Raw genomic sequence first — 72,089 nt, 5'->3', positions numbered from 1 at the left:
AAGCAATTGCCTTTCATCTTTGGGACCACAGTTAAAATACGTATCCAAAGAAAAACTGTGAGCTGCGCCCTCCCAGCTCACTCCATATTCTTGACAGCTTTTCATATCACATTAACAGTGTAAATGGGCTCAATTAAATTTATTAGGTCAGGATCGCATAGGGAAGTTCATCCAGCAGCTTTTTTTACTGTCTGGTTAAGTAGTCCTAGGTAACTTTAAACCCTTTTGTCAGTCATCTATATGAGTGGTGATACTGTGAATTATCTATACACGTGCTGTCAAAACCATTATATCTTGATAGGGAGACCCTGTGGTCCATCTGTGGACATCTGCTTATTTGTGTATATGTTGCGCACTACCGAAGTACTTAGAGCTACACAGAATAGGGAGTAAGCAAGATACCTGCCTTGAGGAGGCTATAATTTGAGACATGAGAAACAACAAATCAGATACATAGTTACCTTTCTATATGAATATTCGTACCACTCAAGGTGGTGGATTAAGACTAACTAGCTTCAGGACAGTGTGTTTTTGAGGAGGAATTTGTGGGAAGGTGGGTGGGAGCTTATCTTGCCAGAATATGGTAGATGATAGACATAGCATTGAGGAAGAGGCAGAGATTGGAATTACAAAAGGAGTGATTTTAAGTAATAGTCAAATCATTCTATGCTAATGTTGTCACATTAGGGTCTATTAGATGTCAAGTAGAAGAGCTATCACCTTCTAGAGTACATAATGAAAATTTTCTCATTGACAGGCCTTTCAGGAAGGTGCTGGTGTCCTCTCAGGGTTTCAATGTTTGTTCAAATTCACTGTGTTCCTTTGATCACTGACTTTATGTGGACTGTATTTTCTTAGGGCTTGTTTCCACTTACCATCAATGGATGCTGCAGAAATCAATCCACCAGGGGTCAATTTAGTGGGTCTAGTGAAGACCCGCTAAATTGACCACCAATCACTCTCCTGTCGACTCCGGTACTCCACCGGAACGAGAAGCATAAGGTAAGTAGATAGGGGAGTTTCTCCCATTGACCCAGCATGGTGCAGACACCGTAATAAGTTGACCTAAGGTACGTTGACTCCAGCTACATTATTCATGTAGCTGGAGTTGCGTAACTTAGGTCAGTTTAACCCCGTCGTGTAGACCTGCCCTTAGAGTGAGGGCCAGTAGTGGGCAGTGTATGATCAACAGATGAGCATATTTGATTGAAACTGAAGGAGCATAAAACAGCATATACAACTGCTACATACGCTATACTTGTTAGTGTAGTCCATTTAGGGCCCTTCTCTAAATAATTTTTCCTGTTTGCAACTTCGCCTTGAAATTTTTCCAGTTTCCTTCCTGAGGTTAACTTGACTTTTCAGCTGAATCACTCCAGTTTTTTTTCTGCCTTTTTTGTCCAACATAGAAAGTCTTATCATAGAAATGATTCCATACAGTACAGTCAAAGAAAGGTGGGTGGTATTTTTCTGAAACTTCTCCTGATTGAGCCTTATGTATTTCTTCTACATCAGCTGTCGTCATACTATACTGAGATACTGGATTTTTATTCAAAATATTATATTTCTCAGTTGTAGACTTTGATACCCTTTGAATTTGGGGTTGTCTGCCAACTAACCAGTAGGGTAGAAATTCTTATAGGCACTCTTATTTAACCATGAGGATACTGCCACTTTTTTACGATGGAGTGCCCAGAAATATCACCTGTTGAAATAACCAAGGAGGTGTAAAAGCAGTAGATGTTTGTTTTTTTGAAGACACTTTAACATAACAAATATTGACTTATTTTCCTCTGCTTTTATGGTTGAGTCAACGAGTTAGATCCCATTTGCATCTTTAAAAGTAAAATATAAGGAAGTTCTCCAGGCTGTAGGGTTTGGAACACATAACATGTCTGGCAGGAGAATTAATGCAGTTCTGTACAGCAGTGGGAACGGAAATAAGTTTAGTACAGGCAGGAGGTATGATGGAGAAAGGAAGTGTGAAAAAAGAAGTAGAGGGAAAGAGGGAGATGAGTAGACTTAAAATCCATTTTATAATACATCTCTGGTTTTTCAGTTGTTCATGTTGTCTGTCATGTCAGTGTTTAGGGGGTGGGGTGGTGCAATCTAGGCCCAGTGAGCAGTTGTCACCATCTGCCCTGTAACCTTCCATCTCACAATGCTTTGCCATTGTAACTCCCAACTTGGGCCACTCACAACCAGCCCACCAGCACGCAGGTCACACCTGGAGTGTCTGTGTGCTAGACAGCCCTGGTTCAGCAGCTCTGACGCACTAGCAGCCTGTCTGTGCTCTCACTCTGGCTTCCACCAGCCTGGGTTACAACCAACAAGGTGACCCGAACATACTCCCAGTCCCAAATTCCCCCAAAACTGTGTGCTCCGCAATGTCCACATCTCTCCTGGACAGCTCAGAGAAATAATACTGTTGGTTTTTTCCTATAATGACACACAAACACATCACATCTTATTAACTTAACTGGAGATAAATACTCCCTTCCCTTTAAGAACACCACTGAATTCATTTATGAATTCATTAACAAAAGATCTATAGGATTAAGAGTTCAAATATAAGGAATGAAAATAGAAAGAGTTACAAATAAAACCAACCAAAATACGCTCCTAAAAGTCTAAAGCTTAATCTAGTAAGATACAGGTTTTGTTCAAGGTGGCTTCTTTCACCAGTCATTCTTCTTCCCAGCTGTGGCTAGCTTTCCCTCAGTCAGGATCGTCCACAAAAGTACAAGGTGCTGGCTTCCCTGGTCATCTTAGATGAAAGATCTTTACCTCAGTAGGTTTCTCACCTATATTCAGTTCCAGAGACTTCAAGCCCCTCTTGATTGAAGGACCAATCTTTCTCAGCTTGCAAGAACTCTGGCCTCTTGTGTGTGTCTAGTGATGGATGCCCAAAATGGCTTTCTGTTCTTGCTTCTGAATCCCAAAGTTCAATGACCTCATTTCAAGAGGTAGGATTGACAGACTGCTATTCTTCCCTCCTGTGGGCTTCCCATCCACCTGTATGATTTCTGTGTGTATATAGGGCTTCCATTGTTTCTGATTCCATCGTGCTTAATTTTACATAGGAGACAGGTAGATGGCTGTGAGCGGACTATACAACTTAATATCAATGAGTATGCATAACGCCTTACATAGTGTTAACATTTCACAATGAATTTAATCACCAGTGTGTCATTAGCTTTCAGAAAAGACGTCACTTTAGACACTCTTATAATACAATCATATTGCATACAATCAGTTGATTCAGTTGCTTGTCACTTGAGGTTCAGGCCTGTCTTCCTCCCCCCCCCCATCTTTATAGACCAGTAAACCTTTGAAATAAATTCTTCTGAAAAGGGAAAAACCCAGAGCAGGCTTCTCTTTCCTGCTGGGTGTAGATGCCAGACTATCTTCTTCCCAACTTGTTAGTGTGAGGTTTGCCTCCACCCCTTGTTAGCTTGATGGGTCTGTTTACTGCTTATCTGTGAATTGAAGTAAACACACACTTCTTTGTTTATGATGGATGTGTTTAACAACTCCACAATATACCTGGTTTACACATGCTTTAGTCATAATTCCAGCAGGTATTCATAACTCTTAATACACATTTGCAGCCATATATCATGCAAGAATATTAATGATCAGGGAGTTATCAGTTTTCAAATGATACCTCACAAGGCCTATTTTGTACAAAGACTATTACAATGGTGTATAGGGTGTGAATCCAGGGGTGCTTAGTATCGCCCTCAAATGTGTTGGCACTTTGCTCTATATTCTTGTTTGTGATCGTGATGAGGTCACATACTTGACTAGAAGCTCCAGATTGAGTGAAAATACTAATTTACTGCTTTTGTCATGTGACTGCTTTAGGCTGTTGCAATCCAGGATATTTTTAAAGCCCATTTTACCAATGAAGATCACTTTCCCATTAGGATAAAGAGGTATTGTTTACTGTACATACTTCAACCTAGTGGCAAAACTGTAAATAAATTTCAGTGGGCAACGCCATGTCAGTAAGAGCAATAAATCACGAGGCACAACAATCCAATTTAAAAGTGATGAATCAGTTGAGTAAAAATTGTCATTAGCCAATGACAACACTTGAGATGCTTCTCAGGAGGTGACAGGACATTTTGGTAACAGACTTAAGATGCCTTATAAAGAAATAGTTGGGAATTAAAAATGGATCTCTGTTAGCAAGAAGGAATATCGGTGTTGCATCTAGTGTAAAACTGCTCCTTATGTATTTATATTTTTCTGAAAAATAAATGCCTTTTTACATTATTAAAATAGCATGTAATTAAGTAGCAAGGTTCTTTTCTACTTCAGAGGAAAAATCCTGCAAGTACTGTGGCAGTAGGCCCAGGGGGCTGCATAGGCGCACAGTAAGTGGAAGAGAGGGAGGAAACAGAGAATGTTTAACATTCAGAATTTGTCCACAGCCGATAATTTATTGGAACTCATCTGTAACAAGGCCTGGCACTGATTTATAAGTTGATTTGAAAAATAAATAAAAGTGATAGAAACCTGCATTCGGTTTTAATGATAGACTGTTGCAGCGTGAAAAGTAAGGATATGAAACATTGCAAGGAAATTAGATATTATGCCCTGAAGACAACTGCAGCTACCAGCCCATTAATTGTTAGATATTTATTATTAAAAATTTCTTTTCATGAGTGACTGCAGAATATTTGCTCTGTTAAAGTTGTTGAGTTCTGACATGAATGAAGTGTCTGGAGCTCATTTTTTTGCCGCTCTGTGCGAGTGTGTGTATTTGTGTGTGCGCGTGTGGCCGACAAGGCAACTGAACCGAATAGGTGATGAATGTTTACGGCACAAACACACAAGTGCTGCCTCTAAATTGACATAGACTAGGACAAAGAATGCTGGGAAGTTTGCTGCTGCTCTGTACCTTAACAATGAAGGGCTAGATTATAACCTGAAATAGAGGGTCTGCTCCTGCTCCCAGTGAAATCGATGGCAAAACTTGGGATAGACCTTCAGCTGGTGTAAATTGCCACAGCTCAATAATAACTTATACCAGCTGAGGATCTGTCTTGCACTTTTCCAGAAGTTGGTGTACTGCATGATAACTTATCTGTGCAAAAACACCATGGAGCAGGGTGTTCATAACCACTTGGAAGGGGGAAAGGAAAGTAGGCATACATTTAAAAACTGGTCCTGAGTAGCATGTTATCTTATCAACCTAGATGCTGTATTTTTGTCACGCTTGGTGAAGTGGTGGTGGTTTTTTTTTTTTTTTTTTTTTTAAATAAAATTCAGCACCAACGAAGGATCCACAAAAATGTGAGACCATCAAATGTTTCCCTCCTATCCTTTCTCATGCTGCAAATCTGCCACTAAAAATGACCTTTTAAAAATGCAACGACTTGGGGAAGGATTGAGATCATGCACATTTATTGAGATGGGATTGATGCTTCCTTAAGGCACTGGACCAGCAATCCTGTGTCTTATTCCAAATTTTACCACTGATCTGCTGTGGGATTTTGGGTAGGCTCATTTCATTTCCCTGTGCCTCAGTTTCCCATTTGTAAAATGTGTACAATACTTGCGTTCTTTTGTAAAGCACTTTGAGGTCTATAGATGAACAGTACTGAGGGGGAGGGTGTATGTGTGGAATATTTGCTATTTGTATTGCAGTAGCACCTAGTGGCTAGGGCCCCATTTTACTGGCACTGTAACAAAGAGATGGTCCCTGCCCTGGAGATCTTATGTTCTAACTAAAAGACTTTGATTATTTTCATTATGAATTATTAATCCAGCAGTATTGTATTAGAAATAGAGAAGTAAGATAAAGCAGGGCAGGAAATGTTTTCCTGTCCTAGAATTTTTGAGATTGAAACATGTTCTAATATCAAATTGGGATGAAAATTTCTGAACTGACTATATGGGGGGAAAAAAATCAGATTGGGTCAATCAAAATGTTATGATGGCTTTGAAAGGTTTCATTTCAGTTCTGATCTATTTTTTTTGTATAAACTAACTACAAATTCAAAGCTTTTAAACATTGAAATAGGATGTTTTGAAAATTTCAAATTGTTTTCCATATTTTTTTTTCAAATTGGGAGATTTGTCAAAACCACAAATTATTTTGGTTTTGATGAATCGGCATTTTCTGATTTGGGGGCAGGGGGACATTTAATTACAAATTTTTCGACCAGCTGTGTAAGAGACTAGATCTATTTTAAGTCTGTTACTTAGAACATAAGCCACAGGTAGTCAGTTACTTTTTGTCAAGGTCCAAAAATCTTGGTCAAGTTATAGTCAAGGTCCAGATTCCAAAGAAACATTTTTCATATCGCAATAACAATAATGATGGTGATAAGCAAACAAAAAGATTTCATGGTCTGTTCCAAAGCATCTGGCGGTCTGGATTTGGCCCACTGTCTGCCTATTGACTACCCCTGCCATAAGCTGTTTGGGGGCAGTGACCACCTTTCTATCATGGGTGTAGCACCCAGCACAATGGGGCTCCAATCATGATTGTATCGCAATAAAAATGTAAGTAATTATTCTTGCCTCTGCCTCCATTTTTTCCTACTAACACACTGTAACTAACCCCATGTTACTATTCCCATTTATCATTGTCCATTAGATCAGTTGTATTTTACTGGGGGATTTTCAAAGGCATGAGGGGAAATTAGGTGCACAGCTCTCCCACTGAAAGCCAGTGCGAGTTGGGGGCCTAAACTGTCCTTTGTGTTTTGAAACTCTCCCCTTACATAATCAAATATAATTTACAATTTGAAGCAAATGTCTATATTTGTGTTTACAGGCCTTTTTAATGACAATGAAGTCTGGGAGGCCTCATACTTCGTTTTTCAAAACATGGATTTAAAAAGGGAACTTGGTTACGTTTTATGCAGCGCAAGGAAGACAGGCAGCTATTAAAGAAGATTCACAGTTATAGGCACATATTAGTGTTGAGATTCTCTCTTGAAATGAGAAATTATAACATGAATTTACATAATCCCTCATTAAAATAATTTATTCCCTCCCTCAAGGCCCCACATCACAGCTAGAGCTAGGCAAATAATTAGTAACAAACAATTTTTTTTTGATCAATTTCACCTCCTTTTTTTTTTTTTCTGTGTGAATTGTAAACAAATGCAACATAATTTTCTTAAACACATATTTGGCAAATAATTTTGAATAAATCTGAAGAATTCATGGTCTGAAGCCTATTTGCAAGTGGTTAGGTGCAAGTATTAGGTAGTCTAGATCATATGATACATTTTGGTTCCCTCACTGGATGCGTGAAACTTGTAGAATCAGCGTTACTTTGAATATACAAGATTACAACTCTGAAACTTGCTTTTTATAAAATCCCTTGTTTCCATGAGCATTCTAATCCATAACTCGTTCACTAGGGCATGGATTCTCAGCCTAGGGGTCATGACCATTGAGATAGTCGCTAACTGAGCCAGAAGAAGTATATCCATGCATATATATATATATATATATATATATATATATATATATATATATATTTTTTAAAGTAATTGTTTGGTTCTTGTCACAGCCACCCTTCTGCCTGTTTTGGAAGAGTGCATGGAACTCCACTCAGTACACGTGGCAGCTGGGGGATTGAAAGGCTGTGAAATGAATTGGGGTCTCTGGCATGGCCACTCAGAGCACTATTTCTGGGCCACCAGGGCAGCCCTGGAAGGTATTTTTAAATTACATTTTTCATTTTAAATCAGCTAGACCCAGAGTGGTTATCAAGCTAATGAAATTCTCACATCCCTCTTTCTGCTGATGGGAATAAAGCATGCAGTACTGTGTCCTAAAACTACAGCATAAAAGAGCTAACTAAATGACACCACAATGTAAGAGTGAAGAAGAAGAGGAAGGGCAGTCCTGTTAAGGTGCCAGACTGGGACTGGGGAGTTTAGGGCCCAATTCCCAGCTTTGCCACAGATTTCCTGTGTGACCTTGGGCAATGTCTTATCTCTATGCCTCATCTGTACATTGGGGATAATATTTCCGTCTCTTCCACCCTTCCTTTGTGTCTGTTTATTTACATTATAAGCATTTCTGGGCAGGAACTGCCTTTTACTGTGGGTTTGTATAGGGACTACCACATTAGGGTTGCTCAGCACTTCTGTTTTGTGGTTGTTGCTGTTAATTTTAAGTTGCATGGAAATCCTTTAAGGGTATATATTCTCCCAGTACCAAGCATTATAAACCTAGGAAATGCAGAATGTTTGCATTTGAATGAAATCAAAGTAAGAAATGTAGTTGAGGCACCCAAATAAGCTTACCTCTGCCCGTTAGTGATGTGTTGACTTGCTATATTGGTGAATCTGTCTTGAAAAGATAACTATAACTACACAAATATGACTAAAGCATTTTTGTATTTAGGTCCCAGAATAGACTAAACTGATTTATTTATTTATTAAGGACAGACTTTTTTCATATTTTCCGCTCCTCCCTTATTCATTAGAGGGCAGAGTTAAGGTTATTGGAGTGTGTAGTGCTTTGTTTTGGGCTACCTACAATATCCCTGTAACATTCTGTAACTCTTGAATTACAAAATATCAAGCAAAAACAACAAGGAGTCCTTGTGGCACCGTAGAGACTAAAGTTTATTTGGGTGCCTCAAGGACTTATTGTTTTTGCTGATAGACTAACACGGCTACCACTCTGAAAAATATCAAGCGTAATCTCAACCTTACTTCCATTTTGACTAGTCTTTTGTCTGGGATTTCCTTAGGTATTTTAAATTATTAAAAGTTTCATACACAAACACTCAACAAGAAACCCAAAGAGAAAGCTATCATAGAATATATCTTCAAATCGGTAGAAATATTACATCAACCTTAAGTCATTTAAAAAAATTCTAACTTTTTTTCAGGATAAATTCACAAGACTGCCAGTAGCACGAGCCAGACAGTGCACACCAGCCAGTTAAATTGGGGTTACACCTGCAAGAGCAATGCAAATCAGGCAAAACAGGCTGAATTTGACTCTTTAATTTGCAGTTGACTTACGGGTGGAATGGGCTGTGTTAGACTGGTGCTATGTGAAGGGAGAGCCCAGTCCCAAAAAATCTCAATGCCTTTGTGCTTTAAGGGCTTCCCCAATGTCCCTGACTCAGTATCTCTGGCAGTGCTGCACTGAACTAGAGGCAGCAGTGCCATGGGTTGTCTATCAGTACTGAAACCCAAGCTGGTATGAAGCCATGGAACCTCTAAAGAAATAAACTAACGGTGTTATTTATAAATTCTCCAAAAAAATCAAATTGTATTCAGAAAGTGCTGTAAAACTGGGGAGGATACATCGTCTTTTTCACACAAAGCAAAGATGCAGAATCCCTGCTTTAAATGCACAACAGAACTCAACCTTAATTATGGAGGAGCGACCAGTGCTTCCATAACAACCTGTATCATTTTTATTTTTCAATAATTTCCATGGGCCTCAATTTGTATCCAAAATGTTTCTTCAAAAATGATTGCTGTTACTTTTGCTTCATAAAAAATGATTGTTTTGTGCATATGAAACATATGAGCTGGTAATAGGACTCCTGTATCTCATGTATTAAGAGAAGTATTTTAATTATTACTTTTCTTTAGGATGGATGTTCTTCCTGGGTTGCATAATAATACCAGCTCTTTCGTTTCAACAGGAAATCAAAGATAGAGGGTTGGGTGGTATAGTTAATTGTAATTCCTCCTCACATTGGTATTCTGAGACTTCTATTTTCCTTTCAATCTTCAATGCAATGAAATGAACAGACTTGCATTACATGCTGTTTACTTGTGTCAATGGATTTTGTTAGTTTGTGAAGCAGGCTATTTCTGATTAAATCTGCAAAGATTTGACATCACGGAGCTCCCTGCAAATCTGCAAACTACATTTGTATGTACAATGCTAGAAATGTATGGAAACACCTGATTGAATGGAATTTAATGGTCATGGGTGAAATCTGAGTAGGATGAGGGAGAAGTTCCACTCCCCACACTAACTTCAGTTCCCTCCCTTAAAATGGCTAAGACTGGTTCCCATGCTGTGGTCGCTCCCCATTGCTAATCAGAATAGCATATACCAAGACAAACCAAAGCGGACTGATGCCTGTCCTCTGCAGAAAGACATGATTACATATTATATAGGGCTGTTTGAAAATTTCCCATAAATGCCTTTTTTTTTTTTTTTGGACAAAGCAGGTTTTGACTAAACTAAAATTTGAGGAAAGTGCTTGTGCTTTTAAGAAACTTCAGTATTTTGTCAGAAAACTGGAATTCATTTCACTCTGTTTTTGAGGTGTGTGTGGTTTTTTTTTTTTCTTTTTTTCTTTTCAGGTTTCAGTGTTTTGAAGAGAAGTTGAAATTTTCCCTGGTGGGAAACCCATTTTCCAACCAGCTCTAATATTATCAAATCTTTTATTTAAGTACTGTATTCCTAGCACCTAAGGGGCACTGGAACAATTTGTATAGTGGGGGTGCTGAGAGCCATTGAACCAAAACTGTAAACCCTGGATGTGACGGACACCATTTCAAAGCACCCCTAGTTCCAGCACCTATGTACCACTCTCACTACAGGGTATCAAAGCTGTAGACACAAGTGTTCTCTGAAACAGAATTTAAAAAATTACATTGAATTGGGAAACAAATAATACCGGTTGACTTAGCTGAACCAATCACAACAGCATCAACTATTCAGAACTACTAGTAATCAATTCATAGTTTAAAAACAATCTGTAAGAGGTGTAATTAAAATACTTCTGAATAAGAAATTCTAGTAAACCACAATTTGCATTTGGATACCAGTACCCTATGGGCAAATAGGCAAAATTTAGTTAAAATAATTTATCAATTACTTGCTCAGCTCTAGTCATTCCACATATTCCAAAAAAAACCATCAGCAAGTGCATTACGTCTACACACAATTGATTCATATTCATCTAGAGATGGAAAAAATTGGATGTGGTTCACATATGAGACCTCATGGAATCACACTTAATAGAACTGGTCAGAGAGATGAATTGTATTGATCCATCATTAGGCTAATGTATATAAAAAGTTGCATCTTATATTAAATAGTATTCTAGAGATAAGATATGCCCTTGCTTAGTCAGAGCAATGTGCAACTATTGGTCTTTTGATAGTTCAATATTAATAGCTTGTAAAGAACCAGTGAGAACTTGTCTATGTTAACACAGGAGGAGCTAGATTCTGCCACCCTTACACAAATAACTCCTTACCCCTCATGGAAGGATGGTTTTGCAGTTTTTAGAGTGGACCAGAACTCAGAGATTCAATTCCTTGCTTTGCCTTAGATTTCCTGAAGCATCTTGGCCAAGTCACTTAATCTCAATGCTTTAGTTTTCCATCTGTATAATGGTCTATTACTTCCCTATTTCACGTGAGTGTTCTGGGAATAATTCTATAAATAGTCCAGGAGGTGTCTAGCTAGTTACCCACCCTAATTAGTTCTTTACCTGACAAGTGGGGGAGCCACTCATGCATCCCCAGAATACTAGAATCAGCGTGTGAGGTCATGCCAGTGGCAGGGTATGGGGTGAGCTTCAAAATGGGATTTCTCCATCTGGTTTTGTCTGGGTACTGAAGGGGGACAAATCTTAGACAAGCAGGAGTCTCTGGCTTAAAATCAGATGAATGGCCTGCCTACTGACAAGTAGTCTCTCTGGTCCAGATTGTATTTAGATGATGCTGTGGTCAGCACTGCAAAGTGTAACTGATTTAGGATCCAAAATCTTTTTAGTTGCAGCCTCATCATATCAGAGGACAAAAATAAAGCTTTTTGCCTGAAATAACTTAGGTAATGGATGGACTGCCAGCCCTCCCTGCTGTGGCAATTTTGAGAGGATGTGTTATATACCACCCTATTTGCTGTGAGGCTTTAGACATCTGCCATTATTTATTACAGAAGGCTGAGGAAATAACAGGTCACCAATCCAGCTGAAGCGAGAGATTAATAGAAGGGAGCAAATGGAGGAAGATAGGCAGAGAACACTTTGTAAGTGCATCTCAACAATACACCAAGAAGAGAGGATAAAAGGCTAATAACTACAAAGATTTACTAAGAATCCTGGTCTGCACAAATCCCAATTAGTTTTTAAAAAATTGTGAATGAAAGTGACAGTAAATAAAGCCCCAATTTAAAAATCTAAAGCATTGCCAAAACAAACCGAGCGCTGGAAGATGTGAGATTTGAGTTGAATCAGAGTGGGAAGGCTGAAGAAACTGACCCGCTTCATGCAAAAGGGCAAAAACTCTTCCTTATTGCCCCACATACTCGAAATGTCAGTGGTGAAATGCTGACCCATCATTCTAATGTCTGCATGCCAAAGGCATAACGTTGTATCCTCTTGCAGTGAGGATAAGCTGAAAGAAGCCAAGATGCCACCACTTGCTGCCCTTAGCTTGGAAAGGGGATTGTACTGAACATTTAGCTGTACTAAATGTGACATACATAAATAATCCTCTTATTTTTGTAATACTTCATGGTGGTTCTGTTTCTTCCTCTCCCTCCCTCCTCTAAATATAGTCAAGGATTGTTTGTATGCACCACCACAGCTTTCCCCAGGGAAGTCTGTGTGCCTAGAACAGAAGGGTCCAACTCATTCAGGGCCAAATTCCATTTAACTGTGGGCCAGGGTATATATTTAGGACTATATATGAGCCACTGTCCATAGCAGAGCTCCCACTGATGTATTTTTGTGGTTCTACTACTGACAACAAGTGGGCTGGATCCAGCCCCAAGCTGGGAACTTGACCCCCATTGGCCTGGACTCTTCATCCTCCCACCAAAGCTCTAGGTACCCCTATAGATGAATGTTAAATACATTTTCCAATCAAGCTTACAAGCCTGATGGATTAAAAAAAAAAAGGGATTTGGAGAAGTGCCTTTATAACTGTAATTTAGCTGTCATATTACTTATGGAGAAACGACATTCTTTCCATCGTGTGCAGCAAAAAAAAGACTGGTACAAGATGTTCTGCTGTATCTTTCTGATACACATATGCTACTCCCTTTTGTATAATTTTAACCCATAGGTATAAAGAGCTAATGTTTTCTCTATTTACTAATAGCACTGCTATTTAGAAACAACACTTGTGCAGAGTACATTTTCCAAGTTATTAAAAAATCTGCAAAGAAATAGGTGATGTAAGGATAGTTAATCTTGCACTGTAGGAACCATCTCAGACTTTGTTAATCCGGCTCTGCTTTACCCATCTGCCTAGGGAGCCCAAAGTACTAAGTAATAGCTGTTCTCACCCCAAGCAGGCATGTCTGATTTGTTAATCTGAGGTTGTTTTAATCCCAGGAAAAATGGAGTTTGATTATTGAGCTGGTATAGCTAGGACTCACTCTTATTAAGGGTGTGGACAGGAGGAGGACTGGGTATGATTCATAACTGGGATTAGCTGTCTTTGAAATTGCCTGTTCCCTATGTATTGAGCTCCCAAAGGTGAGAGTTTTTATCATGAATGGTGATGCAGCATAACCGTGAATTTACACTTCCTCCCCCGAACAAGCACAAACACCTTACATCCAGATTTTGCCCTGGATTACACCTGCATAATGGGGTTATACAGGTGTGATTGAGGGCAGAATTTGACTCGATCAGAGAGCTAATTTTGAATTGTGTATTAAGGCATCCAGAGACTTCCTCAACTAAACTTTCCATTTTCAAAATATGAAAAAATGTCCATGTAAAAATAAATGATCCAGATTTGGTGCCTTTCTAGGAGGTGAAAGGAGGAAAACAGTGTCTTTTGATATAAACAGTCTCTTGCATCTGAAGAAGTGAGGTTCTCACCCACGAAAGCTTATGCCCCCAGTACTTCTGTTAGTCTCAAAGGTGCCACAGGACCCTCTGTTGCTTTTTACAGATTCAGACTAACACGGCTACCCCTCTGATCTTTTGATATACTTTGGATTGTATATTTCTTGCAGCAAGAACTGGCATCCTCTATGTGGACCCGATCAGGAGTGTTAAGGCTAGATTTTCAAAGGTAATTAGCACCTAAAGGTGCATAGTGAGGATTTTTTTCAGAAGAGCCTAACATGCTTACATGTTTTTGAAAATCCTGCTAGTCCCTATCTGCATCTTTAGCTTTAATATAACTTATTTGTGCACTATCCATTTGCTGTACAAAAAAATAGGGCTCAGTCTTGTACACTTCCTGTGAGGCACTAAGGGCCAGATTTGCTAGGTTATTTAGGGGCCAAAAGGTTCTGTGCTTTCTCCTGTGACAGCCAGTATCTTCCCCTCCTCCCCCCGCTTCTTTTTGTTTCCATAGTGTTAAAATAAATGCAACCATACTAAAACCAAGCTTGTGCCAAGAAGCATAGAAACTAAAACTTAAGGCTGTTATTCCACTTTGAACTCAAAAGTTACATGTAATTTAGAAATCCTTTTAATATCTAGGTACAATAGGATTGAGCTGATGATGGTGATGTTTGGTTGTGGGTCTGAATCTCTCCAAGACCAATCTTTGAGTTAAGTCATAGGAATAGGGAGTCATCTATTAGTTCTAGTCCCAATTCACCCTAGAACAGGCAACTTTAGGCAAGTCACATCTCTTTCTCCTCAGCAGTAAAATAAAGATATTTCTGCCTTACCGTGATACCATGAGACTAAAAATGATGGTAAACCACTTGGGTAGTCAAGTAGAAGGAACTATATAAATATTAAAATTAAGATACTGTATAGTATTAGGAAAATATGAGTCAAGAGAAGTCTTTCATCTAATGAACTATGAGCAACTACCTACACTATAAGAACCACTTTAAGAAAGCATAAGCACTCCATTTAATTACTGACCCGACTAGTAAAGTTTGGCTTTATTTTTCTAGCTCCCCAGGCTGTACAAATATAAACATGGTCATGGCCAAGAAAAGCATACACCCTAAAAATGCCACGACTTAACAAGCAATGGTCAAACACAAAGGGTGGTTTGTACATGGGAGCAAAGAAAGAAGGAAACAAACAACACAGATCAGTGAGGCAGGCACTCATCTCTATGGGTATTACTACCTTTTAAAAATAATATTGCTTTCTGCCTTAGGTCTCAGGCAAAATCGCAGAAGTGAGATTTTATGGAAAGACTGAATGAGACAAAGGATGTGAATTGGTGAACAGGTTTGGGGAGGGCATTCCAAGCATGAAGGAAAACATGAAATTACTTTACTTAGACAAATTACGTGCCTTCAAGTCACCAGGGCCTGATGAAATGCATCCTAGAATACTCAAGGAGCTGACTAAGGAGATATCTGAGCCATTAGCAATTATCTTTGAAAAGTCATGGAAGACGGGAGAGACTCCAGAAGTTTGGAAAAGGGCAAATATAGTGCCACTCTATAAAAAGGGAAATAAGGCCAACCCAGGGAATTACAGAACAGTCAGCTTTACTTCTGTACCGGGAAAGATAATGGAGCAAATACTTAAGCAATCAATTTGCAAACATCTAGAAGATAATAAGGTGATAAGTAATAGTCTCAAGGTCCCTTCCAGTCCTATGATTCTATGAAAGAGAGCATGGAAACACTTGTGGGAAAAGTGAAAGAAAGGGACATCAAAGCTGCTGTCACTGACATGGACTAGAAAATGTGAAAGGACACAAAGTCAAAGTTAGAGGTAGGGTCTAAAAGGCAAGTAGGAGTTAAAACTTGCAGCCCAATGGCAGAGTGATTTAAGAGGAGGACATGGCATCACTGAAGTGATGGGAGATGATGCAACAATCGGAGAGATGAGGGTGTATCTCTAAATTTTACATTAAATCTAGCCACTGACTAAGTAGATAACACAGTAGGTGATGACAGACTAAATCTATGATGGTGTCACAAAATGCTGAATGTGTGATATTTTGAACGTTAACTTTTATAAGTTTATATACACACACAAATGTTAGAATTATTAATACCTTGGCAGCAGGGCTGCGGAGAGTAGGTTCAGGCCCCGGTGAAAAAAATGTTTCGGGCCCCCCAGCAAGGGCGGATCAGCTAAACAGGGCCAACAAGAGCTGGGGGGGGGAAGCCGGGCCCCAGTAATTTGTACCGGCTTCCCCCCTCCTCTCTTGGCAGAACTGACATAGGAAGATGACAGAAGAAACAAGTTAATGGTTATCAGTTACTTTAATACTTTTGGCATACAAAAGTGTCCAGGAAATGCAATAATGCAACCTCACATGGGAAAGCCATAGCAGATGTAATCTCTTTGGAGAGAATTGGGCCCCAGTCCTGCAGTGGTGTCTGAGTGGACCTGTGTGCCTGGACTGTGCGCAATCATATCAGATCTGATTGCGGAATCCAGGCCACCTGAGGTTTAGAATTCACTTTAATCCCATTGTATCTAGATGTAGTTTTTTGGGATCTGTCCACATGTCTTAGACCTCCTCTACAGGGAAGTTCTGTGGTTAGAAGGTGGGAAATAGTGTCACTCATTTTATGCTTAGATTGTAAGCTCTTTCAGATAGGGGTCATCTTTGTTCTGTTTATACAGTGCTGAGCCCAATGAGGTTCTGGACCATGGCTAAGGTGGTAGGTGCTAATGCAATACAAATAATCATCAGCTTTACTGACCTGATATAAAATGCCATTTTATGAGTAGCATGCACATATGGGGGAATGCTCCAAAAAATAAGCCTTAAATAAAGAACACTTGAAGGTGTGTAAATTTTATCCACTTGCATTATAAAGCTCATTATAAAATAGTAATTCACTGAAGTGAATATTCTCTTAATGTCACTACACCATAGTATAAGTAGCATTCTGACTACAAGCCAAGAAATTGAAACAGACCATGACTGGTGGCAAATTATGGGTTTCTCTCACTTTTGTGAAGTTTGCCCTTACATAACTCCGTTATATACAGGGGATTAGTGAGTATTAAAACTCACACCTATGAAAATACCAACCCCCCTCCGTAAAAAAACCCAACTCTTTAACTTGCTCTAGCAACTCTAAACCCATAACAAGATTAGTCTAAGTATTGCAAATTCCAGAACACCTATAATATAAAGCAATTCTTTAAAAAAAATTGACATTTTCTAATGTGCGGTCCACTAACTCAATCTTGTATGAAATAGAGAAGAAAATTGTTCAGTTTGATTAATTCCATTAACACTACAAACCGTTACCAAATGGTGAAATTTCAGACAAAATGCTGATTATAAGAACATCAGTCACTGCAATCTGTATCTTTTAATTTCAGTTAGAAATTGTGATTGGACTGATTTAAGATGTATGAATGTATCTAGGATACAATTATCAGGGGGTAGCCATGTTAGTCTGTATCTACAAAAACAACAAGGAGTCTGGTGGCACCTTAAAGACTAACAGATTTATTTGGACAGAAGCTTTCGTGGGTAAAAACATCACTTCTTCAGATGCACATACCACGAAAGCTTCTGCCCAAATAAATTTGTTAGTCTTTAAGTACCACCAGACTCTTTGTTGTTTTTAAGGATACAATTAATACTTTTATAGTAATTTTCATTTGAGGACTCTTCTGACCTTTGTTAAAAACTTCTTTATTCCCATTTTACAGATGGAAAAATTGAGGCACAGATACAGAACCCAGTAAATCAGTAACACTAACCACCAGATTATAGTGAGGCAGAGAATACTACAGTTAAGATTTTATTACCCTGGTTTCACTTGCTCAAAAATTGCCTGAGAAATTCCTTTGGGACTCACCTCTTCCATTCTTGGTCTCCACCTAAACATTTTCATCAAATCTGAGGGGAATCCATTAATCTGTTCTTGAGTTAAGGAAGACTGAAAACTTTTTTTTCAGAATCGGTAAAAAATTAAATACCTGGAAACTTCCCCCCTCCTTTGCAAACCTGGCATGTGAATTGCCCTCATTGGGAAATAGCTGCTTAAGGCTGATGTGGAGAGGAAGGAACAAGAGCTGTGACTGGGGGGGGGGGAAATGCATCTGAACTTATTTCAAATCCTCTGATTGGCTCTTAATCACTATTCCATCAAATTTAAGATTGTCACCATCTCCAGGCTCCTCCTCTGTCCCACCCTGCTTATCCCTTGTCAATTTTCATGTTGCCCTCCACTCTCTCCTCTCTGCCACTGTTTCAGTCTCATCCACTTGTTTGTCAGCTCCTCAGGACTTGTCTACATAATCACTTAGTTTGTGACAAACTGTGATGTAAATCAAAGCACACTAAGGAACCATTAGTGTGCAGCAGCAGGGTCCACATGGACACTTAGTGCCCGGCAGATTTACATCCCAGCTTGCCAAAAACTAAGTGTTTATGTAGACAAGCCCACATACTGTCACCTCCATACCTTCTTTCATCCAGTCCCCTATGTATGGCATAACCAGTCAATGTTGTGAGTCCAGTAGCTGGGAGTTTAAGAGAAACATCAAGTATTGTGAGACTCTCAATAAAATTGAGAATTAGCAACAATGTGACATACTTGAATTCTTTGAGAGTGTTAACAAGCACGTGGACAAGGTTGATCCAGTTGATATGGTGTACTTAGACTTTCAGAAAGCCTTTGACAAGGTTGCACATCAAAGGCTCTTATTAAAAGTAAGCAGTCATGGGATAAGAGGGAAGGTCCTCTCATGGATCAATAACTGGTTAAAAGATAAGTGTAGGAATAAATGGTCAGTTTTCATAATGGAAAGAGGTAAATAGCAGAGTCCCTCAAGGATCTGTACTGGGACCTATGCTCTTCAACATATTCATAAAATATGTGAGAAAGGGGATGAACTGGGAAGTGGCAAAGGTTGCAGATGATATAAAATTACTCAAGATAGCTAAGTCCAAAGCTGACTGTGAAGAGTTACAATGGGACTTCAACCCTAGGTGGACCAGCACAGCCTCCAAGACCACCCAACGGGACCTTCTCCCTAGGTGGTCTCTCACTGTATCAAAAACAAAACAAAAACAAACAAAAAAACCAGACAGAACTCATCCACAGAAAGACCAGCGTAGTCCCAGAAACTCCCACGCAAGACCACATCCCTAAAAAGGCCAGCACTGGTACCTCCAAAACTGTCCTTCCTAAAAAGACCAGTGCTACCCTAAAATTTGTAAGGGAAGACACTGTCGTCATACCGGAGATCATGCCTCAAGATTTGGCTGAAAGGAGTTCTCAACACCGGGAGGAAATGAGGCAACATGCTAATTCCACAGCAATTTTTCAGCATGAGCCTGCGGAGATTGAGCAGCCAGAGGAGCAACAGTCTTTAGCAAGGGCTAAAGCCCTTGGATGGAGGAGTTGGCGAAGACAGCCTCCTTTGACTTAGACCTCCTTGTAGACCAACTCACTAAAGACCTGTCTGCAGAAATTGTATCTACGAGGAAGGGAACTCGGGAGAAAACACTGACTGCTCACAGAACTCCTGCGTTGGGCCATCACATCATCATCATCAGAGAAGCCAGGAGAAGGAACATCAGTTGCTGCTACGATCAAGCAGCAGCATCCAGGATCCAGAAGCTCTACCGGTCAAACTGCCCTAAGGTTATGAGAGAGATCCTCGAGATGAGTCCTCATCTTGCTGCGGAATCCCATCCGAGAGACTATTCTCGTTTTCAAGGGTGTGTTTGACCATGTAGCTCAGAACAAAGTGCAGTGTCCAGGATGCCTTCATCCTCTACCCTGAGTTGGCTATACAGGGGACCTGGAACAAGACTTTACATCACGGGAAGTAATGACCAGACTTACAAAGATCAAAAACGGTCCCAGAAAAAGATGGCATTTGCTATTATTTCCTGAAAAAATGAGACCCCGGTTGCCTGGTATTAATGCCATTTTCAACAAATGCAAACAGTTCTGCTGTACTTCCAGCTCCTGGAAGAAGTCTATGATGGTGCTCGTCTACAAGAAAGGTGAGCAAGACGACCCCAGCAACTGGAGACCCATTTCTCTCTGTTCCACCATGTACAAACTGTACACCAACCAGCTGCCTAGCGGCTAGGATCACAGACTGGTCAGTGAATGGAGGAGTTATCAGCTCCATCCAGAAAACCTTCAGCTCATGCGAAGGCTGTTATGAACACAACTTTGCCATTCACATGGCCAAGAGGGCACGGAAGCAATGTGCTATAATGTAGCTCAACCTGGCTAATGCTTTCGGATCGATGCCCCACCAGCACATTTTTGCCATGCTGTGAGAGTTCGGGATGCCCTCAAAACTTTTGCCAACCGGTCCGGGAACTTTATGATGGCTGCACCACCACCATCCCCTCCATGGAAGTAGAGATGCCTGAAATTCCTATCTATAGTGGCATGAAGCAAGGCTGTCCCCTCAGCTCCATCATTTTCAACTTAGCCATGGAGCCACTAATTCGAGCCATCTACAGCGGTCTAGGTGGTTTTGACCTCCTATGGCAATAGAGTGAATAGGCAGACAATCTGATCCTGATTGCAGACGACCCTAAGAGTCTCCAACAAATGTGCAATGTCATGAGCGAGGCTGCCAATTGGATGAGATTCTGCTTCAATGCCAGGAAGTGTGCATTTCTGAATATCGATGACCGCAGAAGGGACTCGGTCCAGGCAACACTGTTTCAGATCCAGGGTGAACCCATGATCTTCCTTAAGGATGGGCAAGCATACTAACATCTCAGCATGCTCATGGGTTTCTGCGTCCAGCAGACACCTGAGGATGCCATCGCAGAGATCCTACAAGATGTGGCAAGGATGGACTCCTCCCTACTGGCACCATGGCAGAAGACAAATGCCTTGAACACCTTTCTGATTCCCCATATTTCATTATTCTTAAGGGGATCTGCCATGGCGAAGGTACCTCTTAAAGTAGACAACATCATCAGGCAGCTAGTGAAGAAGTGGATATTTTTTCCTCAGAGGACCAGCAATGAATTGGTATACATCTCACACAGGCAGGGTGGCACCAACGTCCCTCATATGGGTGATCTGTGTGACGCTGCAGTGATCACTCACACCTTCTGATTTGCCCAGACACCAACGGTTAGGAAAACCACGGAAAGTGCTATGCAGGATGCCATCAAGAAGCGAATTGCAAGGACCCCCTCCAAGCAAGATGTCGCCTCCTACCTAAGCCGCTCCTTGGAAGGCAAATTTGGAAGGGGGGGAGGAACTTTGCTTCGCTCGGGACTCGTGCCGGCAATGCTATGCAACGACTGGAGAAGCGTATCGGCTGCCACTGGACGTAGTGTGAGGAATGCCAGGAGCTGAAAGTCCTGCTGCCACTGGCACAGGTGAAGAACACGGAGCACACAATGATCACCCCAAGAGCTAGAATCATGCTGGGGAGGACCGTGAAAGATTCCATCCACTGTCAGGACATAGAAAATCTGAAACAGAAGCCAGACCATGGGAAGGCCTTTGAGGTGACATGCAAGTGGGATGCCAGCAACCACTTCCTCCCCGGGGGTAGCTTCACCCGATTTGCTGACTGGAGGTTCATCCACAGGGTCCAGCTCAATTGCATTCCGCTGAGTGGACCTGTCCGCCAAAGGAATCGGGACAAGTGATGCAGGAAGTGTGGCTATGTCAACAAGACACTACCCCATGTCCTGTGTAGCTGCAAGCCCGATTCCAGAGCCTGGCAGCTGTGCCACAACACCATCCAAGATTGCCTGGTCAGAGCCATCCTGCCACCTGTAGGGAAAGTCGCTGTGAACTCCGCCATCCCCGGAATGGACAGCCAACTGCGACAGGATATCATCACCACCAACAAGGACTGGAAGATCATGGTGGATGTCACAGTTCCCTCTGAAAACAAGACCACTGCCTTCTGCGACGCCTAATCTCGAAAGCTGGAAATATAGGCTCCTCTGGACGAGACCTTGAGAGCTGGGGCTTTGAGGTTCAAACTCATGTGCTGATCATTGGAGCTCTGGGCGCATTGGACCCCAGTAAGGAGTCAGTGTTGAGAGACTGTGGAATTGGTTAACGCTACGCTCAGCTGATGGGGCAACCCAGGATGTCGGACGCCATCAGTTGGTCGAGGGACATCTACCTAGAACATATCACTGGACGTAGGCAATACCAGGAGAGATGAGCTGGAGTGCTGATGAGAAGCGCAGTCGGGAAAGTAACTCAAATACTTCCCTGATGGATTGTATTTTCTAACGGACAATCTACCCTAAATTCTCAATTACTGAGGGACAATCTTTACTCGTTGATATATTTGCTTTCCACAACCAACTCTGTTTAACTTTTCATAAGTAATTGGAGGCTAATATCTAAACTATTGTTAAATTTATTCACCTAAATTTGGGTTATTGCTGATTATGTACTATATGTATCTTATGACTCTTAAAACAAACGTTGCATTATGGATAATCTAAGCACTATACCTAGATGTACAGAGACACAGGTTAAGAAAACAGTATGATATAATTTTAACATTAACTTTAATAAAATTTTTATCTCTCAGTATAGTCCGATTAGCAGAGTTGCGGCAAATCATGATAGTAGTTCCATGGTGAGAACTAATGTACAGCAATGATTGCTATTTCACGATGTACTAATGCTTACATCACAAACCCAAAAGATTTTGGAATAGTTCAATCTCTGCCCAATTTTTTTTTTCATCCAATATATCTTTCCATCACAAATTATGAGAGAAGCCAGTGCTGAGCAAGGGCATGCTTAACTGCTGAAAAGACTTTCCAGACAGCAAAATTTGAGGGCCTGATTTTTACATGACTGCATTCAATTTTTGTGTGTGCAAGTTTGCAAGTGAATGTGCATGCAAAAAATGGAGACATAGCTTGAAAATGCCCCTCCCTGTCTTGGAGTCAGGGGGGCAGGGAGCAGAAGGAAATGATAGGACCATAGCAAGGGGATGGCCAGCTCCTGGGAGAGGGAGCGAACAGCTGAAGCCCTCAAATGCTGGAGCTTAGCCCCGCCTTGTGCCTTCAAGTGCATGTGGTTGAAAGGGACTTCTCTGCCATGCATTGGCCATTTGGGGAAGACAGGGGTGGCTATATTACAACAGAAAAACTTCAAAAACAGACTCCAACGAGAGACTGCTGAGCTAGAATTGATATGCAAACTAGACACAATCAACTCCGGTTTGAAGAAGGACTGGGAATGGCTGAGCCATTACAAACACTGAATCTATCTCCCCTTGTAAGTATTCTCACACTTCTTATCAAACTGTCTGTACTGGGCTAGCTTGATTATCACTTCAAAAGTTTTTTTTCCTCTTACTTAATTGGCCTCTCAGAGTTGGTAAGACAACTCCCACCTGTTTATGCTCTCTGTATGTGTGTATATATATATCTCAATATATGTTCCATTCTATATGCATCCGAAGAAGTGGGCTGTAGTCCACGAAAGCTTATGCTCTAATAAATTTGTTAGTCTCTAAGGTGCCACAAGTAACCCTGTTCTTCTTGATGGGACATTAGACATTAATTTAAAGCCTCTCCAGACATCCAGGGGCCATCTTGCTGTGAATGCTGCCCCATATTTCTTCCCTCTACTTGAGGTATGTACTGAGATGTGTTTCCAAGATGCTGTGGGTTTAACACAGGGATCTCAAACTCAAATCACCACAAGGGCCACATGAGGACTAGTACATTGGCCCGAGGGCCACATAACTGAAACCTTTTCATATAACCATATAAAAGTATAGTCAAAAATGAAAAAAATGAAGAGTAATAGTATGCTATTAAAAGTCAATGTATTAACTTTTTAAAAACTGTAATGCGAAGAGGGGTTTTAATAAAATATAAACACCTGTAACTATTCCTTATGTGGTCAATAACACTGATGATCTACACTAACAGTCTATCAACATAGCTGTAATGGCAGGAACTTTTTAACTATTCATACAAAATATGTTGCCACTTTTAACAAACATGCTTCCCAACTACTCACTGCAAAGAATCATACATGCTGACCTTCATACCTTCACACCTCAGACTGCTTGTCCATGAGGCCCCGCCTCTTCCCACCCCTATTCCAACTCCTTCCCCAAATCCCCACCCCTGCCTCTTCTCCGCCTCCTCCCCTGAGTGTGCCACCTCCCCGCTCCTCCCCACTCCCTCCTGGAAAGTCCTAAGTGCCACCAAAGAGCGATGGCGGGAAGCGCTGGGAGGTAGGCGGAGGAGCGGGGACGTGGCGTGCTTGGGTGGGGGGGGAGGAGGAGGAGTTTGGCTGCAGGTGGAGTTGGTGCCTATGGCAGGCCGCAGGAAATAACTCCGGGCCATGTGTTTGAGACCCCTGGTCTAACACATCACCTATTTTGGAGATCAGGAAGGAATTTTTCCTATTGGGCCGAACTGGAGGGGTACAGAGGGTTTTTTTTTTTTTTTTTTGCCTCTCATAGCTTTGTGGAGAAGTGCAGCATAAAGGAATAAGAATAGGAATTTTTAACTTATTGCAACATATGACTGGTAAGAACCTTTTGCTGTAAGGAGAAAGAGAGACTTGAAGTCTTTACTGGAGGAGGGGGTGTGTGGGAGGGAGGAAGAGGGGTGAGAGGATTCAGAAGTGAGCTGAATTATTGGTTTTATGGTGGGATCCTTTTAACTCCACACTGGACCCAATTAAATACCTGCTATGAGAGAGAGGATGGGCAGATAGCAACGGGGAGGGGTGTTGTTAGTTAAGTTTGTAGCTTGCCCCTTGAATCCATCAGGGCCGCCCACGGGCGGGGGGGGAGAGGGGGAACAAGTGGGGCAATTTGCCCCAGGCCCCACAGGGGCCCCCATGAAAATATAGTATTCTATAGTATTGCAACTTTTTTTTAATGGAAGGGGCCCCCGAAATTGCTTTGCCCCGGGCCCCCTGAATCCTCTGGGCAGCCCTGGAATCCATCCCTGTGTCTCATTTACCCACACCTCCTGATCAGTAAGATCCTGTGTGTGCACTCTGTCCACTGGAAGAAAAATCTCACTGTCATCCACTCATGTTTGGAGTTAAAGCTTTAATTTGAGGACAGTGAAGAGAAATAATGTTTAATATATTAACCTGTGTGCTGAGAACTTTCACTGTTTTACACCAGTACAGTAAGCAGCAGACAACTCCTCTGATGGTGAAATAGTATTGCAAGCAGATACAGATCTTGGTACTTTTTCCCCCCACATTAGGTTTAACAGCAATGTCTATGTGCACTTTTTAATAATTTTTTAAAAGCTGGATGGGGGGGGGGGGGGGAAATGGAAAAAAAATCATGATTCTTTCAATCTCAAATTTAAATCAATAATCAGATTCTGATTTCAACAGAAATGCCCAATTATATTAACAAATGTACAATGTTGAGAAGCTCATCAAGAACTTAAACTGAATTTTTATTTAAAATGAAAAATCATGACATACCGTATTCTACCTCTTCCAACTTTAAAATTTCAATTTGGTCAATCAGTAGCTGATTAGCTTCCATTAAGTGTTAATACAATATTACTTTTAAATAATCCCAACCCAACAATAAAAACAACCACTCATCTCAAATCAGCCACATCTGATATGATAAAAATGCTCAAATTAATATTCTACTGTCCCCCATTTGGAGCATAGTTTTTCAGCAGTCTGCCAGGAGTTGCTTTCCTTCATTGGCTTGATAATGCCTTCTGACAATGGTATATAACACCTATGACAAATTCAAGTGCTCTGAAGAGAAGGCTCACATAAAACTGTTCATGTCAAATCATCTGCAAGCAGACAATATGCCTTCAGCTCCTTTGGTTTTAATAATGTTCCCTGTGGAAAGTGAACCAGTTGAAGACTGTTCCAATAAAATAAGTCAGATTCAAGACATGGCATAAAACCATTGTCTACACAGTTTGTGACAACGTCCGTGTCTTTCTTTCTTCCGCAGTTTTGTTCCAAAGACCTCGTAGCGAAGGCAGCTTGATTTTATCCATATTCTTACTGTAAACATTCAGAAATATACCCAGGACAACTAATAAACCTGACCACACGTACCTGAAGGGGGAAAAAGAGGAAAATAATCATAGTATTAACAGTTTATTTGTAATGTGCCAATGATGTGCCTCAGATTCTACAAGACAAAAATAAAGTCTCTGCCTCAAGAAGTTGACAATCTAAAAGATGGTCTCCAGTGAGAGAGAAGCAAGTGGTAGGACTCAGCCAAGGTATTAGCTTAGATCTTTAATTTTTATTATCCTCTCTCCTTCCTCTTAGGTAAGTAGGCTGGAGAAGGTAATTTATTTGACATAGCCTGTCCACATATACTAAGCTATAATTAAGTGTAATGGTTCTTAGCTGTATGAATAAAATACCCTCAATCTGCAGTACATTCCCATGTTTATAGGAGCTATATTTTATGACTACTGCTCCTACATAGGGCTCTTTTCTCCAACATTACTTTAGATTGCCTGATTTCAACACCTTTTTTTGTTGTTGTTCCACTCATCAAAATTGTTTGTTTACCATTAGGCTTTGTGTTTATATGTTTATACACACCTCTACCCCAATATAACGTGACCCGATATAACAAGAATTCGGATATAACGCGGTAAAGCAGCGCTCCGGGGGGGTGGGGCTGCACACTCCGGCGGATCAAAGCAATGCGGTTTCACCTATAGTGCGGTAAGATTTTTTGGCTCCCAAGGACAGCGTTATATAGGGGTAGAGGTGTGTATATAAAAAAAAGACTTCACCTTTTTCAGAAGGACTAAATTACATGTAAATATTTTGGGCATTCTTTGCTTACATTCCTCCAATACAACTTGTTACAAAGTACAATGGCAATAAAGTTAAATGCTATTTTGTTTCAATCCAATAATTAGACTTGATGTAAATCATTTAGCCTTATTTATCAATGTAAACCCTTTGGAAACTGTTCTAAAATGCTTAATAAAAAGCTATGTCAATACTGCCAACAAACTTACAAGTTAATGGTCAAGATAACAGAAGGTTAGTTATAAAAAAGTATATTGAGTAAGATTTCGAAGTTGAGCCCTATACCAGGAGAAAACTACATCATTTTATTGGAATTAAATGTTCTTTAGCCAAAGTTTTCTCTACAGAGTAAGCCCCCAAGCAGCTAATTAACAAGTAAATGCTAGATGTTACATAAGCTTTTCTTAGACTACCAAATTCTCTCCCCCCCCCCCGCCCAAAAACAACAACAAAAAACCATCACCTTCCACCCACTCCCAATATGTACAATGGATTTGTCTTCTAATGTTTTTGGGAAAAAATGAAATTATTCTCTCTGGCATAACAATCAACAAACCAGTCAATATTTACAACAACTTTCAAACATTTGTAGTAGAAATGAGAAGAAAATCTTACTCAAACATTTTGATGGTTAACTGGTAATATTATTTAATTTCAGTAATCAAGAACCTGATTTTATGAAATACACAAGCCATAAAAGGACAATTAGATACTTACTGGAATGTGAATGGCTTTGCAAAGAACAAAAAAGAAAGCACAATGGTCATTGCTTTTCTTCCTGTTGTTACTGCAGAAGAAAAACAATGGTTAACTCTAATTTAGATCTCGTTATAATCCAACTAAAGCTGTTATTAGGAGATATTAATAAACTAGGTAATTAAGGGCCTATCTATAGCAGGGATATTTGTATTGGTGAGCTTCACCAGTGCAAACTGGCAGATGACTCGACCAGTATCAAATAAGGTTTGCACTGGGGGTGTGGCTTCTCCTGGTTTGAAACTGGTGCACCACATCCACAGTGAGGTTTGCATCGATGTAGCAAAACCAGTAAAGATATTCCTAGTACAGATACTCCCAAAATAACCAGATTCAGTTATCCCAATGCTCACTTTACTCTCACCAGATCACAGGTATCGTCGGAATGTGATAAACCATCTTTGAAACCGTTGCCAGTAGAAATTGTGAACTAGATTACGTACATTTTAAAAACAAAATGAAGAGTTTAAAAATGTTAATAAGATTTAGATATACTGTAATACTTACTATTACAATCTTACTTTATTTTGGTCAGAATCTACCGGCATAGATCCTTGCTTTTGGTTTTATTTTGAAGGGGATAGGTATTTGCATCTTAACTTTTTTGAAGGTATTTAAAGTTTTATTTACATAACAGCAGGCCTCAGTACAGAGAAATAACTCTGGTCAGGACACTGAACGGGACAATGGATTTCAGAAGGCCACATGTACTATTTCACTAATCTCTGCCTACCTGCGATCTTGTCACTAAAGAAAATCTGAACTGTAGTTTATGAGGACAGATTTAGGTAAAGCTATAACCTGCTGGATTATGTCAAAATTAACCACAACTTCCATAAATTGCATTGAAATATCATATGAATTATCTAGTCTACATGGTCATGTTCTGACTGCATAACTGTTTATATAGTAGTCAAATAGGAAACTACTCAACAATAACACTCATAGATGGTCAGGTGAATCTTAAATTTTTCCACAAGTGTTCTCTTAAAACTAGGATTAACATGGGCAGAAGTATTCTCTTGTACCTTTGCTTTATCTTCACCTGATCTCAACTTTTTTAGTAATTATCTTTACATTTTAAGAAGTTTATGCATATCAAATAAAATCTTTTTCAATTAATGAAAAATGAAGGGAATAAAATAGAAAATTGAGTTTTAATTAGAAAAGAGTTTAGATGAATAATTTAAAAATGGTTAAATTACATGAGTTTTTCTAAGTACTATTATTTCTGTTCTTTCACCAAATTAGTTATTAATTAAAATATTTATGTAACCATTTCCTTCTAAATTAAGTGCTTTCTCTTTTTTCCAATTAAGTCTGATAATTTCTCATTCTGCTAATAGAAATACAATTTTCATTAAATTCTTTTCCCCCTCTTGCTCAATATGGGAGTAGTCGGGGGGCAGTAATGAATGTGATGCTCTTCCAAGACATGGTAAACATTTCCCCATTGCTACAGGCAAAGTAGAAAGGGCTAGAGTGCTAACACTGTCAAGGTCAAGGCACAGGAATTCCTGGGAAGGTTTTACTATTCCACAGCATTCTTTAACACAGTAAAATACACTTTTTAAAAACTGTTTTAAGGCATGAAACAACTCTTCTCATCTGTGCTCATTTGAAATCAATGCATATAGTGAACTTGGTTAAAAAAGCAAAACAAACTGTGACAGTGGCAAACTTGATTAAAATGCTTTATAATAAATTAGACCATTAATATTTTAGGTCAAAACTGTCCATATTCTCCCTTCCACTATGGTAAATGAAGAAGAACATTACCTTACAGAAACCAGCTTTTGGGGCAGAGGGAAGGGAAGTAAGAAGTTCCCTGGCATACTCCTGCTCCCCCACCACCCCAACCCCCAATCCCTTGTGACTGATGTTTGTATTTATCAAAAGGGGTAACCTAAGGAAGAAATGAGCCTGACGTAACCATTTTTGATACACAGCTATTACATTTATATAAAATAGAGGAGGATCAGGGACACAATTTAGTCTTGTGAAATATATCCAAATGAAATTTTACCCTCTCAAAGTCTAACAATTCCTTTGTTTTAAACAGCTCTGGGTGTGACTATGTCATAGTCGACTATGACAAGGAGCATTAATTTAAAAAGGATTTTGGAAATAGGGATATAGAAAGAAAAAACCCTGAATCTTTCCTGACTTCTTGTTTGTGTTGGAGACAACTTGATAAAGTCATTTCGAGACACCCTTCCCATTCAAAACCAGAGATAACCTTGATATGCAAGCAGCTTCTATGATTGCTGACTTGCAAGGTCATGATCATACAGATTAATAATGTTCACTTAGCGATGTAATTTTGCTGTAGCTAGTTTTACTACATTAAAGTAACACTATGTGCTAAAATATTATGACCAGCTCCATGATGATGGCTGAGTGAACACACATGTAAACCACAGTAAATTAGTACAGATAATCCCTAAATCATGGTTTGTCATACTTGCCATTCTGGTAATACATTTGATTTTAGAAACAATTTAAAGCTTAAACAAATTATTGATAAGTAAATATACTATTCCTGACAGTGGAATCATCCTCCATTAAGTAAGTTAGACAGACAAAACATTAATAGACTAAATCAGTGGTTTTCAATCTTTTTTTCATTTGCAGACCCCTAAAAAAATTTCAAATGGAGGTGAGGACCCCTTTAGAAATCTTAAACATACTCTGTGGACCACAGGTTGAAAAATCACTGGACTAAATTAATATTGCCCTGTTGGAAAAAGTACTGGTGTCCAGTGTTTCATATAGGATCTGTTTAGCACTGATCATTTTTCATTACTTTAAACTGCAGTTCCTCTTCTCCGAGCAAGGAGAGGAAAAAAATTCATTGCTAGCACATTCCATATGTCGGTTCCAAGACTGAGTTAAGACTGAACTATTTTTAGTGTGCACATCACCCTGTTCCTCTGCAAAGTTCATGCATAAGCAGGTAAGGTTCCTTGCTGCTCTGGCACTAAGGGCTTAGTAACTTCAACATTTATGTAGATGGCAAATCTTCTGAGCTGGCTCAAGCTTTTCATGCTCACCATACAACTATCCCAGATGGTTGACTACTCAGCATATGTAGCTGGGCATATTCTTGATATATTACTGGGATGAAATCAGTGGTTGGGAGACTGGAATTTCTATCTAGGTCATGGATGTCTCATTGCCACAGATCCCCTTGATACTTGTCAATCTGGGTACTGACCTGTGTATGGATACAGACTGCATGGGTGGTGCTAGTATATCTTCTCCTGCCAATGAGTGGAAGTCAAGTGTCCATGCCAGCTATAGACGATACTGTTAATACTACTGATTAATACTGTTGATGCTACAGATCATAAGATGGTGTGCCTTTGTACCCAAACAGGACAAGGGGGCCTTAGGGTGGCTTTTTTCCTTTCTTGTGGAGCATTCACAGAGAATGGTATTGGGTATCTTCTTTCCTTAGAACACTCCCTTCTTGAGTCCCACAGGATTCCATCTTGTCACCTCTCTTGTTCTTTGCATATATGTTGATCTTAGAAGCATTAGTAATTACTTAAGTACTTTCAGTATATTGATGACATAGCACAGTATAACTATGTCTTCTGATGTACCTGGTAGTCATGTGCCATACTAAGCATCTGGTAGAAAATGGAGCATATATAAGGACTATCTGGAACAAGATGGGAGTAACACTACAAGGTTGGGCAAAGCATCTGGAAGATTAGACGAAGAGTTTATTTGCATCTTTGATAGAAGGTTTTGTCTGATACCTCCCAACACAGGTTGTATTCTAAATATACAGTAAGATTTCCATCTGCTATTAAGAAGTCAAATAGCTACTTCCTTGGTTTGGAAGAGAGTGAACTGGTGGCAGGGTATTCAGCTTTGGAATTCACACACTCCCTTGGTTTAAAATAGCTTTTATCTGTTGACCAGCAGGGCATGCTACAAAGCCCATCTGTTTACACAGGCTTTTGTGGTGGATGTAGTAAGATGGAACTGGTGAAGGTTGAAAGTTGAGTTGGTGTTGTGGGGAGGGAAGAGCATTGTTCTGACTTTTGCTTCTACCTGACTGCTTGTTGTTTAAACTTCTGAATGAAGGAGATGGACTGTTGGAATTATATTTATAGATGGTATTTTTAATGGCTGTCAAGGGTGCCTAGAGCACAGGACCAGCACTTATTTTGTATTTATAAAAAAAAGCTACAAATCAAAACTAATATAATAAAAGTTAGATAGGATAAGATGTCCTGTATCTCTGATTTAAGTCCTGACATGTACAATTCAACATATCTTGTTATCCTAGTCAGATGACCAAGCAAGATTTCAGGGATTAAAAAGACAATTTGCTCTTCTTGATTTTTTTTTTTTTTTTGCACCAAGCCTGCAATGTACATTTACTATTGCCTTAACAGCATCTAATTATAAATGTCTGCAGGTTCAAGGCCTTGAACAGAGTGCACTACATAAGTCTATTGAGAATAAATGTAGAAAGGCTTCCTGGAATTTCTCAGAGGCTGTGATTTTATGTCTGGGAAGCATGATACTGCCTTTTGCACATCTATGCCCCATTTTATTTTAACACTTTTTCCTCCCTGTCCCAAATAAGTCTTACCTTTTTGCTTATATTTTGGTGTGTATTTCTGATTCCACAGATCTGTCAAGTGTATTGTTTATGTATCTAGCAGGGTTCCTGGTATTCATATATTTGTGCACAAAGCCCTTCTAGGTGAAGGCACTGGGTTAGAAAGAACCTTGGTTTCCAAATATACTGCAACAGAGAAGTCATGCTATATGAACTCAGGTAAATCAGCTCAGAGAGTAGAAGCAAGAGAGAGCAAGAACAATTCTCACAAGCTTTGTCCTAAATGGGAAAATAGGAGTAGATTGTTTTTATATTAATATACTAAATATGTAATTTGTTCATACCTGTTACAGCTAGAAGGGCACCGAAGATTTTAATCAACGCTAGAACAAAAGATATTCCAAAATATCCAGTCAGGGAAAAAAAGAATGCATAACCATAAGTCTGAACTGGATGCTGCAACAACAACAAAAAACCTGTTAGGAAAATGCAAAACAAACCCTGAGGTGTTGCAAAATGAAATAAAACTATAGACTTTAATCAACTGTGTGAGCAATAATAAACTGTTCAACAATGCATTCATGCAAAGGTTCTTATTTAATTTTCATTAAATAATGGAAAAATAAAATTATGAACTTGGCTATGGCACTTTTTAAAATTCAGCTACTTTATTGATCAAGGACTAAAAAAGGATTAATTTGTAAATTGGACAAGTTTACCTGTACTCCAGATCAGAAAGTTATGTTAAGAGAACAGCAAGACTTGACACACTATATTAACAATAATCTTTACAGTGAGGAGGCCTCCGTACACAGAAAACGATTTAAACATTTTAATTTTAAAACGAGATTAATCAGTGTTTACCTTTGAACAAAATGTTACTGCAGGGCTTAATCCGCTAGTGCATGTCAATCCCAATAAAATGTACACAAAACCTATTGAATAGGAATACAGAACCTGGAACAGTTAAAATAAAAATATTAGCTAGTTCTACTAAACAATTAAAGTAGGAAATTAAATGCTTTCCAATATGTGGCTGTGTTAATATACTCAATTAATTTTAAATGTAGCACATAACATCCTCAAACATCAGTATTAAAGTAACTATATGGAAAGTGAGAGTGGGTATAGGATCATGATCTTCCATTTTACCACTACCCCACACAAAATAAAATCTTTCATATGCAGGAATTCAGTTACTAATATCCTCAGGCCAGACCTAAAAGAGAAAGTGGATACTTCAAATTCAGGATTTTGTTGCTTAAGTAAAACTTTGAACAATTATAAATACATGCAGTTGTTCAACTATTTTTAAGTTACAAAACTCCAAGTAAATACACTTATAAATTACATAAACAAAACTACATTGTTAGCAAAGCCAAGCATTCATAAATTTGGAAATCCCAGAATTAAGGTTGCCTGTGCAACCTTAATTCAGTCCGTTTGAGCGTGTTCATCATAACAGTCTTTAATTTACATGATCACATATTATTTTTTCCACAGAACCCATGCCTCATTCAGTGAGAAGGACAGACAGTGATCACTAAATGGTTAGCTATTTAACGTTTCTTTTTATCTTCATCATTTGGCGTGTAGCCCTTTGTATTCACTGCACATCATCCGAACACTGCACTGAATACAGAATTAATTTCCTCATGGGCTTTTCTACTATAATCTCATTGTATCTCGGTTATTTACTGACATTGAGTTATCTTCACTACAACCCTGTGAGGTGAGATGGCATTTCCCTCCCTTTCCCCCCTCATTGTCCAGATCAGGAAATGAGAGACTGAGTCTAAAGACCAAAATTATCAGAAGTGTCCACTGATTTTGGGAGGTGGATTTCAGACACCAAGGTCCTGATTTTTTCAGAGTACTTAATATTTTATGCATTTATAGCACAGCTTCTACTTCTGTTACAGTTGTGAGCCCTTATACACTCCTTCAGATCTGGCCCTACATGTCTCCTGCTGGGCATCGAGAAAACATGTAACACACAATTAGTGGCCACTTGTGAATAGTTTGGTTTAAGCAACTTGCCCAGCGTCATATAGGAACTATGTGGTGGAACTGGTGGTGGGCAGTGGGAGCGTTACCATCTCCACAATGGAAATATTTCAATAAACTCATGTATGTGTGGGAGGGCAGAGGCAACAGCAGGAACTGGAGGGGCTGTGGTGCCCAGGATAGGCACCAAAGAGCAGGTAGGAACTGTCAGCATCCATATTCTCAACCTGGAGCCTGCTCGTTCCCTGTCCTACCACGCCCCCGCCCACCAGGTGACAGATGCAGGGACAGAATCCAATTCTCCAGGGCAGCATTAATCTGTCTTGACCATGAGAGAATCCTTTCTCTTCCCACAATAATCCCCTGCTTCACTCACTAAACACTTTCCAACTTCCTCAACGAATGAGGCAAAGGTCCTACAGACAACAAATTCATACATTACACAATCTCGAACAATTCCCAAAGCATCGTCCAGTGTGTGCATAGAACAAGGCAGATGTCCTGTGGAAAAAACAATATGCAATCAAAAAGATTTTATTATAATGCACATGTACAAAGGGGTCAGGTAAACTTAATTCTTGCATTTCCTAATATTTGAGTGCTTGACTTTGCAACCTTAATGTTCTTTTAACATCTTTTTTGGATGCCTCTTCCGAAATTCTTTAAAAACTTAAAACATTAGAAAAACAAATTTCATCATCATGTACAACCATATTGACCCCTTCCCCACAGTAAGACATCAGCACAATCCTCTACCACTGTAGCTAATTGAGTAACTGGTGGCAGTAGAAGGCTGTTATTTTGTATGTAGACCTGCCACTACAAGCATCTATAGACATATTTTGCCAGTGGGTTTCACAGCTATTTGTTAGACAGCAAAGCAATGTGAAGACTATGGAATAATAGGTTCTAGTCCAGACTTTGTAGGGGAGTGTGCTCTAGTAATTAGATCTTTCTGCCACTGTTCCTATGACAAAGTAGTAGGGAATCTTAACTATAGGCATCATTACCTTCACTGAATACAATTTGAAAAAACAAATGTAATTGAAGAAAAAAGGTTTTGCTTTATAAAATATGTACGGCAATATGCTATTGAAGGAAACCGATAAGTATACTAATGCCAAAGTCACAAAATTTTAATTATCAGTTTGAATAAAATCCAGCAATAGCAATATTTTTTTTATTAGGTTAACTCCAAAAAAAGTTTCCACTTACTCTGGCCTTGTTGTCTACTATGAAAATTTCATTAATTCCACTAAGGGAAGAAAGCCTACAAGAGTTCTCATAACCATATTTAATTAACACTTTCAATTTGATTTACAGATTAATGGGTTGGCTATTAATGTGTAGTTATTGCCAACGAACATCAACTCTTTTTTTGAGCTCACGGGCATTGAAGTCACTTCACACTTTCACTTTACTAGTACTAGACATTTGTTGTTTTGATTAGCTGCAGATTCTTTCACTTGCTAGACTCATCCATATCCCTGGTGATTTTATTTCCCCCTTTCTGCTATGGTCTTCCTATTTAGCAATAAGAAATTAAGTGTATAAAATGGTAAAATTACCAACATTATTTAATCTTTACCAATGTTTTGTATTGAGAATCATTCTTTCCTCAAATCTTGTTGGCACTTAGGAGAACAAGGATTTTAAAAAGAGCTGATTACTGCTTCAAAAAGCGATGAAGAGCTTCTGGGCTTCATATGAATTTCAAAATCCCATACTGCTCATTATTATAAAGGCACTTAATGTTCAAGCTCTGATTATTTTCTAAAGTAATTTCTAATGGGGTTAGTCACAGTGCCTCTGTTCTGTACTGAGGATAGACTACTAAACTCCGATGAGGTAAAGTTTTAATGGATGTGCTTCTATTGATATCTGTATATAATGTAAGTTTTACCAAAGTTTAGAGGAGTTCTCCAATCATTTTAAACTTTTCAGCCGCATCTGCTGGTTCTTTTATTCTAAGCTTTGTGCATCACATTTTGTATCTTTTGGGACTGAATAACATTTGTCAAGTCAATCTGAAGATTTTGTCACTGCTCTTTAGAAAATTAACTCTCAGTTTTTTTTGTTTTTTTTTAAATAAAAAGGGTGTCAGTACCTTTGTGACAGGTTTCAGAGTAGCAGTCGTGTTAGTCTGTATCCAAAAAAGAACAGGAGTACTTGTGGCACCTTAGAGACTAACAAATTTATTTGAGCATGAAGTGGGCTGTAGCCCACGAAAGATTATGCTCAAATAAATTTGTTAGTCTCTAAGGTGCCACAAGTACTCCTGTTCTTTTTGCAGTACCTTTGTGGTTTCACTTTAACAGCAATCAGTCACTTTTGATGTTTAGTCTGGTTTTTTACACTGCTTATGGAAAAGGTAGTTTAACTCAAAGTTCTGGATTTTTTTAAAAATCAATTACAATGTTAAGTCCATTAGAATTCTGTCAGTTTTTTCAGCAGCTCTGGACCAAATTGACTACAATAGGTGTTAGAAATTGCATGTGTATATATGCGATACAAACATCAAATGTTGGATTACTTTCCCATATTATCTGGGGCAATTATGCGGTAGTGTCAACTCACTGCCTACTTTTTTTTGGGTTTGATCTCCCCTGTCTACTTGCTCTCCCCTATAAATGTAATTTGCCAATACAATTTCAGATTTCACTGTTATGCTACTAGTCCCACAGTTGTGTTTTTCTTAGTTATATCTACAGCACTATAATATGGATGGCCAGATTTTTAAAGGTACTTAGGTGCTGAATGGGATTTTTAAAAACATTTAAATCAATAGACAAAATACAAAATAATTCAAACTAAGGGAACATATTATATTTTTATTAAACCTGGAGTACATTAATTATATGGAAAACCCTCCATTGATTTCAGTTATATTGGAAGGATGCATAAACAAAGGATATACTTCCTGTCTATACAAATATTAGACAAAAATAGGATAGAATTATTGTAACTTCAAAACTTGTTTCATTTAATAATGTACACAAATGTGTACCTTTGAAGGTAAAAAGTGAGTACAGCAGCACAAGCACTTTCTTTTTATATGCATGATAAACAGATTAAGTTTTGGTTTGCCATTACATGATCAGTATATCTTGACTTATGTAGAATATCTCTTAAAAATAGGAGAAAATTCCAATTCCATATGTATTGGTATAGTCTACGTCAGTGGTTCTCAACCAGGGCTAAGTGTACTCCTGGGGGTATGCAGAGGTCTTCCAGAGGGTACATCAACTCATCTAGATAGCTGCCTAGTTTTACAACAGGTTACATAAAAAGCACTAGCGAAGTCAGTACAAACTAAAATTTCATACAACTTGTTTATACTGATCTATATGATACATTTCAGTGTATAAGTGCAATATTTATATTCCAATTGATATATATTATAATTATATGGTAAAAATGGGAAAGTACACAATATTTCAGTAAGTGTGCTGAGAAACCTTTGTATTTTTATCTCACATTTTGTAAGCAAGTAGTTTTTAAGTGAAGTGAAACTTGGGAGATAAACAAGACAAATCAGACTCCTGAAAGGAGTACAGTAGTCTGGGAAAGTTGAGAGCCACTGGTCTGCGTGACAGAACACTAGATTAAAGAGTCAGGTATTTACCATTTCTGAATTGGAACCATTGTGTAACTTCATAGCTTTTTCCTGCACATTTCCTATAACTGCATCTGCACAGAGAGCAAGGGATATAAGGACCACACCTTCAAAGAAAAGAAAAAGGGAAGAACAAACAGTATTAATTAATAAGACAAATGCCATTCTATACTCACCGTGTACTGCAAGATGCTAACTCAAACAATTTTCACTTTGCTTATACTGGTTTAGACCATAAGTTTTGGAAGGCAGGAATTGTCTTATTTTACACAGACCAGCACCATGGGGCACCAAACCCTGATATAGGCATCTGGGCTCTCATGCATTACAAATAAGTAATAATGATTAAGCTTTCAGATCAAATTAATTCTGAATATTATTCATATAAAATATAGTATGTCCAGTTGGAAAGAAAAGAAAAAGCAATTCCAGTATATTTAACAAACACACAAAAAAGGAAAAACATGGCAATACTGACCAAACAACAAAAGCAAGAGGATTCACAGTGAAAGGTTTTCAGGTTTCTGAACTTACTTTATTTGCCTACGTGCTGTTCAGGTACAAGATGAATGTGTGCGTTTATGTATATGCTGCACTACTTGGCCACAACAAACTCACTGCATGGCAGGTAATGTTATCAGCTTAACAATAACAAAAAATAATGATTCTTTATCCATCACAAGTCAACTAATTTCCAAACTTTGATTCTTTCACTATTTTACCAACCAATATCTCTGACATTTCAAGAGTTAGGATTAATGCTGGATATTGTATGAAAACATGTTGGAATCCCAGCTTTCATAAAAATATAACATTAAATTAACTAGCAGCACACAAGATGTCAACAGTTAGTAATGTCTATTTTGTATTGTTTCTTATACCATGACCATCATAATTAAATGGTGAGGGCAAAAACAGGAAATAAATAGGTTAATCAGCATGACATTACTTAAGATTTCATATTTCATTGGTAGATATTTTGTAGGACCAGTACAAATACTTTAAGGAAGGAATAAACTTTTCCTATCAGAAAAATTGATCCTTGGGACTGTTTGAATTGGAAAACTTTAAGTTAATAATTTCCTTAAAAATTTAGTTATAAAGTTGCCTCCATGCTACCATTTTGGGCCTTTGCCATTTTCTAACCACTAGGAAGCAAGCAGAGGGAGATGAATCTATAATCTATTCAATCAGGTATCTAGGGGCACTATTACAACAATGGCATTGTATATGCCAAAAAACTTCTTTATAATTAGCAGCAGAAGCCAGAACAGGAGTAATAAGCCTGAAGAAACATCTGATGCCTGAGTGAAATGCATTGATGGAAAAACAGGCCCTATGGGACTTCATTAGTGTGTTTATAACCTTTTTTTTTTTTTTTTTTTTTAAATAAAAACCACTTCTTTCTCCCTTAGCGAGAGGAGCACATAGTATCTGGTCAAGGAAGTTTTGAGTCAGTCATATTTCCTACATTTTTACATCACTATCCATTATATGACTTTTAAACTATACTTATTCACATACTGTATCAGTCTGTAGCTTGAATCCATTACAATGCCAATATGGGTGTACCACTATAAAATAAGATGATAGTGCACATTAGCCAGTTTAATCTCATAGTTCAAGAGTTTTATTTAAAGGCACAAAAGTCCAATCCATACTACTGGCAGAATCTGAAAAAAGTTTTCTTAAAAAAACCCAAAACACCACAAAGGGCCTGATTTTGATCTCACTTTACATCAATATAAATCAGCAGTAACGGAAATCAATGATGGTAAACAGTAAGATCTGAACCTGGTCCAAAAACTTAAGACACAGCAGGGCACACACAATTTGAATCAAATGGACCACTTCCTTTGTACCTCACAGGTTTTTTGGGGGAGGGAAAATTTTGCGCATACACACAAATAAAAAACATTTCTTTGCTATGTTAAGATAATGCAAAGTTTTAGTCCATGCAAAGTTTCTAAACCACACACCTTGCATTTGAGAAAAAACACTCTTCCAAAATAGATTATTTAAAGTTATTGAATAACTAACAAAATTATCTCCCAATTCAAATGCTTTATAATGTATTTTAAAAGTCTACACTGCAGGTGATTAGCAGAACACACTAAAGTTACTCAGCCAAACACAATTACTGTAACATTAATTAAGCTATGGGCTAAACTGTGTCTCCTGCTGCAGATGTAGGCTTGAGGGAATGTGTGTGTGTAGGAAATTTTTATCCTATATTCCTTCCATGCATGGACCAACCATGATAAGGTTCCCATCACTGGAGAGTGGATAGATAGTACTGCCAGTAGAGTGGCCAGAGGAGGAAGAGTTTCTGTTTCATAGATGTATCATGATGTGCCTCTTCCATGCATCCTCCCAGCCAGTCACTCTAGAGATTAGGTCAGGGGTCGGCAACGTTCAGCACACGGCTCGCCAGGGTAAGCACCTTGGCGGGCTGGGCCAGTTTTATTTACCTGTTGATGTGGCAGGTTCGGCCGATCGCGGCCCCCACTGGCCGCGGTTCGCCGTCCCGGGCCAATGGGGCGTCGAGAAGCGGCGCGGGCGAGTGATGTGCTGGCCATGGCTTCTCGCCGCCCCCATTGGCCCGAGATGGCGAACCACGGCCAGTGGGGGCCGCAATCGGCCGAACCTGCCGCATCAGCAGGTAAATAAAACTGGCCCGGCCCGCCAGGGTGCTTATCCTGGCGAGCCGCCTGCCGAACATTGCCGACCCCTGGATTAGGCCTTTAAAAGGCATTATACTTCCAAGCGCTACTCAGTCAGACAATGCCAAGAGCCATTACTGAGCACTAAATATCAATTCTACTTTTAAAATGTATTCCTTCCATGGTACAAGACTGCATCGGCAAAAGTCAACGTCTGTTTCCTTTGCTAACATCTTTAGTGCACGAATGGAACACTGAGTGGGGTATGTTTCATTAAGTCTATTTGCTGCTTTTGCACAGCAATGCTTCTCCTGGACTCCACTGCTATTAAAGAGCCTTAAATCTGATTTACAAAATTCTGATGGCACAATACGGGAAAAACTGTTCATCCAGCTGATGCTTTAAATCCACTCAGGTTTGTGTTTGTAACATTCATATCAGACAGCAAAGATTATTTGTTCCATTTAACCTCTCAGCATAGTTTTGCTTCCTTAGGCAAAACTGTGACATGTAAATAGATTTGCCCTTGACAATGTGCACGTTTAAAGAATTTTGATTAAATCACGAATATGTTTAAAAAAAAAAAAAAAGCTCCAGCCAGAATCATACTAGTTTGTGTGTAAATGCTTCTAACAAATGCATTATTATAAACCACCAGGAGGAAATGTGACATTATTATTTAGTGACTAGCAACTAGGTGATGTCATAAGACAAATGAATTCTTAGGAATTTGTCATTTTAAAGTTACACTGCAGAGTAAAAAGTTAACATTATTTTGAAAACCTCAAGAGACTTAAGTCTATAGTTCACTTTTCTTTTTACTCTGATTACATACATTTCAAATGTCAATATATAGTCTGTTTCATAGAGGCACCTTGACGGTGCTTTTCTTGAGTTTGCTGTCCCTTTGCAGAGGAAAAAAAAAAAAATTATTCAAGGACAAGGTACATCAAATTACACAGTGAGAAAATTCTTAGGTTAATTCCACTGGCTTCCGTGGAGTTACTCTTGATTTATACTGATGTAATGTCAAAAGTAAGCTAACTTTTTAGGAACTATACTAAGCTGCCTCCTACCTCCATCATTCAGCTAATAAAATAAAATAGCCAGCTTCTAAACTGCAGAAACCCCAATTCACACTAGGTTTTATGACCTGGACAGATACAGGGTGGGAGGAAGGTGCAGAGAGGTAACTTGCTCAACTTACACAGCAGGTAAACAGCAAAGCAGGAAAAAACTCAGACCCAGTCTTCTGAAAGAAGACTCTCTTTTGAGCTCCAGTCCTGTGCCCTAGCCCTTCAACTCTGTCTTTCTTTATCCTTTTGTATTGTGTGTGTCAAGATAGATCTTTGGTTGAAATGGGTCCTAAATGCCTTAAAAAGGAAAAAAGTAGTGCTGTTTGTCGTCTTATATTGACAATACTCAAAGACTACATACGGAAGACATATTTACATCAAATTACTGAAGGTGTTATGACCAACATGGTCTTCAGTCCTTCAGTTTGTAGAGAAATATTTTCACACAAATTCAAAAATAAAAACCTGACATTTTAAAATCTGATTTTAAAGAATGCCACTTAAAAATAGCTTTTAACTATTAAAACCTCAGTAAGAACATGTGCCTACATGTGTTTTTCCTGGGATATACTTATTTGGTGGGTGCAAAAAAGAACATACCCACATGTTGTACCCAAAATACATGTCTCTCTGTTCAACTACACATCGTGTCTCTTGTTCCACTATGTAGATGTATACAGGTAGAGCCTATAATTTAGATAGGTAGCATTTTTTCCAGTTGTAATACCACTAAAAGAACAGGAGTACTTGTGGCACCTTAGAGACTAACAAATTTATTAGAGCATAAGCTTTCGTGGACTACAGCCCACTTCTTCGGATGCATATAGAAGTGGGCTGTAGTCCACGAAAGCTTATGCTCTAATAAATTTGTTAGTCTCTAAGGTGCCACAAGTACTCCTGGTCTTTTTGCGGATACAGACTAACGCGGCTGCTACTCTAATACCACTAAAGTGACACACATTATAAAGCCAACATAGCAAAACTAGGACAAGACTAAATAACCATCTGAGTTCAGACATCATCATAAATCATTACTTTTTGAGCACCGCTCAACACTAGATGGATAACATTTCTGAAAAGGTAAGGTTTCTTCCCTAAAAAAAAGATCATTTTGTTTTAGGATCAACCAATGCTGGTATGAATGAAGGTTCCACAATGAATTGTCAAACAATTACTATGTCTCATCTGAATCTCCTGAAATAAAAACAGCTTCAAAATGGACAGCCCTAAATTTCTACATTGTACATACATGTTACTCTTACATTAACTCCAATGCCTTATTATATAGCACATAATTCACGGTTACTGCATGAAACAACTTGAAATTTCATGATGTGGGCATTAAGTATGTGTAACACCAAACAATCTTGCACTAGAATTGTTTTAATGTAATTGTTAAATTAGTAAAATATGAAGCACTGTGTTTACATAATCCTGAGAACATATGTGCAGTTCCACTGTGAGGTATGCTTTTCAGAGCTGTACTCTCTAGAAAGCATGTGCAGTTCTAAGGTAGCAGCATGGAGCGTAACAGAAAGGCTGACAGACTTGCTGGACTCAAGGGATTTTAATGGTGATGGATATCAAAGTCTATAGTCCCATACGCTTTAAGATGGAATCTGAAGAGGCCCTACCTTTCTGTTGGAGATTGGTAATGCTGATTTCAAAGTTTGAAGCCCTGTAATACACCAGGTGCAAACTGAAATGACTGCTTATTCAAATACATATATTTGAGATATTGTAGATGAAGCACTGAATTAAAGTTGACTGTTTCCATTTAAAGAGCCTTTTTCAGTCACTTATAACTTTGTCAAACTTTCAACTTTTAGGGTGAAATTTTCCAGTTTGAGTGTCAGTGCAAATATGGTTAAGCCCTTTTTGAGTAAGAACTTAATGAAAATAAGCAATTTGTCTTTATTTTAAAAAACTGAATTTTTTGGACAGTTCTAGTACCTCAGGGGAAAGAGTCAGAAACTTGAAATTAATCCCAAGGTTAGACCTGCTGTGCTTTTTGGTGGTCCAGCGAAAGTTCCTTTTGATTTCGCTAATTTATACAAAAATGAATGCATAAGTGTTTTTTTCCTTTTAATTTTAGATAGGAATTTATGAAGTATCACATCAGTTAAAATATCTTCTGCTACTTCTAACTTACATGAAGAAATTTTATGTCAAGAACACTAGTTCTCACTGAGGACTAAATCTATAGCAAAGATGAGGTAAAGAAAAAAGTTTCAGTTACCAGCTGCAAGAAATAAGTCTGAAAGTTAACAAAACCCACTTTTTATTCTATTTAAAGTATTTCAAAACTGGTCAAATGGAATTTTATCAAACTTCTCAAGATATATTTACTTCTGTACTGAGATCCACCAGAGATATTTCAGATCCAAGGGTAATATCTGGGGAAGTTTTAAGTGCTTGAGAACTAAGGCTTAGAATGATAGTGTCTCTTCTATTATAGCTGTAGTGCTGCTGGTAAAATGATATAACAAAATCTACCACCAAAGGCTCCCACTTTTATGCAATGCTCATTCTAGGCAAAATAAGAATTATTAAACCATAAAGTAAAATGCTTCTTTACCTGTCAAGTTGAAATTTGGTGCGATTGTGCTGTCAGCTAAAGTAAACCATATTAGGCCAAGACTCATACACATTGCAGCAGACACATCTGCAATATTATAACGTTTTCCTATACAAAAATACAAACAACAACAAAAAATAAGGCTATGTAATAGTCTTAATTTTAGCTCCCCTTTATTTAGGGGGGAATGGCAGACAAAGGAGAAAAACTCCCATTCAGTACGCCACCAAAACAAATGGACCCAATGTTCTCCCTCCCAATATCTGAGTAGAAGGCCTGACTGCAACTCTCTACGACAGCAGTTCTCAAAAACTTTTTCATAGTACATACCACATCTCCACTGAGAAATCTTGTGGGCAATAGCTGTTACCATTTACAATGGCACAGGCCACATCTCCTCCCATAGAGTGATTACACATCTCTTTGGCAACTACAGTAACTCCCCACTTAACGTCATCTCGCTTAACGTTATTTCAATCCTGAGTCCCTGCTCCATTACAGAACATGCTTGTTTAAATTTGTGCAATGCTCCACTATAATGTCATTTGGCCGCCTGCTTTGTCCACAGCTGGCAGCCCCCCCAACAGCTCCCCTTCCCCCAGCGCCTCCCGCCTCCTGCCAGTGGCAATCAGCTGGTTTGCGGCATTTAGGAGGCTGGGGGAGGGGGGGAAAGCGAGGATATGGCATGCAAGCTCCCCCTCCCTCCCGAATGCCGCAGGAGGTGGGAGGAGCAGGGGGAAGGCGCTGATCTGCAGGGTCCGCTGGCAAGCAGGAGGCACTGGGGAGAGGGGGCTGCCAGCCTAATACCTGTATTAAATTGCTTGTTTAAAATGTATATAATGCCTTTTGTCTGGCAAAAAAAAAAAATTCCCTGGAACCTAATCCCTCCCCCAATTTACATTAATTCTTATGGGGAAATTGGATTCGCTTAACATCATTTCGCTTAAAGTCACAATTTTCAGAAATATAACTACAACATTAAGTGAGGAGTTACTGTACAGCAATTACTTACATGGAAAAATAGATTAAAGATAACTAAAATAATCTGTAAATGTAACATCATAGAGGGAAACAAGGAGAGCCAGTACCATTTGGTCAGCCAGTTATCTGTAAAGCACCAGAAAAGGCTCAACAGACACTATTTCACTAGGAGGGTGGTGAAGCACTGGAATGGGTTACCTAGGGAAGTGGAGGAATCTCCACCCTTAGAGGTTTTTAAGGCCTGGCTTGACAAAGCCCTGGCTGGGATGATTTAGTTGGGGTTGGTTCTGCTTTGAGCAGGCGGTTGGACTAGATGACCTCCTGAGGTCTCTTCCAACCCTAATCTTCTATGATTCGGGAACTGTTGTTCTAGAACTTAGCAATGCAGCCAGCTGTATTTTTGGGGGTCCTGAGAATATCATTTGAATAACAGATTCCATTCCTTCCCAGGGGGCTGTGTATACCATGTAAGCTGCCAGAAAAAATTGTTTAACACCTACATTTTTAAACTATGTTCTCAGCTTTCAAGAACCTAGCACTATATAATCCAAAGGCATTATAAAAACATTACCTACAGAGACCCGAATGCTCCAAATTTAAATGACAAGAAGATTTAATTGTGCGACAGACCTGAGCTGTTAATTGTACATACAATATTTACTTTTTAGTATAAATTTGCATATTTGATTTTCTTCTTTAAAAACTGTTTTTTTATTATTATTGCTTCAGTCTCCATACTGAAAAGTGTAAATGTTCCACTGTAACTACAAGACAGAACTACAGTAATAGGAATACTACATTCTGGGCTCAGTTCTGTAGTCCTTTGCCATGTGGAGAATCTTGGGGTACATCTACACTGTGAGTGCCAGCAAGTGTCAGGGCCTGAGTCGACAGATTCGGGTTCGCATAACAGCACTAAAAATAGCTGTGCAGAAACCCTCCCCCCTTCTCCCAAGCCATCAGAGCCTGAGCCACAACATCTACACAGCTGTTTTAGTACCATAGTGTGGGCCTGAATCTGTTGACTCAGGCTTGCTGGCACTTGCTATACAGATGTACTCTTACTAACTTTGAGTAGCAACAAATCTACAGATACAAGTGAGAATTTTTCATGATATATATTATGAGGATTATCAAAATATTGAAATATGTTATGTATTTTATTTACATGCTCAGAGTTATGAGCTTCAGTCAGATTCATCATCCAGAACCTCTTCTGGTATATCATAGCATGAAATACAATTTTAGAGGCTAATCCTGTATTCTCTGAGCAACCCAAACCAGGGCTGGTTGGGAATTTCTTTTTCTTTTTTTTTTTTTTTTTGGTCAAAATTGTTGATTTGTTGAAACCAAAACTTTCTGCAGGAAAAGGTCTCTTTTGACAAATTTCCCATTTCAAAACATTTTTGAAATTTGTCAAAATATCCTATTTAGACATTTTCAACATGAGAAGTTCTGGTTTTTGGGTTCAAAATTACATTGTTTAGAAACTTAAGTTAATTTATAGTAAACTGTTTTGTTTAAAAAGGTCAATATTGAAATAAACCATTTTGATCCAAGCCATGCTTTATGGGCATTTCCCCCTTCCCCCCCTCCCCGGACAGGAAAACTGTTTCCTGCCCAGCTCTACCCAAAACTTCCATTAAAGTCAATGGAATACAGGATTTGGCCCTTATGTGGTTATCTTCTAATAAGAAAAACATTTAATAGTAAGAACAGTGCATACCTTGTATAAAGACTCCTCCTATCATAACAGGAATCAGTTTACAGCACTTAAAGATGACTTGAGTAGGATAATTCAGATATCCTAAGGAGGTATTTGATAAACCCATAGTCCCTACAGTTAGAAAGGCTATTATCATGTAGGTTTTGCCTGGGATTCTGCAAAATATAAATGTATGAATCTTGGTATTATGAGCATATTGTATTTTTAATAGGTGAGACTTTCATAATGGGAGAAGCTAGAAGAAAGGATACACTAATAATAGAACTAGTTGAAAAATGGGTCAAACTCACTAAAAATTTCATCTCTTCAATGAAATTAACAATTACTATAAAAACTGTTGAAGTTTTCCATATTTTCAACTGGGTCTAATGAATAATGCTTTAGTCTTCTATAGTGCCTTCTATTTAAGGATTACAAAGCATATCACAACTGTTAAAGGACTTAACACAGCCCGTCAGGAATTATCCCTATTTCACAGAAAAGAAAGTCACAAAGGGGTTAAGTGACTTATAAAAGAACACACCGGAAGCTGGGAACAATATTATGTCTCCTGAATCTGTTTGTTCTTTAACTACCTTTCTCTCATAACTGTGTAACAATTCTAGCAACCACCTCCATTTTTAGTTGCTTGTAACTTTTTGAAATCTCTGTTTGACTATGAATTTCTTTGTGAAGTTTAAACAAAAAGGTTTCCCATTTCTGTGTGTGCACAGAAAATGGGGAAAAAATACATAGCCCGTTTCTAAAGTAATGCTGGTGCGTTTTTATAACTTTGGAGAAATGGATGAAGACAGAAAGTTGAGATTTGGCCTTCAAATACCCTGAGAAATATTGAGAACTTTGAGTATTGGGGTGAATACTGCTTTTGATGTGGCGTGTTATCACCTGCTGACAATTACACTTTGCACATGTACATTTTAAACCATTATAGCACTAAGTTTGAAGTGAGCACCTAAAGGCCATTGTGCACATACACATGCAGCTAACTTAGCTGCATACAAAAAATTCAGTAAAGGGGATCAGTGAATAAGGAGTAGTCTTGCTGGAACCCGTGCCTTATTCACAATACATTCTGTACCACAGTTATACGGACATTCCACCAGTTTTTACCGGTGGTTACTTTTTTTGTCAAAGATATTATTCTCTTTAAAAATAAGCTTAACAAATTAAAAGTTCTGTGTAACCTGATAAATCTGACTTCATTTTAGAAATACCTCTAATTTAGAATGTCAGCGTTGAAAATATAATGCATGTTTAACTGAAAAGTGTACCGTGAACAAAAATTTTATAGGATCTCAGCTGAGGATCACTATTGGTGGGAAGAACTGGGGAGGAAAATAACTCATGTTTAATTTTAAAAATCAAAAAGCCGACTGTTCTGAGATGTTAGCGTGTGTGTGTGTGTGTGTGTGTGTGTGTGTGTGTGTGTGTGTGTTCGCGCGCGCCAAATTTGGAGACTCAGTTGAATCAGAAAATTGTGAAACAGATTTCAGTGCTGCTGTAAGTGCAAATTTCAACATAACTAACTATGGAGTCACTATCAATGCTTCCATAAATCATATTTCATAAATTATTGGAAATACATTGTGTAATGTGAATCTGAAAACAATGAAATAAAACTGAAAAATACAATGAAAAAAATTGAAGTAAATGAAAGGGTCTGGTCTAAACAGCTGCATCTCCAACCAACCTCAAAGTTCCTAAGCTCCTGATCCCATAGAGACTTACGCATCTGCTTAGCTTTAAGCATTGTGTGTTCTCCCACTGACTTCAATAGGACTACTTATAGTTCTTAAAATTAAGCATGTGCATGTCCATATTTTTTTGCAGCATCAAGACCTAAATCTGAAACACTAGCCTTTTGCTTACATAGTACAGTACATACAATATAATACTAATGTACTTGTTCTGCAACCTCTGAAATAAATGTATAAGCACAATAACAAAATATATTAACCTGTACACTCAAATATGTAGCATCATATCCTAATATTCATTAACATGGGAGTGTCAATTTAAAAGGTTCCTAACAAAGCATCAAGAATTAATGATACTTAAAACTTTTTAACTTGTGTGTGTGTATTTTTTATTTTTTTTTAAGTCAACCATTGGTGCCAGTGTTCCATTTCACAAGTCAGGCATAATAAATAGGAACAAAGGACACGAGTATATGGTTGAAAACAAACAGTGATGTATATCTTCAATTGCAAATCCACTCATCAAATCATACTATATTTTATCTTATCACTATCCATACAAATCTACTCAATTATCTGTGAAATAACAGCAAATATTCATACACAAATTATGGAAGTCAGATTTATCAAATATCAGAGGGGTAGCCGTGTTAGTCTGAATCTGTAAAAAAACAACAGAGAGTCCTGTGGTACCTTTAAGACTAACAGAAGTATTGGGAGCATAAGACACATCTTGCATCTGAAGAAGTGAGGTTCTTACCCACGAAAGCTTATGCTCCCAGATTTATCAAACTGATTGCCTCATCAAAACTTTTTAACTTAGCATAACTTAAATGTGTTAAAGGATACATCACTTAAAAATACATACCGTCTCCTTTTATCCTGAATAAGCTGCAGTTCTATTAGTCCAAAAATGGAATAAAACCCAAATTGCACTAAAGTAAGGTACCAACCAAAGGGCTTAAAACCCTCCACTGAAAATATCAGTTCCTATAAAAACAAAAAACAGACACATACCAACTGTTAAATAAAACTTAATTAGGCGACCTATTTTCTCAATGTGAATATGCAGTTATCATGCTTTTAAGTTACAAAGCAATAAGTAGAGAGGACATGCAGTATACATAGCTTCCAACTATTGGAGAGGCAGCATTTAAAGACTGAAAAAAGAGGGCCACATTTATTGCTGTCTTAATTCCACTGAATTAAAGTGATTCATCAGTGATTGGCATTTGGCCCATAAACATTCATCTCAAATTGAGAGGGCTTCATGGCTGCTTTTAACTTGGTTTTCAATTCATTTTACTCAGTATTTGACGGTTTCTAGACAGCACTCTCAAATGACTCATAAAAGATTAAGTACAAATTGTTAACATTAACTTAGTAAATTTCTCTTTTAAATAGTAATTCTAATTTCTTAGGAATCTACAGACATTTAAAACAAGAGAGTAATGTGTTATGGAAAAACATACACACTGTCTAAAGAATTATGCAGATGTATCCATTTTAGCCAGAGCTAGCAGCAAGACTGATAGTTAAGACTGATACCTTCCATTATAAGACCCTGTTTTCAATTACTAATAACTTTGCCAAATTTAACTATTTGGGCTGCAACTTTCCATGTCAGGTGTTGCCTCAGACTGTTTTTAAATTTCAGCAAAAGTTTTCCTATTATCTCTGAGAACAAGGTTGGGAAAAATGTTTTGCCAATGTTTAAAAAAACCCAAAACTATTATTTTGGTGAGAAGCTCTAGCACCTCCACACTTTGGAGCAGGAATTAAAAATATGTAGTCAGAGTTTAAGGCCAGGAGGGAACCACCAGATCATCAATCTGACCTAGAGTATATCACAGGCCACCTACACCATCCCCAGCACCCGCATACTAAATACAACAACTGAAATGAGACCAAAGTATTACAGCCTATAGAACACTAGACTATTATGTGCCACAGGCAGAAAACAGGAGGAACAAGGGAGCACAAATACCTGAGCCCCCCATAATGGCAGGGAAATGAAGATAGATATAGGAGAGAATCCTGGCAATTAACCCAAACCCCCACACTGCAGGGGACGGCAAGAGACCCCTAAGGTCACTGCCAATCTGACCTGGGGAAAAATTCCTTCCCAACCCCACATATGGCAACCAGTTAGACCAGGGGTCCCCTCCATGGCGCCTGCCGGGGCATCTAAGTGCGCCCGCGTACTGGCTGGTGGACGAGCATCCGCCGAGATGCCGCCTCTGGATGACGCTGCTTGTTGGCAGCATTTCGGCGACGACGCCTATTGATGTTGCCGCTTGTTGGCGGCATTTCGGGGGATGCTCGTCCGCCGCCATGGTCCTCCGTGGCTCGTCGTCTGGCGCCTGCCAAACAAAAAAGGTTGGGGACCACTGATTTAGACCCTGAGCATATGAATAAGAACCAGCCAGGCAAGCACCTAAGGCCAGGTCTACACTAACCCCCTAATTCGAACTAAGGTACGCAACTTCAGCTACGTGAATAACGTAGCTGAAGTTCGAGTACCTTAGTTCGAACTTACCTCGGTCCACACGCGGCAGGCAGGCTCCCTCATCGACTCCGCGGTACTCCTCTCGTCTAGTTGGAGTACTGCAGTCGACGGCGAGCACTTCCGGGTTCGACTTATCGCGTCCAGACAAGACGCGATAAGTCGAACCCAGAAGTTTGATCACTCGCCGCCGAACTACCGGGTAAGTGTAGACCTACCCTAAAAAAGAATGGTTGGTGTCACCTCAGAGCCCAGTTTCAGCTTGCCCAATGTCCTATCTCCAGCTGTGGCCATTCCTGATGCTTCAGAGGAAGGAGATTTAAAAAACAAAAAAAACCCTCCTCCCTGGAGTCAGTTTGGCAGATGGAGGACAGGAGCGGAAAGGTATGTAACCACTGGGGAACATTCATCTACAGAAGCTGGAAGAAAACCCAGGATACAGGAGTCATAAAATTCCTCTGCTGTCTAGAAAACAGCTGTGAAGCCCACTGCTACAGCATGCATCTCATCCCCCTCTAGTGAATGTGCAGAAAGGATAACAGTCTACTAATAGTTAGATGAAGTGGCAGAAGTCCATACTGTAGACCTAAAGGTTTCAACCCTGATGATGACCCATGTGGAGGTCATTATGGTCCCGTACAATGAAACTTTTGTTTTTTCAATTTGTTTTTGTAAAAACTTAAAAAAAAAAAAAAAAAATCACATAAAAATGTTAACATTAAAGATGCAAAGTCATGCACTAAAAAGATAAGGAAAGAAAAGAATTAAGGTAGTACAAGCATCCTTAATTAGGTCCTCTTCTGTAGCTGCATTATGATATAGTTTTTAATTATATGGTCATGTACTATTTTTTCCCTAACTTCAGTGTTTGACATTGTGTGATCTTAATGTTCTTTTAATGTAGTTTTTTTTTAAATGTATAGATTAGGACAGATTTTTAGACCAATCAAGCTACACATTGTCCAATACTGTTCAACAAAATAAACAGAGGTACTAGCATAAAATGCAAATACAGAATTTACCTGTAAATATCCATAGATTAGATAAAACATAAAAACTCCAGAAACACAAATAAAAAACTGAGTGGGTTTGTTAAATTTGCTGAGATTCATGCCGAGAACGATTATGTCATCTACTGATTTGATATGAGGTGACATGGCTTGCGATTTGGAAGGTACGCTGATCGAAATATATTTCCTTGAGGAGTTGAATTTCAGATCCATGTTTCCTAGTTCGCTGCATTCGGTGTCAATGGAATCTTCTCCTTTTTCTTCCTCTCTCTTTTTGTGTCCTTTGTTTGGAAGCTGAAAGAAACCGTAAAAGTGAGAGAGGCCACATGAGTATGGAATTCCAAACTTAAAACAGTGTACAAATAGGAAACTTAATAAAATTGCTTCACACAAAAAATTGCACATGGAAATATTTTCCAACTCAACTTCAATACTTATTGGGAATTCCTAAAAATCACAACAGTGCAGTACATGTATCTCCCCTATGATACTACTTCCTGCATAACAGATGTAATGCAAGAGGTCAAATCAGTGATAACATTATGGCACTAGTGCTAAGAATTAGTGCATGAGTACTTTATAAGGAGGCAAATGCTGTTGGCATACCCCTGACCAATGTAGCTATGCTGATATAGCTGTGTCTACACTCGGGATTATGTTGATGGAAGAATGCTTCTCTTGACCTAGCTACTGTCATTTGGGGAGGCGGTGTTTCTGCACTGACAAAATACCCTTCTGTCAGTGTAGGTTGTGTGTACACTATGGGGCTATGTTAGTATAGCCTCCGTAGTTCAGACATACACAGAGATGGAAAACCTGATCTGGACAAATATTAAGTCTGACTTTTTATTAGTATATTTTACTTCTTTTCTGAAACATAAAAAAGTTTAAGACCCTTTAAAATCCTTCAAAAATAGTTTGCTTAAAGTGGGGATTGATCCTTCTATTGCCTACAAAAAGCAATGGTGCACAAACCTGTCACATCAGTGTCACAGTGCTATGGTTAAGCATTCAGCACAGGGCCAAACCCAGCCCTCTTATACCAATGTTCACAGGCATGAAAACAGAATATGTTGTCATGGGATGATCCCATTACTGCTATCACACTGAAAGTACAGGTGCAGAGGTACTATGATTATGGCCAGACTACTTTATTTGCATGGCAAGGTGCACCACAGTCAATACATCTATTCCTATATGCAGAGCCTAACTGGGAAACTGGAACGAATCTTCCCCTCTACCCTTTGTTTCCAACTCTCACTTTTGCTTGAGATTACCTGTTGGATGTTCAGGAAAAAGGGTGTGCAGACTAGGAAAAAAATCTTAGTGACTGTCCAGGAACACCAAGGTCTCAAATCTGATCACATGACAAGAATATGATGGTCCCAAAGTTTTATAACCACTATCAGTCACATGCATTCATCTCCAATTGTAGGATGAGGCATAACTGGATGAATACAGCTAAAGAGAAGGAATTTAGCAGAGTATGGGAGTGGGCAGGCAAATCATCCATTTTTTCACTTCAGTGAAGTATGTGATAACTGATGTTTGAGGCTAATTATGCATTTTTCAGCCTCAGGCAAACTCCATTGGTCAACTGCTGCTCCCAGTCAATTGCTGCACTTTTTAAGGGCAGGTCACAGCTAGTTCAGCCCGCAGTCAGTAATTAAATTTTTATTTATCTAGACTGGTGTTTTGGTTATTCCAGCCCAACGGTATTTTTTCTCACCGGAGTATCTACCAAAAGCCATCATCCCAATGCTCCTTTATGGCAATCATTTATCCTGCTAAAGGAAACTGAATGAGACTCCCTCCAGGAGTCAGTCAATGCTGCTCATTTAACAACATAGGCCAATAATTAAAGTGTTATGAGAGCTACTATCTTCACCAGAAGAGAAATAGCGTGCCAGATTGTAGTACTCAGTCTAAACTTCAGGCCCAGACAGCAATTTAGTGTGAAGGCCTTTATAAACTAATATGCACTGCCACTGTCTCAGTTGGTGTCTTTTTGTCAATCTCTCTTCCTCCTATTGCAGATCTCTCTTGCTTTTCCCCCCTTCAACACCAGTACAGTATAACATGCCTTGTGGATCAGGGGGAAGCATTTCTGCAGTAAGGAGCAGCAGCCATTAGCTAAAAGTAGGGAGTCATGTTCCATCTAAACGACGCCAAAACAATATAATATAATAGGTTGTTAAGAAAGCATTCTAGCCCTAAGGAAGCATATAGCACAAACAGTGACCAGATAAACAGACAGACATTAAGATGTTTAAAGGAAAACTTTTCAAGATAACATACTGTCTGGCAGAACCACTTAGCAGTTGCAGTTGGGAAATCTATACTTCCCTTTTGTTTGACCTTTAATTGGTTCTGTCCTTCGTTAGTTGCGTAACTGATTTAGCAAAATTTAAATTGACTCTAGTATGTAAAAGGTAGTGTGCTAAGACTGGCGAAGAACATTATTTCGTAATACTTTAGTTTAAATGATTGGTTAAGGTATACATAAGCAGAACTTAAGTTTGACTATATAAACTGGGCTCCAAGAAGAAATTCTTTGGAACCTAATTCTGGGACACAGCCCAAGATCAAAGCTGCCAAAACTCAATACCCTGCATGATCATTCTGTGCAGAAGTTGGAGCCACAGACTATCCAATTCCGACTGACCATCGGGAAGAGATCACCAGCTTTATCAGGAGTGGTGAGCACTGTATTCTTGGCGTGTGTGTTCTGTTCATCAACTGCTTATAAATTCAAGTTAAGGATTTACTGTGTAAAGGCTCTTTTGTTGGGAAAAGGTCCGGCCAACCTGAAGAGGGTTACGCCGAGCCCACAGAAGGGTAGGGGTGGGTGCCCTAGATTGTGCGGGTAACAATGTGAGATATCTCAACTTTAGTATGGTTTATGATACTGTCTCATAAGATCTTATAAACAAACTAGGGAAATATAGCCTAGATGAACCTACTATAAGGTGGGTACACAAACGCTTGGAAAATTGTACTCAGAGTAGTTATCAATGGTTCAGTCAAGCTGGAAGGGCATATTGAGTGGGATCAGTCCTCTGTCTGGTTCTCTGCAATATCTTCACAAATGATTTGGATAATGGCATAGAGTGTACACGTATAAAATTTGCAGATGATACCAAGTGGGGAGGGGATGCAAGCACTGTGGAGGACAGGATTAGAATCCAAAATGATCTTGACAAACTTGAGAAATGGTCTGAAATATATAGGATGAAATTCAATAAGGACAAATGCAAAATACTACACTTAAGAAGAAATACTCATTTACAAAATGGGAAATGATTGCCTAGGAAAAGGGTCTTGGAGGTTAACGTGGATCACAAACTAAATGAGTCACCAATGTAATACCATTGTGCGCACACACACACACACACATACACACAAAATAAAGCGCAAACATTATTCGGGGATGCATTAGTAGGAGTTTTGTAAGCAAGACACAAGAAGTAATTCTTCTACTCTACTCAGCATTGATAAGGCCTCAACTGGAGTACTGGGTCCAGTTCTGGGCACCACACTTTAGGAAAGATGTGGATGAATTGGAGGAAGTCAAGAGGAGAGCAACAAAAATTATTCAAAGTCAACATGACCTACAAGAAAATATTGAAAAATTGGGTTTGCTTAGTCTGGGGATGAGAATACTGAGGTGGGAGGTAACAGTCTTCAAGTATGTACAAGGTTATTATAAAGAGGAGGGTAACAATTGTTCTTATCCACGGAAGACAGGAAAAGAAGTAATGGGCTTAAATTGAAAAAAGGAAGATTTAGATTAGATATTAAGAAAAACTTGATAACTATAAGGGTAGTTAAGCACTGGAACAAATTACCTAGAGCAGGGGTTCTCAAACTGTGGGTTGGGACCCCAAAGTGGGTCACGACCCTGTTTTAATGGGGTCGCCAGGGCTGGTGTTAGACTTGCTGGAGCCCGAGCCCTACCACCTGGGGCCGAAGCCAAGCCAAGGGCTTTGGTTTCAGCTTCAGCCCTGGGCGGTGGGGCTCAGATTGCAGGCCCCCTGTCTGGGGCTGAAGCCCTGGGCTTCGGCTTTATCCCCCCAGCTCCTGCATGGGGTGGTGAGGCTTGGGCTTCGGCCCCCTCCACCCAGGGTGGCAATGCTCAGGCGGGCTGAGGCTTCAGTCCCACCTCCTGGGGTTGTGTAGTAATTTTTATTGTCAGAAGGGAGTTGCAGTGCAATGAAGTTTGAGAACTGCTGACCTAGAGGTTGTGGAATCTCTGTCACTTGAGGTTTTTAAGAACAGGTTAGACAAACACCTGTTAGGGATGGTTTAGATAATAATTAGTTCTGCCTCAGTGTAGGAACTGGACTAGATGACCTATTGAGATCTCTTCCAGTTCTACATTTCTATGGATTCAATATGTGTACATAGCCCTTGCCCAGCAAGAGCTGCCAAACTAATCCCACCTGGTTTCACTCCCCGCCACAAACTGGACCACAGAGGATGTGATATGTCCAGACAGAGCCAGGATACTAGACTAGTTCAAGGAGTCCAATTTTCAATTTATGTCTCTTTTCCCTAAGTCTCTCAGCAAGCAGTGGAGGACTGCATAAATGTCTAGTTTTGTACAGAAAGATTCCTTTCTGGCCCAATCCAAACAGAGCCACGACTAATCACACTTACTGCTACTATTCAGGCATGTGCCGCAATAGGTTAAAGAGGACCAGAACAAGCATGGTTTTGCCTTAGGAGAATTTCAGAAGTGCAGGAGGGACCATAAGAAAGATGATTTTCTGCAAATCTCTTGCTAGCTATAAAGTTTATAACAATACAGAAACTACATCCTTTACCACTGCTTTAGATATTAACAGCAATTACACTAGCAGAGAAACAGAACCCTGAAATTAGGTCACAAAAAGTAAATAGAAGAGGAGCTGATTTTAAAATATTTTATTTTCTAATAATTTAAGGCAGTATTCTGTTACTGAGCTTGGATTTAAAGATTAATACTATTTTAAGATAGTATTAATCAACCATAATGTTAGTACCTGGATAGAACACACTTTCATGAAGGATACCAGAGTTACAGTGAGAAAGTGTTTGTTCTGCTCACATACAGTATTAGTTAAAAGAAGATTGTGTAAAACTCCCTTTTCTGTGTTGTTTGTTTGAGAACATGTTTTCATAAAGGAATATTCTACAGTGCCTAACATTAAGCAGAGAAATAGTAAATGCAGTAAATATTTGAAACATTCTCCACCAAATACTATTATTATAGACAACGGGACTCTTCTGAAATATATTTCTCTGAAAGCATGCAGAGCAACTGTTTTTCTAAGCAAAATATCAGGTGTCATTCTTCATCATCTACTCAAAATACTCAAAGTAATTGATCGACCTTATGAACTGCAATTTTACAAATGCCACTTACAAGCTTAAGAGGTGCTTACTCCTGGGGGAAATCTGCACCCCTGCGTGCACACAGGATTCATGTCCTCTGCAGAATTCTTTGCTTCTTTACAGAAAAATGACTTCTGATGGGGAAGCAAAGGAAAGCCGCAAGAACAGTCACGCACCCCTCCTCAGCAGCACGGGCATGTTGTTTTGGGTGCCCAGCACAGCCGACGGAGAGGTAAATCATTCCATGGGAGTGGGAGGGGGAGGGCAGGCGCCAGGCTGTGGATGCCACGGCCAATGGTTTTTACCCTGTGCTAGGCTCAGTTGCTAGCCCCAACTGGGCAGGGAAGGATGGGACTTCCTCTTCCCCTGCAAAGAGTGGTTGGGGCCAGGAGAAACCTCTCCCTGCTGCAGGAAGCTCTGTTCCCCACCCCCATTGCTCCTCAGCTGTGGAGGGAAGGGTCACTGTACAGGGAGCTGCTCCCCCATCTGCCCAATCCCTGGGCATCCGGACTCCCACCCCATCAAGTCTCACCCCCTGTCAAGCCCTTCCCCCTGCATCCCAACCCTCACCCCAGCCCCCAGACCACCCCTTTACCCCACTGAGCCTCAACAAGCTGCATGCAGATCCTCACACCCTGACCCTCCTTACTGAGCCCAAACCACCTTCACTTGGACTCCCTCACAGAGTCCCATTCCCCCTGCACCTGGAACCCCCAACAAGCCCCTGAGCATCCAGACCCCCCTCCCGCCCCCACAGAGCCACCCACACCCAGACAGTCCACACAGAACCCTCTCATCCATACCTGGATTTCCATACCCCAGCCCCTCCACACTTAGATCCTACCAGGCTGAGCCTACTTGCCCCACACCTGGATCAGGGACAAGGGCTAGGCATGCCTGCGAGACTCTGTCCCTCTCGCTCACTATCTTGGTGCACCCAGCACAGAGGGGCAGGACTGGCCCTTGGGCTGTGTCAGGGTCTGGTGCAGCCTCACCGTTGAGTCCATGTCCTCAGGGTGGAAGGTGGGGGGCTGTAAGGTGGTCTCCTACCTCTGTGGGGGCCTGTGCCATTGCCATGCTGGAGTCTCCACATTTATTGTAAAATAAAATATGCAGAATTTTAAAATATTGTGTGCAGAATTTTAATTTTTTTGGCACAGAATTCTCTCAAGAGTAAAAGCTTTCCCAAACCACATGTTCAACATTCCATTTTTTGACTCTTCATTTTATTTAAAATGACTGAAATGCTTCCCCTTGCAAAAATGGTTTGCTAAAATAAAATATCCTCAAGCAAGTTTTTGCCAGGAGCAAAGCTGAGCTAAACCTAAAAATAAGAGAGACTTTAAACTAAGCTCCAGTGCATAATTAATATTAGCAACTGTTAATCACATGTCTGGAGCACCTATTGAAAATAAAAATCAAAACAGAAATGATGTTTTTTCCCCTCTATCTATGCAGGCAGGAGGGCAGAAGATATTTTTTATCTTCTCTGTGTCTTGGTGGATCGGAGGGGGGGGAGGGGGAGGATCAGCATCCCGTTTTTGAAAGTGTCTATCTTAAAGGGACAGTAGACACACAAGTTGGGTCAGGTAATATCTCTTATTGGACCATCTTCTGTTTACTCTTGTGGTCCCTTCTGACCCTATGATTCTGTTGGTGAGAGAGAGAAGCTTTTAAGACACTTAAGAGCTCTTCTTTAGCTCTGTGGCTCAAAAGCTTGTCTCTCTCGCCAACAGAAGTTGGTCCAACAAAAGACATACCTCACCCACCTTGTCTCTCTAAAATCCTGTGACCGACATGGCTACAACACCGCTGCATTAAAAGGACACTATCAGCTTTAGGCTAGGTCTACACCACCACTTATGCCACTCATGTGCGTGAATACAACACCCCCTTGAGCAACATAAATTACACCAGCACACGTGCTAGTGTGCACAGCGCTCTGTCGGCAGGTGAGCCATACCCACCGACATAGCTATTGCTGCTCATTGGGGGTGGATTAATGATGTCAATGGGAGAGCACTCTCCCACTGGCATAGAGCAGCTACAGGAGAGATCTTACAGTGGTCCAGCTGCATAGGTCCAGCTGTAAGGTCTCTAGTGTAGACACAGCCGTAGTGAATTACAGAAAAACACTGGGAAGCAGATTCAGGTAATATACCTGCCCCCCCTTCCCCTCCAGTCTGTGTATGTTTTAAGTCACAGGTTCCTCATTCTTCAAAATGTTTTTTCTCTCCCATGCTGTTATGTGACAGATGTACACAGAGCAGAAGAAACTGCCTGACTTTATAGGGGAAACACTGAAACTCATATGCAAAGTGGAGTCAAATCCAGAAAGTACCCGAGGAAACAAAAACAAGTATTGCCTCCAATTTCTTTTAGTTCCAGTACTGGGGGGGAGACGAGAAAGGAAGGCGGCACTTGTGGCACACGACTAGATGAAGCCTTTACAGAAGCGGTGCAATGCCTGGACCGAGAGGCCCCCGCCCCGGCAGGAAGCTCCGCAATTCGCCGGACACCAGCAGCGCCACCTCGGTGGGGTGGGAGGTGTCACCTGGGAACGCTGCTGCGGGGGCCCGGCGCGGGGAGGCCCAAGGCCACCGGACCGGCCGCGTCTCACTGCGCTCGGGCTCGTCCCGCTCAGCCCAACCCCCGGCGCTCCGGGGGGCAACGGCCCAGCGGACCCCCCGCCCCCAGCGGGGCCGCGCCCGCGTCCCTTCCCCCGCCGCGTCTCACCGCTCCGCTCATGGCCCCGGCTCCGGCCCCGGCCCACGCCGCCTTCCGGGAAGCGGCCCGGCCCCGCCCACGCCCCGGGGGGAGCGGACCAATACCTGCTCGCGCCCCGTGCGGGGGGGGGGGGGGGCGCGGCGGCTACTCGCCTCTTCCTCCGCCTGCCGCCGCTCTCCCCTCGGCGCCGAAAATGGCGGGGGCTGGCATCTGTGTGCGAGCGCCGAGCGCATCGAGCCAATGGGCCCCGTGTCCTTGTCCCCGCCCCAGCCGGCGCAGCCAAGAGCCTCCAGCGAGCGCAGGAGGGGAGCCCCCGCCCGCACGCGGGGGGAGTCGGGGGACCCTCCAGCAGGGGAGACCCACGCACAGGGGCGCTCCCATAGAGGAAACCCGCTCCATGAGAGGAGATCCCCGTGTAGGAAACCCCCCAGAACAGGAGCCCACCGCACACATACAGGGGACCCCATCTAGGAACCCCTCCAGGAGAGGTGACCCCTCACCCCATATAGGGACACTCCACCCAAGAGAGGAGGCCCCACCCGGGGCACCCTGTATAAGAACACCCCCTAGAAGAGGAGACCCTTACACCTGGGGGGAACCCCAGATAGGAACCCCCTGGAGCGGTGACCCCACAAATGGGGGAACCCCATATAGGAACACTCACCAGTTGAGGAGACCCCCTCCCACACACACACTGGGGGGCGGGGTACCCTTGCACTGTACCTGGACACACAGCCTGGTGGCTGGCTGCTCTGCACAGTGTTAACTGTGCATAGAGTGACCAGACAGCAAGTGTGAAAAATTGGGACGGGGTGGGGGGTAATAGGCACCTATATAAGATAAAGTCCCAAATATCAGGATTGTCCCTATCAAATCGGGACATCTGATCACCCTATCTGTGTAGGACCCCCACACCCTTGCTCTGGCTGTGCCTCCACATGCAGGCAAGGCTCCCCCCAGCTTTCAACTAGGAAGGCAAGTGGTGGTTCACTTGTTTTTGTTTTTCAACTGAGATCCACCTCCTTGTATAATCCCAACCTAGGTTCAGTTTAGTGTACCGAGTCGAGGTGAATATATATGATGGGGAGGCCTAGGGTTTACCACACCCAGTTAGGTATTGAGTTTACAAACACCAGTCTTACAAACTACCAACTAGATGAACCATTTTTCCAAACTGCAGGAGGGGGAATATCTCATAACAAAAGTGATGTCAATGAGGAACACGTTGACAGCCCTTTACCTTCTGATTCCTTCAGTGCATCAGAAATTGCTTCTCAGTGGTGTGCAGGATGAAAATTATGCAATGCTGGGTACCGTACTGCAAGTTCTGCACTGTACCTACTGTAATTTTCACTTTTATGAATTTCTCGATCCCCAAATAGTTCATAAAATAGAGCAGTGGTTCTCAAAGTTTGGTACTGGTGACCCCTTTCACATAGCAGGCCTCTGAGTGTGACCCCCCCCCCTTATAAATTAAAAATACTTGTTTATATATTTAACACCATTATACATGCTGGAGGCAAAGCGGGGTTTGGGGTGGAGACTGATAGCTTGTGACCCCCTATGCAATAACCTCACGATCCCCTGAGGGGTCCCGACCCCAGTTTGAGAGCCCTTGAAATAGAGGGTCTGCTGTAAAACTACCATTACATCCATGTTTCCTTCTCTAGACTAGGATTTGACTATAGCTAGTGTAAAACCTCCCTTTTCTGGCAAAGACATACCCCTAGCATAAGTGCAGAGTAACATCTTCAGATCAGTTCTAGCATACAAGATAAGCAGGTGTTAACCCTGCACCTATGGTAGAAAAAATGTCTAGTTTAAGCTCAGATTGCGCTAGCACTTTAGCTAAGACCTACCTAAATTTAGCTACTTGTCCTAGAAAGAAAAGGTGGGTGAAGTAATATCTTTTATTGGACCATCTTCTTACTAGTCAAAGACAAGCTTTCAAGCTCCCCGGAGCTCTTCAGGTCACCAACAGACGTTAACCCAAGTCGAGTCCTTTCTCTTTGAGGTACTGCTTGACCTCCAGAATGAAACTTCACACCTCAACTGCTAGCAGAGCACCTCACCCTCCCTGATTGAACTAACCTCGTTATCTCCATACTGATTTATACCTGCCTCTGGAGATTTCCATTACTTGCATCTGAAGAAGTGAGGTTCTTACCCACGAAAGCTTATGCTCCCAATACTTCTGTTAGTCTCAAAGGTGCCACAGGACCCTCTGTTGCTTTTTACAGGCTCAGCTGTTTTTCAGGAAAGTTAAAGCAGTATTTTGTTATTATTAACAAGATTTTGTCCCCCCCTTGAGATCTGAATACATTGAAGAGGGGCAGATATTCTATTCTATTACAGATAATAGATCACCAACATGAGGCTGTTTTTACAAAAGTCACAAGATGTAATTAGCTGTTCAGAGAGCATCAGACTTCTCTGCTATTACATGAAACAAAAAACAATAAAGCAACAAAAACTTTGAAAAGCAGTTTAATGAAGGTACCAAAAGGCAAACAAATGAGCACATACATTTGAGGATACAGCATCCTAAAACAAACAAAACAACAAATAAATACCTGCTTAGAAGAATGACCTTAGTCACAAAAAAGCAAAACAAGATAGCTAGAAACACTGTCACAGGGAAATATGGATAGATAGTATTACTTTAAAATTAATACACAAAGTAAATATTAATAATCCATATCAAGATGGGATTCTGCAGGAGGTCTGTGACAATGTGCTATTTTATCTTAAAAACAAACAAGGCTGGTTTTTACTGGATGAAAGAAAGAAATGTTGCTAGTTACACAATATAGTGGAGTCGCATGTTATGCGGGGGTTAGGTTCTAAAGTCAGCGTGTAAGGCGAAAATTGCGTATAGTCAAAATTACCCTTGAAAATCCCTTAAATCACCCATAAAGTACAGTATACTGTACATGGTTTTGTGTACAGTGTACAACTCTGTACAGTAATATGTATAATGTATACAGTAATGTACAGTATATAATACAGAGTACATATGCAAAATATAATTTTACAGTACTGTATTTTTAATTACAGGGGGTAATTACAGGGAGTCGTCAGGGCTTGATGTTGATCCAGGGGACGGAGGTGACGGAGAGCTTGGGTGACGGAGAGCGAGTTGTAGACAAAGTGGTTGGCTCTGGTTCAGCTCGAGAAGTTGATTGTGTAGGCTCATCTGCTGCTGGTTGTTTTTCCTTGAAAAACATGGTGATCGGCAACTGTCGTTGTTGTCTCTCGAGCTGTTCAAACATTTCTTGATACGGTCTCAAATCGTCCGTAATACTATGTGTGATTTTGAGACTTCGTTCCATAGAGGGATTGTATTCAGAAATTAAATCATTCAAGTGTTTTGCTGCTTGGAACACTTCAGCAAATTTATGAAGATTCCAACTTGCTGTCTCTTCCTGTTCATCGTCATCATCTTCGTCTTCTGTAGACGATTTTATCAGTTCCTCTAACTCTTCGTTATTCAATGTTTCTCTCTGGCCCTCAATTAATTCCTCAATTTCTTCCTCAAGGATGTCGACGAAGCCATTACCACCCACTTGCCTGGCCACCTGAACAATGCATTTCACTTCTTTGTCAATTGTCGGGAAACCCTTAAAATCATTCACACATTCTTTCTATAGGTTTTGCCAACATGCATTGACTGTTTCAGGCTTGATTGCATTCATTGCCTGTTTAATATAAATGATGCAATCGGCAATGTTGAAGGACTTCCAACACGCCCTCACATTAAGATTGGGATCAGCATCCATAGCGCTATGTATGCGTGAGAACATAAGCCTTGTGTATGTGGCCTTGAAACAGCGAATCACGCCTTGGTTGAGAGGTTGGAGGATGGAGGTGGTATCCGGGGGGAGAAAGACGACTTCAACTTCATTATGCGCAAACCGGAGTGCCGCAGGTGGCCAGGAGCTTGTCTACGATCAGCAATACTTTAAAGTCGAGTCCTTTCTCTTTGAGGTACTGCTTGACCTCCAAAATGAAACACTTGTGGAACCAATCCAGAAATAATGTTGCCTTCACCCAAGCCTTTTTATTTGATTGCCAGAACACAGGCAGGAGATTTTTGTTCTTGCCTTTTAGGGCACGGGGATTTGCAGCCCTGTAGAGCAAGCCCGGCTTTATTAAATGCCCAGCTGCATTGCCACAAAACAACACAGTCACACGGCTGCTTTGAAGCCAATGGCTTGTCTTTCTGATTTCGAAACATAAGTGCGGTTGGCTATTTTTTTCCAGAAGAGCCCAGTCTCGTCAGCATTAAAAACTTGTTCCAGAAGATAGCCCTTTTCTTCTATGATTTTCTTTAATTGTTCGGGGTAGGCTTTTGCTGCCTCTTCATTGGCAGATGCAGCTTCACCAGTAGTCTGCACGTTTTTGAGGTTGAAGCGGTTCCTAAAACTGTTAAGCCAACCTTGGCTGGCTTTGAATTCCTTCTCATCAGAGGGTTGTCCCTCTTCGGCAGGAGGTTTGCACAGTGTCGAATTTCTCTCTCTCGAATCTTGATGGCACGGATGCTAGATTTGTTGCGGCCATATTTATGCGCCATGTTGGAGACCGACATTTCCTCCAGCCAGGGCTGGCTTTAGACCGATTCCCCTGAATCAGGCCCCATGCCCAGTGGTGAACTGGAGCTCCGGTAGCTGTCCGCCCTGTCCCCAACCCCAGCTCACCTCCCCCTCCTCCCCTGAACACTCCACCCCCTTTTCCTTCCCCTCCCCTGCTTCCTGTGAATCAGATGTTCGTGCGGGAAGCCTGGAAACAAGCAGCGGCAGGTAAGCTGGGGCGGGGGGGCATGAGGAGGGCTCCAGGGAGGCACGGCGTGGCCCAGTCCGGCTCCAGCCGAGCGGCTCTGGCCCGGGCCTGGCCCTGGCTCGGCGGCTCCCTCCGGCCCCAGCCCCGGGCGAGAGGCTCCCTCCGGCCCCGGCCCTGGCCAAGCGCCCCGGCCCCGGCTCCGGCTCTGGCTCCGGCCCCGACTCTGGCCGGGTGGCGCGGCTCCGGCCCGGCCCTGGCCCTGACTCTGGCCGGGCGGCGTGGCTCCAGCTCTGGGTGGCACGGCTCCGGCCCCGGCTGAGCGGCATGGCCCCGGCCCCAGCCGGGTGGTGCGGCTCCGGCCCAGCCCCGGCCCTGGCGCGGCTCCGTCAGGGGTAAGCTGCATGGTAAGAGACCGGGGCCGGGGGGGTGGGAGGGGTTGGATAAGGCAGGGGCAGGGAGTCCTGGGGATAGGAAGCGAGTGTGGGGGGGTTGGATCGGGCAGAGGTTCTTGGGGGGCGGTCAGGGGATGTGGAAGGGGGGTGTGGGTAAGCGTGGGAGTGCCGGGGATCTGTCGGAGTGGTGGTGGATGGGGTCGGGGCAGTCAGGGGACAGGGAGCAGGGCGAGTTGGGTAGGGGGTGGAGTCCTGGGGGGCAGTTAGGTTGGGGAGTCTTGGGAAGGAGTGGTCAGGGGACAAGGAGCGGGGGTGGGGTTGATGGGTTGTGGTTTCTGAGGGGGGCAGTCGGGGGCAGGACATGGGTGGGGGTCGGATCGGGGTGGGGGAATGTACTCACTGGGCGGTTCCCTACCGGGGTCTTCGGGTCTTCGGCGGTGGGTCCTTCCCTACCGGGTCCTTCGGTGGCGGAAGACCCGGAGCGAAGACCAGGAGCGCCGCCGGGTGAGTCATCCCTGCCGGGGCCCCGTCGAATCGGGCCTCACACTTCCTAAAGCCAGCCCTGCCTCCAGCATTGGAACAGATCGCTGTTTCTTCAGTTGAGCACCAGATAAAGTAGTTGGCTTGCGTTTAGGGGCCATGTTGTACGAAAAATACGTATCTTTAAACACTAGAATCACAGTCAGTGCAGCGAGATGCTCACACTATGAGAGGCACGCGGGAACTGAGACCGACTGAGGGAACAGCAGATTCACATGTCCCATCTCACGCTCACTCTGGAGCATATGCTCATTGAGTGGAATGATGGGTGGAATTGCCCGCACTATTTACAGGTAACTTCTTGTTTTTCTTTCTTTTTGCCAAGCGCGTATAGTTGAATTTGCGTAAGTTAAATGCGTGTATGATGCGACTCACCTGTAGCTACGTTTAGGCTGAAGTTGTTGAGCTATGCCAAATTTAAAGGATTAGCTCCAGAAAGCATGAAGGGGGAAAAAAAGTTATTATAAGGCAAGCCTGTTTTGGGCATAGATTAATAGGAACCAGGGAGTTAAGGAGAATACAAGGTAATTTGGGTGTTGTTCATGTTAAATACAATGTTTTAATTAATGCTGTCCCCAAAGTTATTAATGATTCACAGGAGGGAGTCCTAAAAGTTTCATGAAGACAGTATTGGTAACCCTAGGCATTAAAAAAAAAATACTAAAATTGACTTGAAAATCATGAGATTTAAAAATAATAAATTCTGGATTTTTTTATTTGTTTGCTAGTGTTGGAGCATTTAGGATTTACTTTTTCAATCTTTTCTCTGCAAGCAAGAGGGCTTATTTATTTTAATGAAAGGCGAGATTCCCAGTTAAGCTAATTCCAGCAAACTCCCAAAATCACAAGACTTGTGATAACCTTATGAGAGTTGGTAACACGGTAAAGAGCAGGGAATTACAAAATACGTGAATAGCAAATATCCATATAAAGTTATTACTGAATCTGTGTTTAAACAGTGTTTATTAGTAATTGTTTTACAGAGGATCACATAGTCTTCTCCTTTGCCATAGAAAGCTATGCAACATTCAAGAAACAAGGATCAGGCATCTGACTTAACATCTTCATTTCTCTTTCACCTTAGTTGTTTATCCAATTTGGGATTCAAAGCTGCACAAACCCTTGCTGGCTAGCCTTACTACAACCAGAATAATCAGTTTTTAAAAAAACAAATTTAATGAAAAATGAAAAGATAGAGAGAGACTAATAAGAGTTACAAAATCCCCCCATTTTGCAATTTTTAATGGGATTGTCTCTTTTATTTTTATTTTATTTTATTTATTTTATTTTTTTGTAACCCCTTTGGAAGAAACCTAAAACACTCTAGGATCTGTGCTTTGTCCACATTGTTACTTCTTGTGTGCTGATTGCTCAAATATCAGGTATATGTAGGGATTCTTTGTCTATAGAGTATTTTATGACCTTTTAGCTATAATTGCAAGGTTGGGCACCAAGATGAACTCACAATAAGAGAGAGAGGTGGACTCTAGCCAAATACCCTTGTAGCCTGGGGGAAGGTTAAGTGACTTCAGCAGTGTTAAAACAGAAGAACTTCCCAAATGCATGGAATGTCTAACAAATGTGCTGATCTGATATAATTAATTTAAGCACATGAGAACTGTTAAGGATTTGCAACAAAGTGCACAATTGATGAAATTGGGGTATGTATTGCTGGAAATGGAAGCAAAAGCCTTATGGAGGATTGAAGAACATTATTAAAAGCGTTGTAGGTGATATGAAAATGGAAGAGAGCGCACAAGCCTTTCCCCTTTACTTATTTCTCTGCTTTTCAGATATTGGGTGGATGCTGTGTGACCTGACTCAACCTTAACTGTTATTAAAGTGATATAGTAGTAGTATAGAGGCTTTTGTTTGCTAGTTTACTAGTTGCTGCAGTGTTGCATGGAATATGTCTCTGAGCTGTCAATCTACAATAGCAAACTGATTTGAGAAGAGATGAGGTATACATTTTCAAATGTGTGAAACTAATTTGTTTTTAGAAATTATGTAGCTAACTGCTGTAACTGCTTGGAAATATTTTTCTAATTTTTTATATTTAAAATGTTATTTTAAAGGCTTTTTTTTTTCTTTGAATCAAACAAGTCTAATAAATCAATGCGTATTTGATGTGGAATTGGTAGTGCCCCCCTTAGTTACTGTTGCCTCACACTTTGTGCTATAAGACTCCAAAGATTTAATCTTTATTGATCATGCTTTATCCAGGAGGTGCGGGTGCTGAGCAAGGAGACTGATCTATGCTCTCAATTCTCCCGCCTTTGCCACTCATGCAGCATGGGAGAGGAAACTCTCACTCACTTGCAGAGGGGACAAGAGCCAGACCTAGGATGAGTGACAGATTGGGAGAAGAAAGCTGTGGGGGGCAGCCTGGGAGCTGGTGGAGCAGGTTGTGGGGGAAAAACTGGGAGTGGCTGGGCTGGGCTGAGAAGCCTTGACGGGGCTGGAGACTGGGACTGGTTAGGCCAGGAGACTCGGATTGGAACAAGGAGCCTGGTGCAGAAGGGGGAGATTGGGATGAGGAGGGATGCACAAGTAAACTAAATTCTGGTATTTCCTAACTTTTGAGTGTTTGATTTTGCCATCTTAACATTCTTTTAATGTATATTTTAGACCAAAATGTACAAATTAGACTGCTTGTTCATTGTCATATAAGAACAAACCTTCGGTGCCCTGTCTATCTTTTAGGAACATGCTATTTTTTCACTCTAACATTTCACCCAAACTGGAAATTGTAAGGTAAAATAGGCATATGCTGGAGGATGTTCTCTTTAAATGGAGTCTAAATATGAACCACAAGTAGGATGTTTGTTATTGATCTCACAGATGTTTTTGCTATCTGCAGTATGAACACAGATATAGAGTACTGATAAAGCCAGAAAGCAAATTACATTTTCTCTTATAGTTTTTTTTAAAATGAAGTTAGGGTTTATGAAAGTCACTGTATTCACACCTCTGGAGAGCAAAGTTCTCTTTTTATCCATAAAATGGATATTGTACAGCACAAGCAGCGGCAGTGGAAGTATTAAAGCTCTGCAAGTTCCCACACTGTCAACCAGTGTGCCTCATTCTTGGCTTGGAAATGCCAACTCAAGAGATAAGCGGGTAGCTCAGTCTCTGCACACGTTCGTTTCTTGGTCTCCCTGCTAAAATTGCTAGCAAGGGTGCCAACGGAGAAGGTGGCATTAGTGATATGAATTTTGGTCCACTGGGATTAGGATAGAGTGCACCAAATTCACATGGCCTGGGCCAGATCTTAACTTGTGCATATCATAGTCTTGCTATGAACATTCCATATATGTCTATGGTTGAGAGAACCAATAATAGCTTTGCTTTAGTTAATTTGCTACCGATTGAATACGGTGTGTGCAGTTGATGGGTTCATACCACGTTACAACCAAGGAATTAGAAACAGACAAGCAATGAAAAGTGTGAGTGAATGTTTCTGAATGAAATATGTTTATAAATTACTTGCATTTAAGGAGAGAAATTGATACCTAAAATGTAATTTACAATGGACTAAATGACAGAGTACTGAGATTCAAAACCATTCACTCATACTTCTCATTGCTTGTGTGTTTCTAATTCCTCAGTTATAAAATGGTATAAACTCATCAACTGCACACACCGTATTCAACTGGTAACAAATTAGCCAAAGCAAAGCTATTATTGGTTTATTGTAGGGTTGTCAAGCGATTAAAAAAATTAATTGCGATTAATCATGCGATTAATCGCACCGTTAAACAATAATAGAATACCATTTATTTAAATATTTTGGACGTTTTCTACATTTTTAAATATATTGATTTCAATTACAACACAGAATACAGTGTACAGTGCTCACTTCATATTTATTGTTGATTACAAGTATATGCACTGTAAAAAAACAAAAAGTATTTTTCAATTCACCTAAGACAAGAACTGTAGTGCAATCTCTATATCATGAATTGAACTTACAAATGTACAATCATGTACAAAAAATACTGCATTCAAAAATAAAACAAAGACCACTCAGTCCTACTTCTTGTTAAGCCAATCGCTCAGGCAAACAAGTTTGTTTGCATTTGCAGGAGATAATGCTACCCATTTCTTGTTTCTAATGTCACATGAAAGTGAGAACAGGCATTCTCATGGCACTGTTGTAGTTGGCGTCACAAGATATTTACCTGCCAGATGCGCTAAAGATTCATATGTTCCTTCATGCTTCAACCACCATTCCAGGGGACATGGTTCCATGCTGATGATGGGTTCTGTTCGATAACAATCCGAAGCAGTGCGGAGCGATGTATGTTCCTTTTCATTATCTGAGTTAGATGCTACCAGCAGAAGGTTGATATTCTGTTTTGGTGGTTTGGGTTCTGTAATTTCCGCATCAGAGTGTTGCTCTTTTAAGACTTCTGAAAGCATGCTTCAAACCTCATCCCTCAGATTTTGGAAAGCACTTCAGATTCTTAAACCTTGGGTCGAGTGCTGTAGCTATCTTTAGAAATCTCACATTGATACCATCTTTGCCTTTTGTGAAATCTGTAGTGAAAGTGTTCTTAAAATGAATAACGTGTGCTGGGTCATCATCTGAGACTGCTATAACATGAAATATATGGCAGAATGTGGATAATACAGAGAAGGGAACATGCAATCCCCCCCCCCACACCCTTAATGCATTATTTTTTTAACAAACGTCATCAGCATGGAAGCATGTCCTCTGGCTAAACAAATGTTTAGCATATCTAGCACATAAATACCTTATGGACACCCAGCCAGCCAGTTAGCTGTAAAATCCCTCTTGGTGTCTGTGCTTTGCTTGCTTTACCTGTAAAGGGTTAACAAGCCCACTGGTAAAAGAAAAGGAGTGGACATCTGACCAAAAGAGCCAATGGGAAGGTAGAACTTTTTAAAATGGGGAAAGAAACTTTCCCTTTGTCTGTTGTTCTCTGGGCTGCAGGGACACGGAGCAGCAATGCTATAAGTAGGAATGCAGTGTAGGATTTGAACCAGGTATGAAAAAGTATCTTCCATACCTAGAAAAAATTATTTGGATAGGGAATGTTTAGTTAGACACAATCAGGTTTATTTCTTATTTTGGCTTGTGAATCTCCTCAGTGCTAACCCCAGATGGTTTTGCTTGCTTATAACCCTTAAACTGAAACCCCAAGAAAGCTATTTTGGGTGCTTAATTTTTGGAATTGCTCTTTTAAAATCTAGCAAAAAGCCTAAGTTTGAGATGTATTTTCTTCCTTTTTGTTTTTAATAAAATTTACCTTTTTAAAAACAGGATTGGGTTTTTGGTGTCCTAAGAGGTTTGTGCTTGTTGTTTGATTAGCTAATAGTCGCAGCTAATTTCCTTTGTTTTCTTTCTCAGCTCATCCCCGGAGGGAGGGTGAAAGGGCTTGAGGGTACCTCACAGGGAATAATTCCCAAGTGCTCCTTCCTCGGTCCAAAGGTGGTTTTTTGCATTTGGGTGGTGGCAGTGTTTACCAGGTCAAGGTCAGAGAAAAGCTGTAACCTTGGGAGTTTAATACAAGCCTGGAGTGGCAAGTATTAATTTTTAAAATCCTTGCGGGTAGTGACAGAGTGGGGATTCAGCCTTGACAGCCGGCTACAAAAGTACCATGCAAATGCCTGTTCTCACTTTCTGGTGACATTGTAAATAAGAAGAGGGCAGCATTATCTCCTGTAAATGTAAACAAACTTGTTTGTCTTAGAGATTGGCTTAACAAGAAGTAGGACTGAGTGGACTTGTAGGCTCTGAAGTTTTACATTGTTTTGTTTTTGAGTGCAGTTATGTAACAAAAAAATCTATATTTGTAAGTTGCACTTTCACACAAAGAGATTGTACTACAGTACTTGTAGAAGGTGAATTGAAAAATACTATTTATTTTGTTTACAAATATTTGCACTGTAAAATGATAAACAAAAATAATATACACTTTGATTTCAATTACCACACAGAATATAATAATATGAAAATGTAGAAAAACATTCAAAATATTTAATACATTTCAATTGGTATTCTGTTGTTTAACAAAAACAACAAGGAGTCTGGTGGCACCTTAAAGACTAACAGATTTATTTGGGCATAAGCTTTCGTGAGTAAAAACCTCACTTCTTCGGCTGCATCCGAAGAAGTGAGGTTTTTACTCACGAAAGCTTATGCCCAAATAAATCTGTTAGTCTTTAAGGTGCCACCAGACTCCTTGTTGTTTTTGTAGATACAGACTAACACGGCTACCCCCTGATTGTTGTTTAACAGTGCGATTAAAACTGTGATTAATCGACAGCCCTAGTTTGTTGATTTTCTCAACCATAGGCGTATCTGAAATATTCAAAGAGGGCAAATGAATCCCATTGTTTGGTAGACTATGAGTAACATAACATGCTCAGGATACAGAATAATGTCTCTGTTAAACATTAAAGGAGATAAATATCTACTCTGTGCCTGCAAAAGTTATCCATTTAAT

General features: G+C 40.4%; 1 protein-coding gene across 3 annotated transcripts; it reads right to left on the bottom strand.

Moving 5' to 3' along the window:
- Positions 1-25,229: 25,229 nt before the first annotated feature.
- Positions 25,230-60,098, bottom strand: SLC35B3 (solute carrier family 35 member B3). 3 transcript variants are annotated; one of them, XR_008443886.1, is made up of 11 exons: positions 59,915-60,003; positions 51,815-52,096; positions 49,155-49,276; positions 46,590-46,744; positions 43,883-43,990; positions 37,575-37,672; positions 32,807-32,899; positions 32,287-32,398; positions 31,973-32,128; positions 27,322-27,391; positions 25,870-25,884 (listed from the first exon to the last, which is right to left on the bottom strand). XR_008443886.1 is itself a non-coding variant. In XM_054019107.1 (10 exons), exons 2-10 carry the CDS (start codon positions 52,013-52,015, stop codon positions 25,734-25,736), a joined length of 1,110 nt encoding a protein of 369 aa, XP_053875082.1. In that variant the 5' UTR covers positions 52,016-52,096; positions 60,010-60,098; the 3' UTR covers positions 25,230-25,733. The 3 variants fall into 3 exon arrangements, 2 of the variants coding, with proteins under 2 accessions (XP_053875082.1, XP_053875081.1); XM_054019107.1 differs by lacking the exons at positions 31,973-32,128; positions 59,915-60,003 and adding an exon at positions 60,010-60,098 and having other exon boundaries at positions 25,230-25,884; XM_054019106.1 differs by lacking the exon at positions 31,973-32,128 and having other exon boundaries at positions 25,230-25,884.
- Positions 60,099-72,089: the final 11,991 nt, after the last annotated feature.

This window comes from Malaclemys terrapin, chromosome 2, assembly GCF_027887155.1.
Source record: "Malaclemys terrapin pileata isolate rMalTer1 chromosome 2, rMalTer1.hap1, whole genome shotgun sequence".
NCBI lineage: Eukaryota > Metazoa > Chordata > Testudines > Emydidae > Malaclemys > Malaclemys terrapin.
Note: the sequence above shows the minus strand (reverse complement) of the source record. Positions and strands in the feature narration are given on the sequence as shown.

Coding starts and splice junctions, on each gene's coding strand:
- SLC35B3 (XM_054019106.1), bottom strand. Junction 49,277..51,814: donor TAATCTATGGATATTTACAG/GTAAATTCTGTA, acceptor TTGTTTTTATAG/GAACTGATATTTTCAGTGGA. Junction 25,885..27,321: donor GCAAAGCCATTCACATTCCA/GTAAGTATCTAA, acceptor TTCCCCCTTCAG/GTACGTGTGGTCAGGTTTAT.